Source organism: Hyla sarda, chromosome 8 (assembly GCF_029499605.1).
Source record: "Hyla sarda isolate aHylSar1 chromosome 8, aHylSar1.hap1, whole genome shotgun sequence".
In the NCBI taxonomy this organism is placed as follows: domain Eukaryota; kingdom Metazoa; phylum Chordata; class Amphibia; order Anura; family Hylidae; genus Hyla; species Hyla sarda.
The window spans coordinates 89050264-89122352 of NC_079196.1; the positions used below are offsets into that span (position 1 = coordinate 89050264).

Sequence of the window (72089 nt, forward strand, 5' to 3'; positions counted from 1 at the left end):
TAGAATATGTCACGAAAAAAAACAATCCCTGAATCAGAATGAAAAGTAAAAGCATCCCAGAGTTATTAATGTTTAAAGTGACAGTGGTCAGATGTGCAAAAAAAAGAGGCTGCGTCCTTAAAGGGTTAATGCGTCTCTCAGTACGTCAGCCCTAGGTCGCTCCGCACTGAGCAGCGCTCACATGTGACGCCAGAGGCTGCAGTGGTGGAGATGGAGGCGCGGCCTCTACGTCACTTGAAGGGCGGGGCTAGAGGCCGGGGTCGCTCCGGATCACGCTGTGCACGTTGTGCTTCCTGTTGTCACCTCGCCGCTCGCCTCCGCGGTGAGTTATATAACGCATGCTCCGGCCGGGTCCGCTCCTGGGGTATGGGTCGCTGTGCTGACGCGGTCCTGGGGTTTGCGCTCCCGTCATTTTAGCGCCATTTCCCGCTGTGTAGGAGCAGCAGGCCTGCGCTCGTGCACGGTCATGCACCGGTACATGTTGTGGTACCCGGGCACTTGTATGTGAAGGCCGGTGCTCTATACCATAGAGCGGGTTGTGTAGAGACTGCAGCGGTGTCTGATCGGCATTGTACGGTCCTGGGGCCCGATTAGACGGGAGGCAGATTACTAGCACCGATCTCCTCTGCTGATTCTTCACAAAGCTCCATCAATCACGGGGCTGGGCCACACTAACTATAGCTGCACTGCTTGTCTTACCGTTATCAGCCTGTTCACATTGGGCGATGTGCAGCCCCAATAATGACTATGTTATTGGTCGTGCATAAGATGTGATCAGCCGATATACAATCGCTTACTCATTCACCGGCCTTTTTACACGGGCTGATGATCGGAAACACATGTTGTATGGCCTATAGTGCAGACAGCAGTGATGTTCCTAGGAATGGTGCATAGGACTTATGTGAATGATGCATGCTCCTATAGAGTGGTAGTCCACATACCCCCTATCCACAGGATAAGGGTCTGATCGAAGGGGGTCTGACTCCACTATCTCCATCGGCTTCAGAGAGCAGTGGTTACCAACCAGGGTGCCTCCAGCTGTTGCAAAACTACAACTCCCAGCATGCCCGGACAGCCGAAGGCTGTCCGGGCATGCTGGGAGTTGTAGTTTTGCAACAGCTGGAGGCTCCCTGGTTGGTAAACACTGTCATAGAGAATAAATTGAGTGGTTGGGTGCTTGTGCCGAATCACCATTCCATTCAGTGGGCTAAATTTGGGCCCAGTTCATGTGATCCTGGAGGTCGGCTCCATGGAGATAAGTTTCTGTCTATGGATTACCTTTTTACCTTTAGAGGAGCTCTGAGTGGCGCAAAAAAAAAAACGTCCTCCCCTTCAGCTAAGGCTGGGTTCACATCTGTTTTACACTACGGGTGCTGGGCTCTCCTGTACCCCAGCCGGACCAGCGCTGAACTCCATTCACTTTAATGAGCCGACCGGAGTCAAAAGGTGACTCCGGTCGGCTCATTTTTGACCCGTTTCCGGTTTTGTGACCGAACCTAAAACACCATTGTATAGTACGGTTTTAGGTCCGGTCACAAAACTGGATACAGGTCAAAAATGAGCCAACCGGATTCACCGTTTGACTCCGGTTGGCTCATTAAAGTGAATGGAGGTCAGCGCTGGTCGGGCTGGGGTACGGGAGAGCCCGGTTTGCCCCTCCCCCAGCCGGATCCGGCACCCGTAGTGTAAAATAGAGATGTGAATGCATCCTAAGGGCCGGGTTCACATCACGTTTTTGCCATACTCATTTCAAACCGTTTTTCTAAAGAAAACCGTATGGCAAAATAACAGATGGAACAGTATGGGAAAAAGTAAACCGTATACTGTTTTTAAAAGTGCATGCAGTTCCGTCCGTTTTTTTTTTTTTTTTTTTTTTAAACATAAGTTTTTGAAAATGTACATTTTTAATGGGAGGGGTCTTGGGTGGGGACCTTAGGATGCAAATGCGCATGTGCAAAGTAAAAACCGTATATGTTTTTCCTGTATGGAACCGTATACATGTGCGTTTCCCATTGATGTCCATGTTACAAAAAAAAAACATGTATGCGGTTGCAATACGGTTTTTAAACCAGAGACAAAACCGTGGTCTACTACGGTTTTGAGTACGGGAGAAAACCGTATTGCAAGCAAACCCTACGCAACCGGGTGCATACTGTTTTCAATTATTTGTCTATGTATACGGTTTTCAATACGGTTCCATACGTTTTCAATAATGAAAACGTATACGGGAAACGTACTTGAAAAACGTGGTGTGAACCCACCCTAAGGCTATGTTCACACTGCGTACCTGCTTCAATTGTATCTGTCGCATCCCGTTTTTGACGTACACTGTTAACAGGAGCAGTGGACCCCATTAACTTCTAGTGACTCCTTCCCGATGTATGCACTATTTCAAAAGCGCAACAGCCCTAATTTTTGAGTCCACTCAAAATAGCGGATACGTCCTGAATTGAGTCACTAAGGGGGAGATTTGTCAAAAACCTGTGCAAAGGAAAAGTTGCCCATGGCAACCAATCAGATTGCTTCTTTCATTTTTCACAGGTCTCTTCCTCTGCACTGTTTTTGATAAATCTCCCCCCTAGGTCACTCAGTTTGGCCATAGAAGTGAGTGGGGTTTGCTGCTCCTGTTAACAGTATAAGGCCCCTTTCACACTACGGGTATCATCCTGTAAAAAAAAAAAAACCTCCGTCATTACTCCCGGCAAAAAGTCCCAATGGGATTTTTTGGACATCCTTTTGAATCAGGCATGTCTGTTTTTATTAATGTCAGTTTATTTTACTGGCACAGAAGACGCTGCATGCACTAATTTTTGGTCCGGCAAAAAAAACGGTGAAAAACCTGAACGTTAAAATTTAACATTGAAGTCTATGGGAACCGGATGTTTTTTTTTTAACATCCGGTTCCCCTAGACTTTTTAACGTCCAGTTTTTCACCATATTTTTTTGCCGGACCAAAAATTAGTGCATGCAGCGTCTTCTGTGCCAGTAAAATAAACTGACATTAATAAAAACAGACATGCCTGATTCAAAAGGATGTCCAAAAAATCATCAGTTATTTTTAGGTTTTTTTAACATCCTTTTTTTTTAACTGAGCATGCTCAGTACAGCTTTACAAAAAAAATAGATGTAACTGGTAATAATGGATGAACAACATCAGTTTTTATAAGAAAAAAAACATTTAAAAATAAGATTGTCATCAGTTATCATCCGTTATCACCAGTTGTTGCATCCGTTTTTTTTGTTTCATCCGTTATTGTAAAATAACGGCAGTAAGAAAGCAGGATTATACCCGTAGTGTGAAAGGGGCTAAGCCAAAATCAGGATGCAGAGAGATATGAATAATGGGGGCAGGAACGCATTGTGAACTGAGCCTAAGTCCCCCACCATGATCGGTCCAGCTGTGCAGAGCTTTCGGGTTATTTAGATACAAAGGATACGCCCGCTCAGCCAGTCACTGACCTCAAGGCACAGCGGGTATGTCCTATGGATCTGGACAGAGAACAGAAAGCTCTGTGCAGCGGAAACCTCCTTTAAGTGAACTTGTGGTTTTTGACACTTTCTGGCTTGGTTTATGGAGTTGACAGTCCCAGACCTGCCCCTTGGGTGTATGTAATATGGTGCTGGTACGCGGGGAAAACTTTAAAAAAAAAAAAAAAATGTAATTAAAAAAATACTAATGCTTTACTAGCCCCAGTCCCTTGTTGGTCTGCCTGAGATCTTGTGCTCTTCTGTGCAGCCTGGTATCTTCTTCAGAGACAAGCTGCTTGCTGTAGGACCTTCCTGCTCAGCCAGTCATTGGTCGCAGTGCTGTCCTGTCTCGGCCAGTGATTGGAAGGAAGTAGGAAGGTCTTCATCCAACTTCTTGTCTCTAAAGAAGGAATCACAGAAAAGCCATATAGTCTGCATGGAGGAAAACAGAATCTGCGACACATTACCTCCATGCCCCAGCACCATATTAAGGGGGATGAACATGAAAAGGGGGATACGGGGCGTGCAGGGCTCAAGTCCTGCAGGAACGCATTGGAACTGAGTTCCTATACTTTTTCCACAGCAGGATCACCATTCCCATTAGCAGGACCAGTCCTTGAGTGGAAATCTTGGGTGAGTGCCCACATTTTTTCCCCCCCCTGGAACTTGACCCCTGGGGGTGTGGATATGAAATGGGGAGAACTTGACATTGGGGGCGGGGGGAGGAATTGGACATGAAATGGGAGAATTTCACCATTTGTTTATTATATTGCATATCAAAGTCACAATATTTACCTCCATATTCACAATGTGACATTTTCCCCAAATCGACCTTTGAAGGGTTACTCCGCTCCCCAGAACATTGAGTTCCGAACGCTATGTGCGGGCTTCCGCGGTCACGCCCGCCCCCCTCATGACGTTGCGCCCCGTCATGTGATGTCACGAGGTGGTGGGCGTGAACACGAAGCCCGCACACAGCGTTCGGAACTCAATGTTCTGGGTGAGCGGAGTAACCCCTTTAACTCCACACATGGCAAGACCTCATCTCTTTGTATCTGACAGCCTAGCAAAAGGACCACAGGGTTTTAGAGAGCACTGCAGATCATACGTGCTGGTGTTCATATTTCTCAATGAGTATTGTGACTCAGTGACAAATGGGAGTGACTTGTCAAGCAAAGGGTCGTGCTCTCAAATGTATCACAATGCACCAAAAGGTGGTATAAAGTAAGATAACTGGGTCTAAAGAAGCAACAAAGTTGTCAAACATGAGTCACTGTGAGAAATTTGGTGCATACTTACAATGTCTTGTCTGAAATTGTTCCGGTCATATCATAGAACAGAATAATACTCATATGTCTTACTCAATGGGCCGTGCTGATGCTTAACATGGCTTTTCTTTCCTGTTAAGGACACAGGGCGTAAATGTAGCTCTTGATGTCTGAGATTTAACGCACCAGGTTGTAAATGTATGCCCTGGAGTGAGAGAGACACTTAACGGGCAGTGACGATCCCGCCGCTGCCCGTCATTAACTCTATAGACACTGATCAATGCAGATCACGGAGTCTAAAGTATGAGATCATATATCCTGGCTAGCTTAGTCAGCCCAACGGACCCCCATGATATGATCCAATTAGTTAAAATGGCATAGCATTGTACAGTGAATGCAATCTATTTGTCAGAAATGTTTAAATATAATGTTTATGATCCTGGGTGGTAAACAGTGTAAATGTAGAAAAAGACAGCTTAGTGGTGACCTAATAACTGTATAAATATATCAGGGGGCAGTACAAAGATCTCTCCAACAATCTATTTGTACCCAGACCTGTATCTATAGCAAGAGGATATCCTCTACGTCTGAAGGAAAGAAGGTTTCTACACCAGCATAGATGGGGGTTCTTTACTGAGAAAGTGGTCATGGTGAAAAAAGGTCAGAAGAGATCTGGACGTGTTTCTGGAGAGTATTAATATTACAAGTTATGGATTATAGATCTACAGGGACCGAATGTTGATCCAGGGATTTATTCTTAAATGATGCTTGTCCTTTAAGGGGTTATCTGTCTAGCTTCTGCATTTGGCTCACAAATTCCTCTGTTCTGCTGCAACCTCCGCTGACCTTCTGGGACCACAGGTAACACACATCCATGGGCCGGGAGCTACCCGTGCCAACCTGTGGGTATTTGCATTACGGATACAATAGTTTTCCTTGTAATTTATAAACCACATTATTAACAGAGACTTCTACAACCTGTTTATTTATTTTTATTAAAAACACGTGAATTGATAGAAAAGCCAGCGACATCCTTATTCCTTTTATATTTTATATCGTTCAATTATACATCCAAGGATGTGGAAATTGTATGGCCCGATGCCTGAAACATGCAGTTCTGGGCGCCGGGCAGGTAAATTCTTCAGGCATTTGGCCCTGCTTTGGGCAAGCAGGGCTAAATGCCTGAGATATTCACTTATAACAGGGCAATCAGTTATGCCCTGTAACTAAATAACTATAGAGTGTAATTGTGTGCTGCAGCCTATAGCGAGCCACACAGGTCAACAGCGTCTCGGCGTAGGCGCGTGTGATGTCACTCATCACGCGCACCTCCGTCTGGACCGTGGATGCAGTCCAGTAACAACAGTGACCACTGAAGCCCCTGACCCTGCCGGAGTGCACATAGGGTCGGAGGACAGGTAGCAGGGAATCAGAGAGGAGGGGAGGTTTGGTAAATAATGTAGTACAGGAGAGGCGATGGGGGTTGGGCTGAAATATAATGACATGGGGGGCGTCAGAGGGGGGTATAATGACACAGGGGTCATCAGAGAGGTGGAAGAGAATATAATGGCACAGGGGGCATCAGAGAGTGGTAATATAATGCCACAGGGGCATCAGAAGGGGGAATATAGTGGCACAGGGGTCCTACTTGATCTCTACCTGTTAAAGGGACATACCTACCTGAAGGGAGGTCTACCTACTTAAAGGAATACTGTAATGCAAAATAACCTCCCGATCTCTTATGGGGCCCCAGCAGTCAGCATGAAGGGAATGTTCCGTCCCTGCATGAAACGGCGGCTGAAATGCCCCCTCCATGTATCTCTTTGGGGGGAGGGCTTCCTGCTGAGGCCCCTTACAAGAGATCAGGGTTGGAATAAGTTATTGTGCACTGCAGTATTCCTTTAATGGGGCGGACTTACTTATCATCTGCCTATCAAGTTTTTATTAATAAAGACCTTATTTACAGACTATTTTGGTTTAAAATTATTTTGTAGGACAAGTGGATCGTTATAGGGGACAAGTAGTTTCTGCTCTGTTTTAGTCCCTTGGACAATTAGTTGTTTTTTTTTCATTTCCACACCCCTGTACATCTATTTTTATTGTAATTGTCTGTCTACAGCAATTTTTGATTACTTATGTTTATTGGCACTATTGGGTATAGGGTAACTCAATACCTCGGTGCAGGCAAAAAAAACGACTTTTTGTGTGTAGCCACTCAATTTCTTTATTTATAATTACTGTCTTTTTTTTAATTTTTTTTTTTTTTTTTTAATAAGCCATGATTTCTTTAAAAAGGAAATACAATTTTTTATATGAAGAAAGGTAATGTTTTACCAAGATGTACAACAGATACGTTTTTATTCTGACAGTGCCCATTTAAGTTGCAGTCAATCTGGCCAGTGTCTGTCCTAATTCTGTACCATGGATGGCCTTTTGTAGGGAATACATAGCAAAGGGGCCTCATGTCTGATCTCTAGAGAAAGAGTTGTAGTTTTGCAACAGCAGGAGACACACTGTTTGAAAAACACTCATCTATTGACTATAGCTGTAAAAGAATTGGATTTGATTGACAGCCAGGGAGTGAAGTGAGGACTACGGCGCCCTTCACCTGGCTATTACGGTCGCAGCATGTCTAGGCAACATATCAAAAGTTTATTTTAATGACAGTAACCCTGTAAAAAATGAAATGAAAAGTAACAACCACATCAATGTATTATCTATGTCTCCTTAGTTATACACCATGGATGCCAGAAGCTTTCCAAATCCTTTTTTATATCAAGATTACAGTAAAGATCCTTCACCTCCCTTCAATTCAGCTGGACAGGTGAGCTTGAGGGTATCTCATTCATAAAGATAGTAATACTGCTGCATTCTAAAGGGAATTAAAACATGTACAGTATCTCACATAAGTGAGCCCACCTCTGACATATTTGTAATTATAATTTATGAAGAAATGAACCTCTGCTACAGCCTGTATAACAGTGTTTAATGTTGTGACTGGAACCATGTTCTGTGGTCCTATGAGACCAAGATACACGTGTGCCACTTAGGGCTGGGCCTTATGACCAAATATGTGTATCACAGTATTTTTGTAACTTATGGCGGTTCCACGGTATATAACGGTATTTCTTTCCCGCCCTGGCCAGTCATAGGCTGAGCCCACTGTCATGTAAGAAGCCGGCTTCTTACATGACAGTGGGCTCAGCCTATCACTGGCCGGGGCAGGACAACGCTGCGGCCGGTGATAGGCTGACGGCTGTCCGACGTTCCCGTCCCCAGCTTAAGGCCGACGTAGGTAAGTTAAAGTTTATTTTCTTTATCTTTTGCAGCCCGGGCATAGGGATACAGCGTACAGCAGTGGTCTCCAACCTGCGGACCTCCAGCTGTTGTAAAACTACAACTCCCAGCATGCCCGGACAGCCGTTGGCTGTCCGGGCATGCTGGGAGTTGTAGCTTTGAAACACCTGGTGGTCCGCAGGTAGGAGACCACTGGCGTGCAGTGAGTTCCAGCGCTGGCGGCCCCTAACAAAGAGGAGGAGGGCAGTGCTTGCGGGTGACATATGTGAGTAGTACCCCGGTGGGCTGATCATTAATTGGGGGGGGGGAGCAGAACAGCGCTCGCATGTAACATGATTTGGTGGGGGGGGGGAGCAGAACAGCGCTCGCATGTAACATGATTTGGTGGGGGGGGGAGCAGAACAGCGCTCGCATGTAACATGATTTGGTGGGGGGGGGGGGGGAGCAGAACAGGGCTGGCGGGTCACGTATGATTAGTTCCCCGATGTGGGGACAGTGCAGCGCTGGGCTGATAATTCGTTCCCAAGGGGAAGGGGCCAAACCGGTATTGCGGTATGGGAAAAATTCATATCGTGCAGCTCAAAAAGTTTGGTATAAACCGGTATACCGCCCAGCTATAAGCTGAGGGTAAAGATGATGGACTGGCCAAGCATGTCTCCAGCCCTAAACTCTATGAGCATCTGTGGGGCATCATCAAACTGAAGGTGGGGGGAGAGCAAGGTCTCAGTGATGTCATCATGGAGGAGTGGGAGATGACTCCAGTGTAACCTGTGAAGCTCTGGGGAACTCCATGGCCACACAAAATATTTTCACTTAGGGCCCAATTTTGACATTTTTACTTAGTGGTGTACTCACTTTTGTTGCCAAGGTTCAGGCATTAATGGCTGTGTGAGCTATTTTGAGGGAACGCAACATTAAACACTGTTAGGGTATGTTCACATGGGCAGAATACTTGCGAAATTTCCGCAGCATGTTATCGGCAGCGGATTTTGCTACCATTGAGTTCAATGGGCCTGAAGGTGAATCTGCTGACCTATTGAAGTCAATGGTAGCAAAATCCGCTGTGGAAATTCTGCAGGTAATCCACCCGTGTGAATGTACCTTTATACTGGCTGTGCACTCACTCAGGGCTCTAGTCCTGCAGGAATGCATGGGAACAGAGTTCCTGCACTTTTTTCGACAGCAGGATTACTGTTCCTATTAGCAAGAGTCCTGCAGGATCAGCCCTTTTAGCCATTCACCAGATAAACGCTGGATAGGTGGGAGTCCGACCACTGTGACCACCAGTTCCTCCCAGCGATGAGACATGGTTAGAATGATTTGAATGGAGCGGTGGTTGAACGTTTGTACTTCTGCTCCATTCAAAGTCTATGGTTGTGATGGAAACAGCCAGGGATGGGAACAGACTGTGACCACTTTATGCACTCACACCCTATCACCTGATATTTGCCTAGAGCTTCTTTGAAAAGGAAATCTTCTTACTTTCATGATGATGTCTTTTTTTTCTCTGTTTTCCTTTAAAGCTGACTCCTGGCTTTGTCAACCTCTTGAATGGCAAGATTAAAGAACTACTGCAGTTCATGGAAGCTGGACTAAAATCTGCAGATCCTAGAGATTTTACGGTGTACACTGGCTGGTCTGGTAAAAAACATTTCTGATAAAGCAAAAACTATGAGAAATTTACTGTTTTCACTGTGTACATTTTACATGTAAGGTAAATTCTTTCTGAACCAAAAAAAGTGTAAGAATTGTTGATGATAATCTTCTAATGCTTGGGTTCTCAACCCGTGGTACGTGTACCCCTAGGGGTATGCCACGGGTTGAGCGCGGGTACGCGAATGTGCTGACAAATACCGGCCCTGCGTTGGCCAGTACTTGTCAGCGCATAGCCGCGGCAGCTCACCGTACAGTAGCGCGGCCCGAGCTGCCTGGTTGCCAGGGAGACGTCCCCTGATGTTGCACGGAGTTGCCGCACAGCGCAGGAGGACGTCACACGTCAGTGCGGCCCTGCTGAACGGGACGCGCTGCCTCAAGTAGCAGCAAACAGGGTCTCGCCGGAGGCTAGGTAAAAAGAATAAAAAAGTTAATAACTGTGTGGGCCAGAGGGGGGATGTATTGGACGGAGGGGGGGGGGGGGGGGTGTATTGGACGGAGGGGGGTGTATTGGATGGAGCACAAGGCATTAAGATGGAGGGGGAGAGGGATGGGGAGTAATAAAGCACAAGGCATTAAAGAAGAAAAAAGCTCATATTAAAGTACATGTTCTTACCTTCATTATGACCTGGTCCCCGTCCAAATTGCCCTTTCCGTTCGCCCGCAATCGCCGCTGAAATCCCGTTACTTCCTGCTTCATGTATCTACCTGTCTTCCGGTCTGCACTTCGGTTCCCACAGTGCCTTGCGTGTCTAGCACGGCTCCAGCCCAGCCTACTCTGCTTCACTTCTCCACCCCCCTCATTAATTCAATTACGCCCACACATTTCTCTCCTTCCCCACCCTCCCCCATTCTCCTATGCCCCTAGCTTCCCCAGCACAGGTGGCAGCCTGTCTCATCCGGGAGGACACAGATAAAGTGCCCAGAAGTAGGGCGACAAATGAGGGTGATTACTGTATTTTGGACTGAGGCAGGGGACAACACTGCCAGGTCACGCTCTCACCTGCCATGTGATAAGAATGAATGTGAGAGTGCGCGCAGGGGCTGCTCTAATTGGCTGAAGCAGCTATTGCATATTCATAGCTGCTCAGCCAACCACGTAGGAGGGGAGGGGGGGTAAATTAATATTTATCAGATGGGGCAGGCGGAGTCCGTGCACGGGGCGGGCAGCTGAACTGAAGGCTGCGTTAGGTATTGTGGGAATGTGTAACGTCACGGCCCCAAGTATAACGGAGGTGAATGGGGGGTCGCAAGTCACCAGAAACCAGAACTGCTGAGCTTCCTGTCTGACAAAAGAATCAGTGAAAACATACTTTCCATGCAGCATGGGTGATGTAAGTGATTTACAAAGTCATATAACTTTAATTTATGCATCTAAACCTGTCCATTTTTTCTCCGTGAAACATCTCCTTTAAAATGTAACGCCTTGTGCTTTATTACTCCCCATCCCCCCTCATCCCCCCTCTGCCATTATCCCTCTCCCCTTCCATCCTAATGCCTTTTGCTTTATTACTCCTCATCCCCCCTCCGCCATTGTCCCTCTCCCCCTCCATTTCATGATTAAATGGAGGGGGAGAGAGATAATGGCAGAGGGGGGATGAGGAGTAATAAAGCACAAGGCATTAAGATAGAGGGGGAGAGGAATAATGGCGGAGGGGGGATGAAGTGGAAAATAAAGCACAAGGCATTAAGATGGAGGGGGAAAGGGCTAATGGCGGAGTGATGAGGGGGAAATAAAGCACACGGCATTAAGATGGAGGGGGAAAGGGCTAATGGCGGAGTGATGAGGGGGAAATAAAGCACACGGCATTAAGATGGAGGGGGAAAGGGCTAATGGCGGAGTGATGAGGGGGAAATAAAGCACACGGCATTAAGATGGAGGGGGAAAGGGATAATGGCGGAGGGGGGATATGGAGTGATAAAGCACAAGGCATTAAAATGTAATGCCTTGTGCTTTATTACTCCCCATCCCCCCTCATTCCCCCCCCCCCTCCGCCATCATCCCTCTCCCCTTCCATCTTAATCCCCTTGCGCCATTCCCCCTTCCTCTGATCCCCTTGTGCCATATCGGATAATAATGGCACAAGGGGATTAAGTTGGAGGGGGGAAAAATGGCAAAAGGCGTTTAATATTAGGGATCGACCAATATCGTGTTTTTTTTAGGGCCGATACCGATAATCTGTGGAGGTTAGGGCCAATAGCCAATAACTTATACTGATATTCCGGTATAAATTAACGGCTATTTATCCCCCCGGCGACACCGCTGCAGATCATTGATTTAAAGCGGGCACTTTAAATCAATGAACTGCAGCGGCTTTTGCGGTACCAGAGACCGCCGCTCTACCTCCCCCCTGCCCCGCCTCTCTCCCCCTGCCTGTCCTGAGTCCTATCACCGACAACGGCACCAACATAGTGGCACAAGGGAATTAAGATGGGGGGGGATAGTGGCACAAGGGGATTAAGATGGAGGGGGGGGGGGAACAGCGGCACAAGGGGATTAAGATTGGGGGGAATAGCGGCACAAGGGGATTAAGATTGGGGGGGGAATAGCGGCACAAGGGGATTAAGATGGAGGGGGGTAATAGTGGCACAAGGGGATTAAGATGGAAGGGGGGGATAATAGCACAAGGGAATTAGAATGGAGGGGGATAATAGCACAAGGGGATTAAGATGGAGGGGGAATGCATTAGTATAAAGGTAAGCACAAGCCTTTTGTCCGCGGGTACCCCTCGCACACAAGTTCCGCGTGAGGGGGTACCAACGGACATACTTTCAGGCTTTGGGGGTACAGTCGCCAAAAAGGTTGAGAACCACTGTTCTAATGGGGTTCCTGATTTAAGTAAAATGAAATTATTCCACTAGAGGTGTAAAATAATAAAGTACAGCATGCTCATCTTGTGAATTCCAGCTCTTGCGTTTTCGGATCACCCGGGTGGTACTTCCCTGTGAGATGCGCTCTCCCTGTTCTACTGCTGATGTGTTGAACACACGAAGAGGATTTACTAAAACTGTCTAATTCTAAGAAAGTGAATACTTAGGCCATGTTCACACTGCGGAATGTCCGCCCGGAAAACCCGGATGGACATTCTGCACATTTGCATGATCTAGGGGCACTAGGACCTCTTGGAAATGCGCCATCTCATAGACATGTCAGCGCACGCCAGAATCAACATACCCATAGCAGAATCCCATTGAAATCAATGTTACTCTGCTGCAGCGTAATGTCCGTGGGGAAAATTCCAGTGGAATTCAGCACGGACTTTCCGCCGTGTGTACATACTTTTAGGCCATGTTCATAGTGCGCAATGTGCGAAATTTCCTCCCAGGTAGATATTCTGCACATCTGAATAATCCAGCAGGCGATAGGACCAGTTAAAAATTTGCAGTCTCATAGACAGGAATGCATTTCTTAGCAAAATTTGAGAAAAGAATAGACGAGTCTATTGTTTTTGTTGGTGCCGGAATCAGAAAATTCCACAGTGTGAAAAAATGCAGCAGAATCCCATTGAACTCAATGGGACTGTGCTGCTTCGAAATGTTAATGCAGAATATTCTGGCGGAATTCTGCATGGATGTTCCACTGTGTGAACATATCCTTAGATGTTAAATGCGCCAGATTTATCACACTTGCTCTGGCTGATTGATAAACCTGGCACATCTGTAGACTGTTTAGTTTGCACCGTCAAGTGATGGTTTAGACCAGCTAGTTGGCTTAATTCAGGCAAAGAATTATGGAATTTTCAGCAAAGCCCCTTTCTTGGAAGACCATGCCTCTTGTCGAGTTGGGTGCATTTTCCTGTTCTTTTTGGTGCACACAGAATAATAAATTGTTTTCAATTGCAGTGCGACATAATTTTGGTGCATGGGGAGCCAAAATAATGGCACATGAGGCATAGTAAATGTGGGCCATTGAGGCCAATCACTAAGGCTGCAGTGTGTTTGGAACATAATCAGGAGATAATGTCATGTTTTGGCTGAACATATATATATGTGTGTGTGTATGTGTGTGTATATATATATATATATATATATATATATATATATTAGCTATACAGCTTCTCAGATTATCTTCTTTGTTTTATGATCTCTTGTATATTTCTTGTGTTTCTTCCAGGAATTGCTCTCTTGTATCTTCACCTCTCTGATGTGTATAGAGACCAGTCGTTCTTACTAAGAGCACAAGAATATGCTTCCAAAGCATTGCACTGCTTGAACAATCGAGATATCACATTCCTCTGCGGTGATGCAGGCTCCTATGCAGTAGCTGCTGTCATTTTATATAAGTTGGGGTCACATAAGGAGGCAGATGAATGTATTTCAAGGTAGGGGTTACACATCTGTAAGAAGCTTTCATTTCTGAAATATAAAACGAAGATTTGATACATTTGCAGTTATTAACGACTAACCCATATCGTCTCACAGCTTAACCCCTTAAGGACCGGAGGTTTTTCCGTTTTTGCATTTTCGTTTTTTGCTCCTTGCCTTTAAAAAATCATAACTCTTTCAAATTTACACCTAAAAATCCATATGATGGCTTATTTTTTGCGCCACCAATTCTACTTTGTAATGACGTCAGTCATTTTGCCCAAAAATCTATGGTGAAGCGGGAAAAAAAATCATTGTGCGACAAAATTGAAAAAAAAACGCTGTTTTTTGTAACTTTTGGGGGCTTCCGTTTCTACGTAGTACATTTTTCGGTAAAAATGACACATGATATGTATTCTGTAGGTCCATACGATTAAAATGATACCCTACTTATATAGGTTTGATTTTGTCGGACTTCTGGAAAAAATCATAACTACATGCAGGAAAATTAATACGTTTAAAATTGTCATCTTCTGACCCCTATAACTTTTTTATTTTTCCGTGTATGGGGCGGTATGAGCGCTCATTTTTTGCGCCGTGATCTGAAGTTTTTAACGGTACCATTTTTGCATTGATAGGACTTATTGATCACTTTTTATTCATTTTTAAATGATATAAAAAGTGACCAAAAATGCACAATTTTGGACTTTGGAATTTTTTTGCGCGCACGCCATTGACCGAGCGGTTTAATTAATGATATATTTTTATAATTCGGACATTTCCGCACGCGGTGATACCACATATGTTTATTTTTATTTACACTGTGTTTTTTTTTTTATTGGAAAAGGGGGGTGATTCAAACTTTTAATAGGGGAGGAGTTAAATGATCTTTATTCACTTTTTTTTTTCACTTTTTTTTTGCAGTGCTATAGGTCCCATAGGGACCTATAACACTGCACACACTGATCTTCTATGTTGATCACTGGTTTCTCATAAGAAACCAGTGATCAACGATTCTGCCGGATGACTGCTCATGCCTGGATCTCAGGCACTGAGCAGTCATTCGGCGATCGGACAGCGAGGAGGCAGGAAGGGGCCCTCCCGCTGTCCTGTCAACTGTTCGGGATGCCGCGATTAGCCGCGGCTATCCCGAACAGCCCGACTGAGCTAGCCGGGAACTTTCACTTTTAGCCGCGCGGCTCAGCTTTGAGCGCGCGGCTAAAGGGTTAATAGCGCGCGGCGCCGCGATCGGCGCTGCGCGCTATTAGAGGCGGGTCCCGGCTTCACTATGACGCCGGGCCCGCCATGATATGACGCGGGGTTACTGTGTAACCCCGCGTTATATCAGAAGAGCAGGACCAAGGACGTACCGGTACGTCCTTGGTCCTTAAGGGGTTAATGTTGCATAAGGGCATATTTAAAAGGATAGGGGATAAATATCTGATCACGGAGGGTCCAACTACTGGGACCCCAAACCCATCTGCGATCTCAAGCCCGATGCCCAGGTTCTCCCCATGCACGGAGCCGGTTTGACCACTGCACAAAGTGGTGGTCATCACGCCCCCCTCCATACATCTCTATGAAAAAGCTGGAGATACCCAATACAGTGCTTCGCTCTCCCATAGAGATGCATGGAGGGTTCGTGCTGACCCCGGCTCCATGCATGAGGAGAGCCGGAGCACCGTGCAGGAGATCACGCTTGGGGCTACGCAATCAGACAATTATCCCCTATCCTTTTAGATAGGGGATTCATTTTTCTAAACCAGACTACCCCTTTAAACCATGTCTATGCAAAGGGATTTGGAGCCCTGAATCGGAAACACTGGGCTCAGCCTATTAAAGTATCTGTATGTTAAGATATTATTAACCTGATAACAGATGGAGATTAACACAGCCTTCTTTATAGAATTTACTTATAGAATTCAGTCTAAACTGAAACTCGCATACGTAAACCGTCGGAGGGATTAAAGGGGTACTCTGCCCCTAGACATCTTATCCCCTATCCAAAGGATAGGGGATAAGATGTCAGATCGTGGGGGGTCCTGAGCGGTGGGATCTCCCTGCTTCACCCGGTGTACCTTTGGAGCGTCGGGTGCAGCACCAGAGGCTCGTGACGTCACAGCCGCGCCCCCTCAGTGCAAGTCTATGGAAGGGGGCAGGCCGTCACACCTCTTCCCATAGAATTGCATTGTGGGGGCATGGCCGTGACATCACTGGCAGGCATGGCTGGGATGTCAGGAGTCTCCGCACTGCATCGCTAGTCATCCGGCGGGGAGTGAAGTTTGCTTCGTACTCTGGATGTCTGGGGTGCTGCAGCCGAGATCGCGGGGGTCCCCAGAGGCGGGACCCCCGCAATCAGACATCTTGTCCCCTATCCGTTAGATAGGGGATAAGATGTCTAGGGGCAGAGTACCCCTTTAAGCAGGCCAGGACAAATAGGCTGTGTGTATAGATCAGTGGTTTGAAGAGTTAATTTCTTCTATTGTCTTGTTTTCCCAGAGTGCTCCAGAAGCATTCCTCTGTGATGAGATTGGAGTCCCGACTACCAGATGAGCTCTTGTATGGCCGTTTGGGATACCTCTACACCTTGTTGTTCATTAACAAGCATTACAAGGGAGAGAAAGTTCCTTATGGATACATCCAAGAGGTGAGTGTATGAACGTCACAATGGGAGGAAACATTTTTGTCTCGTTTGGCTCCATTTGGGGACACAGAGACCGTGGGTATATGCTGCTGCCACTAAGAAACTGACATTACGCAACAAAAAGAAAGTCGACCCCGCCTACAGACTCTGAGCTGTCAGTTTTAGCTTAGTGTCCGTAGGAGGCAGACACAAACCTGACCTGGTCTTTTACTTTTTATTTTTTAGCTTTTAATCTCCTTATTTCCTTGTTTTTAGGTGGGGGTTCAGGAGCATGGCACTGCCTCTTCCCCCATGTGCGATGAAGGGTCACAGAAATAGAGTTATGCACTGTCAACCCCTTCTTGGCACCAGCCAGCACCTGTGGTTGTACCTTGGGTCCAGGTTCCCTACCTTCCCTGCTCGTCTCGCTGTCTCAGCCCGGCGTGATGCAGGTATCTAAAAGCTGGCTGAAGACTTCAGTAGGTAAGTTTGTTCTGGGACAGGCAGCTCTGCAGTCCTTCCTCAGCCGCGCCCCCTATAGCGGGCGGTGCGTTGATCAGTCTTGCCCTTTTTTCCTGTCGGCTGCGCTGCAGTCGCACAGCCAGCAGCTACTTTTGCTTTCGGCCGCCTCTGCATAAGACGCTCGGAGCGTCGGGGGCCTTCAATTTAGCCTGTAGCTCTGCCCACCGGCGGGCTTTTTCGGCGAGGTCCCAGCCCATCTCCCCGCTGCAGGGGTCATGGCTGGATGCCTCCTTCATTTCCACCAATGAGAGTCTGGCTACTTCGGCTTCCACCTTCTGCTGGGACCTCCCTTCCTGTCTTCTCCTGGACTGAGTGCCTGCTCTTCCAGCTACAGCCTGCTTCTTCTCTCCATCTGAGGGACACAGAAACCAGGTGCTCCTTTTTTCTTGCTAAATTCTTGTACTGCCTGTTATGTCTGAACCCAGACCCGACCCACCCCTCCAGACTGGTCACTGCTGCCCTGGTTACTTATTACTCTTGTGTGGGCTGCAAAACTAAAATGCCCTGTGGTTCCGCTGAATCCACCTGTCCCGCCTGCCCCACTGCATGCTCCTGCCCTCCTGGTCCTTGCTCCTAGGATGTTCTGCCAGAGTGTGTGGGCTCTACTCCCCCCCCCCCCCCCCCCCCTCCTCCGTAATGGGTTTCCTCCCTATCCCAGTCAATTTCTGATCTGTGGTGACCACAGTGGAGCGATCTTTCTTGCGCTCGCTCTCCCTCCCCTGATCCTTTTCTCGGGCGGTCTCACAAACTCCTTAGGTGTTAACCTCTGGCTCTTTCTTATCCGTGCATCCGAACTCAGGACAGGCACTCTCCTCATAAGTTTCGCTCCTCCTCCCCTGCACCCGGGCAGTGCCCCACTCTCCTGGTCACTGTGCAAGGTTTCCAAGCTTACGTCCGAAGTCAACCTCGCCTTCATCTAAGGCTGCTTCTACCCGCTCCCGTTCTCCTGGGGATCTGAGAGATGAGGCGTCAGGTTCTACCTCTGATCCAGAGGACCGCACCAACGTGTCCGACATGGTGGACAGCTTGATGTCAGTCATCAGGGACACCTTTCACCTAGAGGACCCAGGAACTTCGGACCCAGCTCCTGAAGTTTCCTTCCACCGCTCCCGTCGCTCTTCCTAAAGTATTCAGCTCTCGTGCTGAAATCGACTCCTTACTGGAAGCGGCATGGAAGCATCCAGACAATCGCTTCCAAGGGACTAAGATGGTTCAGGTTCAGTTTCCATCTTCCCAGGACTTGATTGCGAAATGGATAATGCCGCCGGCTGTGGATCATCCGGTTTCCTGCCTGTCAAAATCGACTGCTCTCTTTTTGGCGGACGCGGCCTCCTTTATTCGGCGAACAAGAGGATTGAGAATCTGGCCAAGTTCGCTTTGAAGCGGTGGATTCAGCTTTGCTTTACGCTTTCGCTTCAGCTTAGGTGTCAAAGCCCTATATGTTTGGGCTTCCCAACTCCACCAAGGCATTTAATCTGGGGCCCCTTTGGAGGAATTGGAGGAACTCTCCAATGCTGGAGACTACTTGTGCTCTGCTTCCTTGCAGTCTGCCCGTTGTACGGCTTTTGCCACAGGAAACCTGGTGGCGATTCGTCGCTCCATGTGGCTCAAGGCCTGGGATGCCAATGTCGCTTCCTAGAAATCTCTTACTGAGCTTTCTTTCTCTGGTACCCGACTCTTCTGAAAACGCCTGCATGAGATAATCTCCGAGGCTACTCCCTATTACTGCAGAACAAGTCTCGCCATACTGATTCCCACAGGAAGTCAACCTCCTTTCGGTCTTTTGGCTCTGGTCGGACAGCCAGACCGGTGCCCCCACAGGATAGGAAGGCTCCTTCCTTCAAGGCTCACCCCTCCTGGAAGTCGGATAACCGTTCCAGCCATTTTGCGGCCAAGTCGGGCACCCATAAGCCTCCCTCCTGAAGGGACGCCCCCACCCGGACATTCTTTTCAGGTGGGAGGTCGTTTGCCCCTGTTTTGGGACGTTTGGATTGCCCACATGCAGGACTCTTGGGGCCGAGATCTTGTTTCCGACGACTATCTGATTGAGTTTGCTTCCCTTCCAAGGGACCGCTTTTTTCGATCCCGCCGTCCTCGCTTTCCTTCCTTGGCGGCGGCTTTTCGGGTCGTCCTTCGGACCCTTCTCGTTCAGGGAGTGATTTTCATAGTTCCTTCCTGGGACCATTTTTCGGGGTTCTATTCTAACCTGTTCGTCGTCCCCAAGAAAGGGTGTTCCGTCTTCCCGATCCTGGATCTGAAGCTCCTCAACAGCCACCTACTCCTGCGTCATTTCTGTATGGAATCACTCCGTTCTGTGGTGGCATCCATGGATCAAGGGGAGTTTCTTTCCTTGGTGGAGTGGCGAGTGGTCTATTCATCCATAGGTTTTTGCGGAGATCTGTAACCTCTGGGGGCACTCCAGATGTGGACCTCTTTGCATCTCGACGCAACCAGAAAGTTTGTTGCGAAGTCCAGACTCCTCCTTTCCAGGTTTCGGCTCATTCCACTTGTTCTGTCGGTGGCCTCCTGGGCTCTCCGCAACAAGTTTATAAGGTGCGCCACCTGGTCGTCCTTGCACACTTTTAGAAAATTTTACCAGGTAGACGCTTTTGTGTCTGCTGATGCTGGTTTGGGTCGCAAGGTGTTGCAGGCGGCTGTGGCCCAGCTTTCCACCTGAGTTTCTTGGGTTCTCTCCCACCCCGGGGACTGCTTTGGTACATCCCACGGTCTCTGTGTTCCCCAATGGAGCCGAACGAGAAAAGTAGATTTTTATGCTTACCGTAAAATCTCTTTCTCGGGGGATCCATTGGGGGACAAAGCACCCACCCATTTGTTCTGGTGTTCTTGGTTCAATTGCCTGTCCGAGGATTGGTTTGGTTATTTTGTTTGTCTGTGGTTACCTTGGACAGTTGCTGTTTTTTCTTTCCCTGTCGGTCCTCTCCTACTGCTTTGGGACTAAACTGATAGCTCAGAGTCTGTATGCAGGGTATATTCTGCTGGGAGAGGCCGACTATCTTCTTGTTGCGTAGTGGCAGCAGCATATACCGACGGTCTCTGTATCCACCAGTGGATCCTCTGAGAAAGAGATTTTACGGTAGGCATAAAAATCTACTTATGTTTTTTTTTGTCTGTGCTAAGAAACCTCACATGTCGATCATGAGCTGTAAACCAATACTGATTCTTTGTTCACAAATCAGAATAGACTGTATATACTTGCTTAACAGCAGCTCTTCTATAATGTTTCACAGAGAAGAGATTTTTTTCTTTTTTTTTTTTTAGGTATCTGACATACTGATAAAATCCGGTGACAACTTTGCAACTCACAAGCGCGTGAAAAATCAAACCCCGCTGATGTACGAATATTATGGAGAGTACTATGTAGGACCAGCCCATGGTTTCACAGGCATTTATTACTACTTGATGCTGGTAAGATTACTGTCCAAAAAAATTCTAAAAGTATAGCCTGAGCTATAAAGATAAGTCTGAAGCGGCTTTAGCTCGATCTCTTTTAGAACATAAGGTTTCTTGCCATTTTTTTTTTTTTTTTTTTTAAAGAGAAACCTTTTTCCATCTGTTTCTGTGTCATTCATGCTGGAAATGTATAAATAAATTAACAAATGGATGTTATTCTTGTTCAATCTTAACAAATCGTTTTTTTTTCTTTATACTCTGTTCTTTAGCTTTGTTGTTAAATTAATTTGAAGGTGCCCATACACACGTCATCTGAATCTACCATCTTTGGCAGGTTCAGCTGACTCTCTGAAGGGGTTATCCAACCAAGAAAAAAAAATGTATCCCAAATAGCAGGGCTTGACAAATCCCAGCCACCATGTTGTTATGGCAACTGAAAACTTTGGGGGAGATTTATCAAACCTTGTGCAGAGGAAAAGTAGAGCAGAGGTCCATAGCAACCAATCTTTCATTTTTAAAAATGTTATGTATGTCCAGTGCCACTAGGTGGCTCTGTAACTGGTTCTGAAATAGTACTGTATAAGCAATGTAAGTTATGTTTAGCTTTGTTGTCACTTATGTAAAAAAAAACATGCCAATTTTGTTATGATTAAGTACAATACATAACAAAAAAGGCCTCTAAGAAATGAAGGAAGAGATCTGATTAATTGCTATGGGCAACTGCTTGACTTTTCCTCTGCACAGGCTTAAATAAAACTCCCCCTTTGTGCTGCCGCCTGGGTTGTCAGTACTTTTCATGCAACCGTGACATAGACGATAAAAAAAAGAAGCAGATACATGGAGGACAGGGACAATAAAAATAGGGTAAAATCTTGATTGAAAGTAGCAATAAGGAGCAAATAAAATGCATGATAGGGTCAAAAAAAGAGGAAAACAGAATAAGGAGAAAGAGAATATTTTCATAATCTACGTAACTTAAATGCTTATAGTGTTTTGCTTTATTGTTCTTTGTGCATTAGTTTAGGATTTTTGTTGTTCTTGTTAAAAACAACTTTATGTTCTTGTTAGTTTATAAAAAAATAAAAAAAAAACAAATTCAGGCTAATTTTTTAATTGCTTTTAAATTCAAAACAAATTTGTCAATTCCTGTCCTATCCACAGTATAGGGCAGTGTTTCCCAACCAGGGTGCCTCCAGCGGTTGCAAAACTACAACTCCCAGCATGCTCGGACAGCCAAAGGCTGTCCGAGTATGCTGGAAGTTGCAGTTTTGCAACAGCTGGAGGCACCATGGTTGGGAAACACTGGGATAGGAAATAACATCTGATTGCAGAGGGTCTGTCCACTGGAACCTCCTGCAATCTTCAGAATCGGGGCACTGACTCTCTCTCAATTGTATGGAGTGTATATGGTAGTGCTGGATATATCCAAGTACAGCACTCAGGTACTAGACAATGCATGTAGAAGAAGCCATCTACCGCTTCATACAGCTGAGAGAGCCGGGACCTGTTCTTGAGATTGCAGCGGGTTTCAGCAGTTGGTTCTCCTCTGTGGATAAGGGAAACTTTTTATTTATTTATTTATTTATTTATTTATTTATTTTTTGTGCATAACCCCATTAAGGTGTATGGGGGCCTTCCGACTCTAACCAGACAGATGATGTCAGTGGAGAGAAGGGTTGAGCATGTTGGATTCCAACTGCCGAACCCTTTTGTTCTAGTTAGAGGTAAGTTGCCGCCAGAGCAGTCTGGCACCGGCTAACTTCTCCTCTCTCCTTGCACAAAACATGTACTGTATAGAAATGCCCTGTATGAAGATATAGGGGGAGATCTGTTGGCCGAATAAACAATCAACTGACAGTTATTAAAGGTGTATGGGCACCTTAAGGCTGGGCTCACAGTGCAATGGATCTCTACATTATCAGTATAGTGGCAAAAATGCTGACAGCAGGCCCGTATGCTTTAATGGGGCACTCTCATTAAAACTAATTTTTGCTATTGCACTCCTTATGGTAAATGAAAAATTTTCTAATATACTTTGTTTAAAAAAAATGAAGTTTGCTATGTTTTATTTGTGCTTAAAAAAAGCTCAAGAGCACATTTTCCCCCATCTTATACACAGGCTTTGGACCAAAGTCCAAACACAGGAAGTGCCGCCTGGAGTGCTGAGGGGGGGTGTCCAGCCTCATCCAATCATAGCTCCTCTCACACATAACTGCCATATGCTGTTGGTTGGACCCCCCCTCAGCACTCCAGGCGGCACTTTGGTCCAAAGTCTGTGTATGAGTTGGGGGAAAATGTGCTCTTGAGCTTTTTTGAGCACAAATAAAACATAGAAAACTTCATTTTTTTAAAACAAAGTATATTAGAAATATTTTTCATTTACCATAAGGAGTGCAATAGCAAAAATGAGTTTTAATGAGAGTGACCCATTTAAGGTTGTCTACTAGTAACCACATCTGTTCCATTGGGGAAATGTATGCTTTGATTTTTAGAACTCAAAAGTAAATTGGGGGAGATTTATCAAAACCTGTCCAGAGGAAAAGTTGCTGAGTTGCCCATAGCAACCAATCAGATCGCTTCTTTAATTTTTTGTAGGCCTTTTCATAAAAGAAAGAAGCGATCTGATTGGTTGCTAGGGGCAACTCTACAACTTTTCCTCTGGACAGGTTTTGATAAATCTCCCCCATTCTGCTTAGCATTTGAGTCCCACAAAATAAAGTGATACATTTGGGATATGGGCCAAATGTAGTCACTTGTGGACTACATTCACTTATATTAATGACAATGGGTATCCCGCATAATCATATGTTTTTGCCAGTAGGTCTATGTATACCGAAGACATAGGGGGAGATTTATCAAAACCTGTGCTGAGTAAAAAATCGACCAGTTGCTAGAGGCAACTAGTCAACTTTTCCTCTGTGCAGGTTTTGATAAATCTCCCTCATAGAGCCCTGGTGGAGTGTAAACCCAACCAAAGCTGCCATAAGTAGAAATTGGGATTTCTTTAGTGATGTAGCAGGAGGAGAGGATATTAGTTGAGTGTTCGCATTGACTATTTTTAGTATAAATGATTCACTCACTGTATTACTGTATATGTTTGGCTTCTGGTACAAGTAATCTGATTTCAGAAAAATGTAATACTGTATTATTTTCCTCAGCCCGAATGTCATGTCAGTAGTGAGAAACTACAGACCCTTGTTCGTCCAAGTGTGGAATATGTCCGCCAGATCAAGTATCCTTCTGGAAACTATCCTGCCTGTATTGGGGACAACAGGGATCTTCTGGTACATTGGTGTCATGGAGCCCCTGGTGTCATTTATATGTTAACACAGGCCTGCAAGGTACTTATCTTATCGTATCTGTACTGTGACCTTAACATCTGTCCAGGTTCTGAGATTTTTAACTGCATGCATAGATGGCACTCCATTCTAAAATACTGGACCCTATATGGAAAACTTATAACAAAGATGTTAAGAGGACCCTAATAATTTGTTATTCTTCTTAGGCTCAGGATTTACAGCCATTATCCATCAGCTCCCCAAAATCCCTATAAGGCTTTCACATGGTGTTTAGAAAAACAAAATTTTGTCTGTCATGTGTGACTTTGCTCTTCCTGTGAACTGGAAGTGCACTAGAGAAAGTTTAAAAAAAATGTGTAGTTAAAGGAGTACTCTTCCGGAAATCATCTTATCCCCTATACAAAGAATAGGAAATAAGATGTCTGATCACAGGGGTCCTGCCACTGGGTACCCCCACGCTCTATGGGTCGGCAGTGGCAGCGTCTGGAACATGGAAGCTTGGAGCTTCCATGTTCGTTACTTCATGCCACGCCTCCTCCATTCATGTCTGTGGGAGGGGGCGTGGCTGCTGTTGTCGCCAGTCATTCGGCACGGAGCGGATAAGATGTTTTCCAGCACCCCTTTAAGGACCCTTACACATATAATACATTCCTTTATATTTTTATACTTGGCAAAGTACAAAAGAAAAACATGAAATCTGCATGCACAAAAAAGGAAATTGATTTCTAGAATCTTACCAGCAATAACAGCCTGGGCGAACAAAAGGGCCAGCTTCATGAGTGGTACAACCCATTTATATTAATATAATAGGCACAGAAAGTAAGGCTGTGACTACTATTCATTTATATTATGCCTATGTAAGCAATTAAAATATACATCTAACTGTATATGCAATTCATTCAGAAAATGTTAAGACCCCTTTACTTTTTCATATTTTGTTATGTTGTGGCCTTGTGCTAAAATAACAAATATTTATTAAAAAGGAAAAAAAAACTAAAAATAAAGCATTTACATAATTATTCAGACCATTTTCTCAGTATGTAGTTGAAGCCCCTTTGGCAGCAATTACAACCTCCAGTATATATGGAGATGATGCCACAAGGTTTGCACACCTGAATTCTTTTCTTTTTGAATTTATTTTCTGTCTGTCCACAGTGCTCTCTGCTGACACCTCTGTCCATGTCAGGAACTGTAATTTACAAATCTGTTGAAATAACATCAGTTGATATTAAAAAAAAATAAAAATAAAAAGTTTTCGACCGGAGTACCACTTTTAAGGTCTGCTAGATTTCATGGGGACCATCACTGGACAGCCATTTCAAAAACCTGTGCAATGGAAAAGTTGACTAGTTGCCCAAAGCAACCAATCAGATTGCTTTTTTTTTTTTTTTTTTTTTTTTTTTTTTTTTAAGACCTCCAAAAATAAATGAAGCAATCTGCAGGCAACTTGTCAAATTTTCCTGTGCACAGGTTTTGATAAATCCTCCCAAATGACCCTAAGCACACAGCAAAGGGAACACCTGAGCGACTGAAAGGGGTACTCCTGAAAACCTTTTTTTTTTTTTCTTTTAAATCAACTGGTGCCAGAAAGTTAAACAGATTTGTAAATTAGCAACAAGTAATGCCGCTCACCCCTTCGAACAAATCCGTAGCACCTGCGCAAGGACACGCCGGTCCCGCCCTTGGCTTTGTACAATAGTAAAAAGAAGAATTGTCCAGCGCTGGTTTTGCAGGTAAAAGCTTGCTTTTATTTAGAAAATCCGACAGAAACACCTGACAGAGGACAATGGCTGACGCGTTTCGCACCTGGGTGCTTAATCGTAGACTGATTAAGCACCCAGGTGCGAAACGCGTCAGCCATTGTCTTCTGTCAGGTGTTTCTGTCGGATTTTCTAATTAAAAGCAAGCTTTTACCTGCAAACCCAGCGCTGGACAATTCTTCTTTTTAGATTTGTAAATCCTTCCTGTACTTATTAGCTGCTGAATACTACAGTGGAAATTATTTTCCGTTTGAAACACAGAGCTGCCTGCTGACATCACGAGCACAGTGCTCTCTGCTGACATCTCTGTCCATTTTAGAAACTGTCCAGAGTAAAAGGAAATCCTCATAGCAAACATTTGCTGTTCTGGACAGTTCCTAAAATGGACAGAGATGTCAGCAGAGAGCACTGTGCTCGTGATGTCAGCAGAGAGCTCTGTGTTTCAAAAAGAAAAGAATTTCCGCTGTAGTATTCAGCAGCTAATAAGTACAGGAAGGATTAAGATTTTTTAATAGAAGTAATTTACAAATCTGTTTTAACTTTCTGGCACCAGTTAATAAAAAAAAATAAAAAGTTTTTCACCGGAGTACCCCTTTAACCCCTTAAGGACTCAGCCCATTTTGGCCTTAAGGACTCAGACAATTTAATTTTTACGTTTTCATTTTTTCCTCCTCGCCTTCTAAAAATCATAACTCTTTTATATTTTCATCCACAGACTAGTATGAGGGCTTGTTTTTTGCGCGACCAGTTTTCCTTTGTAATGACATCACTCATTATATCATAAAATGTATGGCGCAACCAAAAAACACTATTTTTGTGGGGAAATTAAAACGAAAAACGCAATTTTGCTAATTTTGGAAGGTTTCGTTTTCACCCCGTACAATTTATGGTAAAAATGACGTGTGTTCTTTATTCTGAGGGTCAATACGATTAAAATGATACCCATTATTACATACTTTTATATTATTGTTGCGCTTAAAAAAAATCACAAACTTTTTAACCAAATTAGTACGTTTATAATCCCTTTATTTTGATGACCTATAACTTTTTTATTTTTCCGTATAAGCGGCGGTTTGGGGGCTCATTTTTTGCGCCATCATCTGTACTTTTTTTTTATACCAAATTTGCATATAAAAAACTTTTAATACATTTTTTATAATTTTTTTTTTTAATAAAATGTATTAAAAAAGTAGGAATTTTGGACTTTTTTTTTTTTTTTTCCGTTCACGCCGTTAACCGTACGGGATCATTAACATTTTATTTTAATAGTTCAGACATTTACGCACGCGGCGATACCAAATATGTCTATAAAAAAAAATTTTTTACGCTTTTTGGGGGTAAAATAGGAAAAAACGGACGTTTTACTTTTTTATTGGGGATGGGGATTTTTTACTTTTTTTTTACTTTTACATTTTTTTACATTTTTTTTTACACTTGAATAGTCCCCATAGGGGACTATTCATAGCAATACCATGATTGCTAATACTGATCTGTTCTATGTATAGGACATAGAACAGATCAGTATTATCGGTCATCTTCTGCTCTGGTCTGCTCGATCACAGACCAGAGCAGGAGACGCCGGGAGCCGCACGGAGGAAGGAGAGGGGACCTCCGTGCGGCGTTATGAATGATCGGATCCCCGCAGCAGCGCACTACCGCAGATGCCGGGATCTGTATTGATCCCGGCACCTGAGGAGTTAATGGCCATTGCCGGCGGGTCCCTGGCTGCGATCAGCAGCCGGGATCAGCCGCGCATAACACGGGCATCGCTCCGATGCCCGCGGTTATGCTTAGGACGTAAATGTACGTCCTGGTGCGTTAAGTACCACCGCACCAGGACGTACATTTACGTCCTGCGTCCTTAAGGGGTTAAGGACAACTTTAGGTATATCCTTTTAGTCCAGTCAGAAACCTAAAGAAGAAATGGCTGTCTAGCGATGGTCCCCATCAAATCTAACAGCTTAAGAGGCTCTTCAGAGAAGAATGGCAGAAAACCCCAAAATCCAGGTGTACAAACCTTGTGGCATCATCTCCAAGATGGCTGTAATCACTGCCAAAGGGGCTTCAACTACATACGTGCCAAATGTCTTTTTGAAAGGTGAATCTCCATCCCAGTTTAAATGGGCACTGTCGGATACAAAAATTTTTTATATGTTGTACATCTTGTCAAAATATTACCCTTTCTAATATACTTGATAAGACCATTTTATTTCCTTTTTATAGAAATCATGGCTTTGTTCAAGCTGAAGCCCAGGCATGGACAAAGTCCAGTAAGGGAGGGTGGGCTAGCACTCCTGTACTCTCTCCTGTCTGATAGCACTCCTATGTGCTCTCTCCTGTCTGATAGCACTCCTCGGTGCTCTCTCCTGTCTGATAGGACTCCTCGGTGCTCTCTCCTGTCTGATAGGACTCCTCGGTGCTCTCTCCTGTCTGATAGGACTCCTCGGTGCTCTCTCCTGTCTGATAGGACTCCTCGGTGCTCTCTCCTGTCTGATAGGACTCCTCTATGCTCTCTCCTGTCTGATAGTGCTCCTCTGTGCTCTCTCCTGTCTGATACGTCTCCTCGGTGCTCTCTCCTATCTGATACGTCTCCTCGGTGCTCTCTCCTGTCTGATAGGACTCCTCTGTGCTCTCCTGTCTGATACGTCTCCTCGGTGATCTCTCCTGTCTGATACGTCTCCTCGGTGATCTCTCCTGTCTGATACGTCTCCTCGGTGATCTCTCCTGTCTGATAGGACTCCTCGGTGCTCTCTTCTGTCCTATCAGACTGGAGAGAGCACAGATGAGCCCTACTAGTCCATCCTTACTTACTGGACTTTGTCCATGCCTGCGCTTCAGCCATGATTTTATAAGCCATGATTTCTTTAACCAGGAAATAAAATGGTCTTATGAAGTATATTAGAAAGGTTAATGTTTTCCCATGATGTACGACATATTGAAAGTTTTAGTATCTGACAGTGCCCATTTAAGGTCCAGAGCATTCTGGATCAGATTTTTATTGAAAATATCTTTGTACTTTGCTCCATTCAGCTTTCCCTCACCCTGGATCAGTCTCCCTGTCATAGCCATTTAAAAACACCTCCAAAGCATGATGCTGTTACCACCTTTTTCTAGATAAAGCGATCCTAGTGCACAATTAGTGGGTAATGTAAGTAAAGAAAGCGATAGTTGCACTTAGCGAATGAGTGATACATCTATTTGAGCATGAAGTATGTACCAATAGGGTCAGCAGCTTTTGATCTTTTCAACTTCCACACTGGAATCAGCAGTTATATGGTATGATATGCAAGTAAAAAAGTTAATCCAATTAAGGTGCTTCTCCCAGAAACAGAATTTTATTAATATAATGTAATCCAAACAAATAACAAAATGGAGAAGCAGTTTATGACGTGTTTCTGGTTTGGACAGAACTCCTTCTCAAGTACGTGCATGTACTTTAAAAGGGGGTTCTGTCCAAACCAGAAACAGTCATACCATATCATATCATATACCATTGTGCTCGTGAGAACTTTCAGTGCAGCAGAATTTTTTATTACACATCTCCAGATCTGTGCATCCATACAATCCCGTCTCTGAGCTCTACAGACAGTTCTTTCCACCTCATGGCTTGGTTTTTGCTCTGTTATGCATTGTCAGCTGTGAGACCTTATATAGAAAGGAATATGTATTTCAAAACTGAAAGGAGGCTTTAGTAGCCTGTTGGGCCGCCTCTAGTCTGGATACAAGAGGAGATACAGGTTCTTCATAACATTCCGCAGGACATTATCCCACAGATGTTGCAACTGGGCCTGTAGATCCTGCACACTTGTAGCTTGACAAAGCGGTGTCGCCCAAATTGCTCAATTGGCGATAAATCTGATGACTGAGCAGGCCAAGGAAGTGTTGCAATTTGGCAGACATTCCTGGGAAACCCTTGCTGTGTGTGGGGGAGCATTATCTTGCCAAAAACTGCCGGGTGGAAGCCCTGCCACAGGAGGCATCACATGTGACCACAAGGTGTTCTACAGATATTGCTAAGCTGCTCTTACTTGTCGGAGGATTTAACGATCCTCTGTATTAGCTGTCTATTTTGACCATCTTGAGCCCACTTACCCATGTGTTTGTGCCGTAACGTAACCACTGCTCCTCACGCCTTCTAACCTCTTGAAAAGGACAGCCTAAATGGTTGGCAATATGTCAAAACATCCATCCTGCTTTTTATAGTCCAATGACGTGCCCCCTTTCAAAGTCTGTACACTATGGCTGCATGATTTATCGCAAAAACAATCGATCCATGATATTAGCCACTTGATATTGTGTTTCCTGCGGCATCGATATGCGATGCAATATAATAAATAAATGGTGAAATCCCGCCATTTCATGTCCAATCTCCTCCATTTTACAACGATCCACCCATTTTATGCCCACCCCCCATTTCACATCTCCTCCATTTAATTTCTATCTCCCCCTGTCACATTCTCCCCTCATGGTCACTTCTCCCATCACATCTTCCCTCTATGTCACATTCCGTCCCCCTCTGTGACATTCCGTCCCCCCAATGTCACATTCCGTCCCCCCCAATGTCACAGTCCCTCCCCCCCAATGTCACAGTCCCTCCCCCCCCAATGTCACAGTCCCTCCCCCCCAATGTCACAGTCCCTCCCCCCCCAATGTCACAGTCCCTCCCCCCCCCAATGTCACAGTCCCTCCCCCCCCAATGTCACAGTCCCTCCCCCCAATGTCACAGTCCCTCCCCCCCCAATGTCACATTCCCTCCCCCCCAATGTCACATTCCCTCCCCCCCCCCAATGTCACATTCCCTCCCCCCCCCCCAATGTCACATTCCCCCCCCCCCCCATGTCGCATTCCCTCCCCCCCCATGTCGCATTCCCTCCCCCCCCAATGTCGCATTCCCTCCCCCCCCAATGTCGCATTCCCTCCCCCCCCCCAATGTCGCATTCCCTCCCCCCCCCAATGTCGCATTCCCTCCCCCCCCAATGTCGCATTCCCTCCCCCCCCCCAATGTCACATTCCCTCCCCCCCATGTCACATTCCCCCCCACATGTCACATTCCCTCTCACATTCCCTCCCCCCCACATGTCACATTCCCTCCCCCCCACATGTCACATTCCCTCCCCCCCCACATGTCACATTCCCTCCCCCCCACATGTCACATTCCCTCCCCCCCCACATGTCACATTCCCTCCCCCCCCCCCACATGTCACATTCCCTCCCCCCCCCACATGTCACATTCCCTCCCCCCCCACATGTCACATTCCCTCCCCCCCCCACATGTCACATTCCCTCCCCCCCCCACATGTCACATTCCCTCCCCCCCCACATGTCACATTCCCTCCCCCCCCCACATGTCACATTCCCTCCCCCCCCCCAATGTCACATTCCCTCCCCCCCCCAATGTCACATTCCCTCCCCCCCCCAATGTCACATTCCCTCCCCCCCCCCCCCCCCAATGTCACATTCTCCCCTCATGGTCACATCTTCTCCCATCACATCTTCCCTCTGTCGCATTCCCCCTTCCACATTCCCTCCCCCCCAATGTCACATCCCCCCCCCCCCCCCCAATGTCACATTCTTCCCCATATCACATTCCCCCGTCACAATTTCTACTGCAGCAATACACTGGGTTTCCTGAGTGGTTTTCAAATCTCCCACTGGGAAACCTAGTGTGTTTGCTGCTGAAAAAGGCCTTTTCCCCATCAGCCAATCACTGGCTTGACACGTGACACCGCTGCGGCCAGTGATTGGCTGAAAAGGGAAAGGTCCTACTACTTTTATGAAGAAGAAATGAGACATCGGACCTCACGGAGGGAAATGGCATCTGCAGGGACCGGGAGTAGGGGAGCAGAAGTTTTTATTTTTCTCCCTGCGCGCTTTTACTTAGCTCAGTGTTTTTCTACCAGGGTGCCTCCAGCTGTTGTGAAACTACTTCTTCATCGCATGCCTGGACAGCCTTTGCACCCTGGTTGGGAAACACTGACTTTTAGTATTTAAATTTGTTTTTACCTGCTCTGGTCGGCCCCCTCCTGCAGCAGCACACGTGAGCCAGCCCGAGCAGATAATCACAAGTTTTCCCGGGGGGCCGTATTGCTATATCGCAAAAAGCAAAAATTGCGGTTTGATTGCTTGTGCGATATAGCGTGCAGCCCTACCCTGCATTTAAATTTCTACAGCGACTCCAGACCCGACTCCCTTGTGTGTCTGGCTGTCTGCTACCTCCTACCCGAATCTTGTGTGTGCAATATGGTGCTGTGGTGTGGGGACAAAAAAGGATGCTTACCTAGCCCTGGTCCCCAGTTGATCTGCCACATATCTTGTTCTCCTTTGTGTGGTCCTGTCTCGGGCAGTGTTTGGCTGAAACGGAAGATCATGCAGCCTGCCGCTTGTTTCGGGAGAAGGAAGCGCAGAAAAGACACGCACAGAGAAGAACGGGTATAAGATTTGGCATATTAGAATATTGGTAAATCACATGGAAGGGACATGAAATGGGATGGGGGGGGGGGGGTGAATTCCACTGTTTATTTTAATCAATTGCATATTGAAATCACAATATTTACCTTCGTAATCACGATGTGATATTTTCTCTAAATCATGCAGCCAAACTGTCAACTGGACAGAATGTCTTTGAGTGTGCCTTAGTTATATCTTGCAGTCCCCTTTGTCTAGAGATATACTACCCAAAAGCCTCTGGGAGCCTTTTTATAGGGCTGCAGGAAAAGCTCTCTTACACCCTCTAGTGGCAGGACACGCCTGTCTGCTTAGTCCATACCTGTGATCACTTGCATAACCGCATGTTGTTTTGCAGCAATCTGACATTTCTGGAAGCATTATAATCTTTTTTTTTTATTATTATTGAGTGTGTGTGTGTGTATGTATGTATGTATATATGTGTGTGTGTGTGTGTGTGTGTGTGTGTGTGTGTGTGTATATATATATATATATATATATATATATATATATATATATATATACGCACGCACACACTCAACTCAATGTGTGTGTATGTATGTTCCGCAATCACGTCCAAACGGCTAAAGATATTAACTTGAAACTTGGCACACATGTTACTTATATGTCAACAACAAACATAGGATGGGTAATTTAACACTTCCTCGCCCCCATTTAAAGTCCCATGCAAATCAATGGGAAATGTATGTTCCCACATAACTTCCATATTTCAATAATACCTGGTACACATATTACTTATGTCAAATAAAAATTTGATAGTTAAATTAACCTTTACCTACACCCTTATATAAAAGATGGGTTTTTGTTTCAAGTCCCATTCAAGTATATGGGACTACAGTACCTTACTCCACAAGCTCCGCTCTGCATCTCCTGGTGAATGTCAATCCGTCTCGAAAACCACACCCCATCTCACAAAGGCCCGCCCTAATTTTAAGCCCCACCCATTTTATTATCTACCCTTTTTGTACATCGATCTGACTTGCAAATCACGCCCAGTCACACAAAGCCACATCCCCTTCTATTTTCAGATTACAATATCTTCATCACAAATCAGTCCCACCTTAGGACGGGATAGGAGTTTGGGACAGGAGGTCGGGATATGACAACAATATATGAAGATGGGATATGAAGTCAAAAGCTTCCTCCTTTGTTGATTTTCCTCCCCAACAAGGATTAGGAAGGAAAAACCGGGCAATGCCGGGTACTCAGCTAGTGCGTGCGTGCGTGTGCGTGTTTGTGTGCGTGTGTGTGTGTGTGTGTGTGTGTATGTATGTGTGTGTGTGTGTATATATATATATATATATATATATATATATATATATATATATCTCACACATACACACAAATGATGATAGAGTTGTAACAGTCACAGATATACTTGCAGCATCTCCTGCTGAGTACTATTGGAGATGCAGCACCGTACAGGACAGTTTGGTTGCCAAGGCTAAATTGTATGTCTGAAGCCAATCCTGCTCTCCATTACAATGTCTGATGCTTCATCCAGCTAGTAGATAGTAGTGACCATGTCATTTTATATTCACATTGTCCAGCTGCTGTTTTACAGAATTTAACTCATGTGTATATTGTATTCTTTCTATTGCCAGGTTTTTCAGGATCATAACTATCTAGCAGATGCTGCACAGTGCGCTGAGATCGCTTGGCAACGGGGATTATTGAAGAAGGGATATGGTATATGCCATGGAGCAGCAGGAAATGCCTATAGTTTCCTAGCAATGTACAACCTGACTCATGATTTGAGATATTTGTACAGAGCATGCAAGGTGAGTGGTTTGTCAGTAATGTAGGATTTCCACTAAATTGTTTCACAATATGTTTATTCCATGGATTAGTTACATTGTAATCCTAATTCGGGTGCACTGCTTTATCAAAGGTTTTTTTTAAATATATATATATTATTTTTTTCGACACTGTGACGTGTCCTGCAGTGCTCAGCTCATTCGAATAACCCAATAGACTCTTATAAAGGGAACATTGCACATTCATGGCTGGTTCTCCCCTGCCTTTCCACTCTTTTGTTTAATTCTTGTTTTCTAAATTATAGAAAATGTGGGATCTATATAAGAGATAGCAGACTGTAATGATGGGAAATGTTGCTGTACAATTGTTTAACATCCCCTTTTTGATATTGTATTCTTTTACCAGTTTGCGGAGTGGTGTATGAGTTATGGAGAGCATGGTTGCAGGACTCCGGATACTCCATATTCTCTTTTTGAAGGTATGTTGAATTGATTTATATTCTTTTTGGTTATATATATATATATATATATATATATATATATATATATATATATATATATATATATATATATATATATATATATATTAGCTACATATACTAGCTGAGTACCCGGCGTTACCCGGTTTTTCCTTCCTAATCCTTGTTGGGGAGGAAAATCAACAAAGGAGGGAGCTTTTGACTTCATATCCCATCCTCATATCTCAACGTCATATCCTGTCCCCATATCTCAACCTCATATGCCATCCTCCTATCCTGGCCTCCTATCCCGGCCTCCTATCCCGGCCTCATATCCCATCTCTTCTTTGTGAGATGGGGTGTGGCTTGCAAGCCCTACCGACACATTACCCAGGAGATGCAGAGGGGAGCTTGTGGAGTAAGGCACTGGGAGCCCCATAGACTTGCATGGGACATGAAACAAAAACCCATCTTTTATATAAGGGTGTAGGAAAGGGTTAATTTATTTATCATATCTTTTTATTTGACATATAAGTAAAATGTGTACCAGGTATTATTGCAATATCTCCAGCCGTACAGAAGTTATGTGATAACATACATTTCCCATAGATTTGCATGGGACTTTAAACAAAAACCCTGACCCTCACAAATGGGTGTAGTTAAGGGTTAAATTAACTATCTTATATTTTAAGTGAACATATAAGTAACATGTGACCAAGTATTATCGAAATATCTCCAGCCGTACGGAAGTTATGCTGGAACATAGATTTCCCATAGACTTGTATGGGACTTTAAACAAAAACCCCGACCCTGGCAAATGGGGGTGGGTAAGGGTTAAATTACCTATCCTATGTTTGTTGTTGACATATAAGTAACGTGTGTGCCAAGTGTCATGTTAATATCTTTAGCCGTTTGGACGTGATGCTGGAACATACACACAAATTCAATAAATAGTAAAATATTCCACTCCCACACGTCTGTACACACACGAGGCTAAGCTGCAGCACTAGTACACTAATATATACTGTGACTACAGTATATATTAGTTTTTGTGACCACAGTGTATGTTACACTGCCTTGTGTTGCATCTACTTTAAAAAAAAAATCCTAATACACGCTTCAGATGCTGCAGAGATTCATTGTCATATATGACAGAGGTTCATATGAGTATAGTACAGTAAATTTGTTTTTGTCTTTCAAACTGATATTCTGCAGCAGCAATATTATGCAACAAATAGTAGAAAACAGAAGATTGCACTCACCCGTCAGAGGTAAAAACGTTTTCTTTATTTGATGCTTGTTAAAACATGCTAAGGTGGGGGGGTAGAGAGATGCGGTCAGCGTTAGCTGACTGACCGGCCGAGGCAGCGCTCCTTTCACGGTTCAGCCCGCTTTCTCAAGCCTGCTGCTCGTCACACCTGCGCGCCCTTTTACCTGGCGCTGCGGGTGACGTAACGGTGAGAAGAAGATGAGAAGGGAAAAAGGGAGGGGAAAAGGAGGAGGGAGAGGGAAGAGGGGGAGGGAGAAAGGGAATAGGGAAGGGGATGGAGAACAGGAATGTGGGATGGGAATAGGTAAGATAAAACAAAGCTATAAAACAAATAATACAGAGGATATACAGACAATTACTAAGTAAGGAAAACATTGAGTTTGTTTCTTTCATTCCAGCCTAGATTGCCTAGTGCGTTGGTGCGTGCCATCCAAATGGCCTCGCATCTACGAAGGGCATTAACCCTATCATGTCCTTTATACGCTCTAGGCCAATGAATTTCAGAGCACTTTGATCACTTTTGTGCACAGTTCTCATGTGCTCTATCATTCCACTCGCTCCGGTTCCCGTGACGATAGAACGAAGATGTTCACGGTATCTTGTGAAAACACATCTGATAGTAGATCCAATATAAAATTGGCTGCAATCACAATATAGCCCATATACCACAAATTTCGATCTACCACAAATGAATTGTTTGATGTGTGCCTCATAGCCTCCTATGCTATGGAAGGCAGTTTTTTTAGTGCGGGCACAGTATGGACAATTTCCGCAAGGGAAATTTCCTATAGGTTGTGCATCCGTTAACCAGTTTTTCTTCTTTTTCCTGGGGTGAAAAAGTGCTTGACACTAAGACATTTTTAATAGTTTTACTCCGCTTGAATGCGATGATAAGTTTAATTTTTGCTTCCGGACCTAAATCTAGATCCTCCGCTATGATGTCCCAATATTTGTAGATGTTTTTTTTAATATAATCTGCCATTGGGCTGAAAGTGAAGGAAAAGACAAAACCCTCTTTTTTCTTTCTATGTTTGTGTTTTTTTCTGAGTAAATCTTTTTTTCACTCTTTCCATACTCTCTTTTAATAGGATATCTGGGTAGCCTCTTAAGGATAATTGCTGTAGTAATTCTGTAGCTTTTTCTTCAAACACCATACCATCACTATTTATCTTGCGCAGACGTAAAAGTGTGCCATAGGGTATGGCTTTTTTGACATGGAAAGGGTGGTAGCTATTATAATGTAATAGCATGTTGGATGACGTAGGTTTCTTTTAACTTATGGTAAGGATTCCACCCTCTACTTTTTCGAGTTCCACATCAAGAAATTCCATTCGTGTTTGACTGAATTTGGAAGTGAAAGCCATGTACACTTTGTTTTCCTCATTGAGGTATAGTACAAAATTTTCAAAGTCCTTTTCAGAACCCTTCCAAGACATATAAATGTCATCCACGTATCTCACATACGTGGAGATGTGACTGACAAAGGGGTTGTTGTAGCTAAAGATGAGATCCTTTTCTACAGCGGCCAGAAAAATATTTGAAAAGCTACAAGCTACCGTTTTGCCCATCGCGGTCCCCGAGCATTGGGCATACCAGTCTTCGCCAAACATAAAGCAGTTATTGCTGAGAACCAAATCAAGAGCTTCACAAACGAACATAATGTATTCTTCAGTTTTTCCTGCAATTGAGAGGAACCTTTTAACTGCCTCAATCCCTGCTATCTGTGGTATTCTTGTATAAAGGCTTTCGACATCAATTGTAGCGAAGGCTGTCTCAGGTAGCCAGATATGTGGCTTTCTATTGTTTGCAGAAAGGAGTGCGTATCTTTCAGATAAGATGGCATCTCTAATATTAGGGGGCGGAGCAACCAGTCCAGGTACTGGGATAAGGGCTCTGTAACACTCCCTACACCTGCAACTATAGGCCTCCCTGGGGGGAGCTCAAAGATTTATGGGTCTTTGGTAAGAAATACCACTGTGGTGGTTTTGGGATGGGGAGGGAGTAATTTTTCGGCACGTTTTTTGGATAGCATGCCCGATGTCACATATTTCCTAAGGAAGCTGATGAGTTTGCTCTTTATTCTGAAAGTAGGATTTTCTTGTAAGGGTAGGTACACTCTAGTATCTTTAAGTTGGCGTTCAGCCTCTTTTACGTAGTAAGTGACCAGCATCACCACAACATTATTCCCCTTGTAGGCTTTTTTTATTATAAGATCATTTCTGGATTTGAACCATTTCATGGCTTTCGTTTCTTTTTCTGAAAGATTTTTGGGGGGTTGAGGATAAATTAGTGCCTTGACATCCTTCTGTACCATTTTACTGAACACAACTAGACTACTGACTGCGAGAACAGGGGGTGTTAAAAAAAAAAAAAAAAAAACATCTACAAATATTGGGACATCATAGCTGAGGATCAAGGTCCCGAAGCAAAAATAAAACCTATCATCGCATTCAAGTGGAGTAAAACTATTAAAAATGTCTTAGTGTCAAGCACTTTTTCACCCCAGGAAAAAGAAGAAATAAAGAAGAAAAACTGTTTAACGGACACACAACCTATAGGAAATTTCCCTTGCGAAAATTGGCCATTCTGTGCCCGCACTAAAAAAAACTGCCTTCCATAGAATAGGAGGCTATGAGGCACACATCAAACAATTCATTTGTGGTATATGGGCTATATTGTGATTGCGGCCAATGTTATATTGGATCTACTATCAGATGTGTTTTCACAAGATACCGTGAGCATCTTCGTTTTATCGTCACGGGAACAGGAGCGAGTAGAATGATAGAGCACATGAGAACTGTGCGCAAAAGTGATCAAAGTGCTCTGAAATTCATTGGCCTAGAGCGTATAGATAAAGGACATGATGGGGTTAATGCCCTTCGTAGATGCGAGGCCATTTGGATCGCACGCACCAACGCACTAGGCAATCTAGGCTGGAATGAAAAAAAAAAAATAACTCAATGTTTTCCTTACTTAGTAATTGTCTGTTTATCCTCTGTATTATTTGTTTTATAGCATTGTTTTATCTTACCTATTCCCATCCCGCATTCGTGTTCTCCGCCCCTTTGCCTATTCCCTTTCTCCCTCCTTCCCTTGTTTCCCCCCCCTCTTCCCTCCCTCTCCTCCCTTTCCCCTCCCTTTTTCCCTTCTCACCTTCTTCTGACCGTTACGTCACCCGCAGCGCCAGGTAAAAGGGCGCGCAGGTGTGACGAGCAGCAGGCTTGAGAAAGCGGGCTGAACTGCGAAAGGAGCGCTGCCTCGGCCGGTCAGTCAGCTAACGCTGACCGCATCTCTCTACCCCCCTCCTTAGCATGTTTTAACAAGCATCCAATAAAGAAAACGTTTTTACCTCCCGACGGGTGAGTGCAATCTTCTGTTTTCTACTATTTGTTGCATACAATATTTCTGGACTTAAGATTAGCACCCCCAGGAGTCTCTTCACTCTCTGCGCCTTCCCACTCCACATATCAGCTAATTAACCCCTGCCTATCTGCATTGGTGCCTGCCCAGCTTTTCTCAGCCACAGTGTTTGCTGCAATATTATGCATTGTGCTAAAAAATGCAATATAGATGATCGAACAGGACAGATGTTACAGTTCAGTATTCTTGGGTTAACAGAAATTGAATGTCCTTCACATCAGGTTCTTTCTGATAAACTTCTGAGCTTCTCCCCCCAAAACTTGGCACATTCAGTCCCAAAGCCAGACTTTTTAAATGCAGTGTATAAGTATCATATATAACATACATATATAACAGTATCATATATAACATACCACAGACCAGCTGATCTGCTTCAGAGCAACTCCTGTCTGCTGCCCTCTGACAGTGCTCACACACCTGTGAGATCAGGTTCAGGACTCCAAAACTTACAACATACAATGATTTTATCTACAGGATCTTCAGTCTCTTGCATAACCCAGACCCAGTCTCCAGTCTTATGTCATTGAGGCAAGATGATACCTACCTTCCATTTACCAACTGCTTACTTACAATATTCAACATATTAGTCACCTAGGAATTCCATAACTTGTATAGATGCCCCATGCTTGTATTTGGTTGCAGAGCTTCTTGTTGATATTTTGATGGTGCACATTAACAGGCAAATTATTCCATGTATCATTATTTGGTAAAACATATATTTGTTTTTCTTATTTATTTTTTCCAATCTGCAGGGGTGGCCGGAACCATCTACTTTTTGGCAGACTTACTGGATCCTGCAAATGCTAGGTTTCCTGCTTTTGAGATATAGCTCCTGTTCCTTTGCTTTGTGCGATGTTTGACATGCAAGAGGAGTCTGTTAATGCCTTCAGTACGTAGAATACTTCCTTCAACTTCTTGACAAACGACAAGGTTCATGGATGTGATGTCTTTCAGTGGATATGACGGCTGACATAATTCTGCAGCTCTTTGTTAGCATGACAATGCTTGTCAATCTCCCTACCGCACAGCAGCAGCCTTGCTTCTCGTTTCAGTGGAGAAGATATTAAGCAGTGATTGTTCTGCACAGGGCGCTATGTCGTCTTTTTTTCTCTTATTGCTGTTATTTAAATACTTCTTGCTTTTTTCCACCCCTCACATGGACTTAATGCATAGTATAGTATAATGTGGTACATGTGATTCAGGAAAAAAAAAAAAAACTGTACAAATAGTTGAGCGTGAACAATATTTGTGTTTGGAGTACATCAAGTTTTTGTATAGTGTTATCTTGAAAGACAGATCAGAACTGGAGAGTTCAATATTCCAAAATTATGTTTTTGTGAACTTATTTTGATAATTTAGTTTTTGACCTATGATGTAATATAAACAGTATATAACAGTGCATCGTCTACAGCTCACCGAGCTAACATAGAGACAGCATGAGTATATGATGGTTGTCGGTGCACAGATGCTGTCTTGGACAAGGCAGCATTGATAATCCTGGAGTTTAAATTGGGTCCAACCCTAAAGGTAAAAGAAATTAACCTTATTCAATATTTTAAAAATAAGGTCAGTCTGCTGGTTCCTAGATCTGGGTCAAAACAGGTCAGTCCTAAGAAACACTTCAATATTGTGGTGCAACAGTGTTACAGCGGTTGGGCATAATAACCAGACCACCTTGTTTTTACATAGTCAAGTTGATCTCTTCCTGACACCACTATCACCAGTAAAGCACAGTTGATAAAAAATATTTGTGCTATTCTAAAAAAAAAAAATTGTTGTTTTAGGGACTGTGGTCAAAAGTCACAGCTTGATACAAGGAACAGAAGAACACTTCAAATTTTAGCTACAAAACTACAGCCCCTCAAAGTACTGCAGAGTTGAAGGCAAAGTTAACAGCACCAGAGTAAAGGACACAGTAAGGCTGGGTTCACACCACGTTTTTGCTATACAGTTCCCGTATCAGGTTTTTGGATGAAAATCTGATTCCTCAAAACCTGACTAAACTGTATAAAAACGTGTGTACAAAATTTAACCCATATACGGTTAAAAACCATATATGGTTTGAATAATGATGTCCGGTTGCATCCGTTTTTAAGAAAAAAACATATATGTTCTTTAACTTTTCACGTATACAGTTTCCATATGGTTTTTCACCCAGACCAAAATCTGTGGTAGGCTGTGGTTTTGGGTACAGGAACAAAGACAAAACTGTACAAGACACAAAACTGATGTAACTGGATGCATCATTTGGCATACGGTTTTCAATGGAGAGTCAATGCATACAGTTTTCAATACAGTTCCATAAGTTTTTTTAATTGAAAACATATACTGGAACTGTGTTGCAAAAAACGTGATGTGACACGTTGATTTGTAGCCAAAAAACTGTGCTTTTCAGTCGCCCGTGTCCAGCTTAGACTTTCCACCACATGTACAGCAATCTGTATGCACCCTTTCCTTCTCGAAATAATTCTACTAGATGAGAATACCACTGGAGGTCGTTATGTGTTGAGCACCATATTTTTTTTCCTTTACAGATCCTTTATGAATATGCATATAAAGTATGAGGAACATCTGTACCGTATGGATCTGTAACAGTCTAGATAGCATAAAACAGATTAGTACAACATGTATATGTCCGTATGCCTCTTCCCTTTTAATTCATCAACAAATCAATCACAGCATTTATACTGCTTAGGTTACAGTAAATAAGGTATCTAAATTTTGTAGATAAAAGGATTTGACTTTAAAGTCATGTTCTGCAGAGCTCTGTATTTTATCGCAATGTTAATGACAAAGCTATAGAAATTGCTGTATATGGAATTGCTTAAAATGCACAGTTAAAATGACTTTCTGCTGTGACTTACAGTAAGTAACCTTTTATTCTCAAAGGGTACCTATCATTTGGACACGGCTCGCAGCTCCCAGCGGCGCCTTAAAGTGAGCAGTATATGGAATTGATGGAGTTCCATAGGCTTGCATTGCTATGCAAGTGTATGGGGCTCTCTAATTCCTCATACTGCTTGATTTAAATATTAGAATTTCAATTTACTCTTTTAGAAAACCTAAAATTGATACATATTTGTGGCTTTTTTTTTCTGCACTAAAAATCCTTTACATGATGCCAAAAATGATGGATGTTAATAAATTAAATACAGTATATTTGTAGTAGTGTTGCCCTCACCATGTACAGTCACTCACCAATAGCCCTTTAAACATTTTAAATTTTTTATTTTTTTTTGCTCTTCCAACGTTTTTTTCATTTGTTTTTTCAAGCGGTAATTTAGGACTTCAAAACCGATGGCCTAATGAAACAGTTCCACTAAGTAAAGGGATTTTTAGGTACTGTTCTGGTTTTTATTTTAAAGACCAGCAGATGGCAGAAGAAAGTAGATGTTGTTAGGTATGACACTCCAGGCAGGGCACATCCACAGTGCTCACATTGCCGTATACTGTGAGCAGTGTTTCTAGGCGTTCACCAATTAAAAGGTATCATTGACTTAAACGGCAGTCTGTCTACATAATTTTTCTACTACGCCTTTGGTAACCCTGTCAAATAATCTTACAAACCTACATCACATGCATTCATTTTTCGGTTATATTTAATAAGTGATATAGTGTAATTTACCTATTAACAATTCCACCCAGGCTTGATAAATTGATGAACTAAAGAAGTCTATTCTTGCACATCCTCCTGATGTTTTCTTAATTTCATCCAACATTAAAGATGTTGGAATAAATTAAAGTTCCCTGGACATTTCTTTTAGGAATAGGACATTTTTATAATAAACATAAATTTATCTTGGAATTCTACACTGTGCCTTTCCTTGGTTATTCCTCCACTCAATATATGAATAAATTGACAAATAGGTATTACTATTCCTCTTCCTGATGAGATGTGCTCCTTATCACTCTGCCTGCACTAACCGTAACCTGTCGGACAGTAGTAGTAGTAGTGTACTGAAGACCTGGACTTCCTGAATGTATATCCTTCCGATTGGTGCAAGTACATTACAATGTCTTCCTGGCATTCAGTGCCATTCAGATCCTTTGCTTTATCTTGAAGAATTATTTTATGTGCTATTATTCACTAGAAAATCCTACAGAGAACAAGGGTTTATCTACTGCTGAACTGTTCCATTTGTGTGTGGTGTATACTACTGCAGATCGAGCAGTGGAGAAGGACTCCGCTCCAGCCAGTTGTTTTACACATGCAATGTGAGAGATGCTAGGAATAAAAACGTGATTAAATTAGGGCTAGCCACTAATATAGTGTTTGTGTGCAGGGGAAATAAATATACATAAATACATAGCCTCAGTCCCCGAAGTTCCTATTCTGTCCGATCCCCTGGTCTTCTTCCTGCTTCCGAGACAAGCTCTCGATGTATAAAACTATAGGGAAAAAAAAAAATATCCAAAGACTGGACGTCTAAAATGGCGCCTCACCCTGGAGGTGAGGTGCCATTTTAGATAACCAGTCTTTGGATATTGTTTTTTTTTTCCCCTTATACTTATCACCTATACACTTTGGTGTACCTGGTAAGGCATAAAGGCAGCCACCCATAAGGAATTCAGACTGCAGAGCGAGTCTACATGCCTATTAAGGTGTTGTGTTGTCAGCAGACTGAACCTACACGCGGCACCCTTACCGAGGCGGTGCTACACTAGGCATGCACCTTTTTTTTTTTTTTTTTTTTTCTTCTCTCTCTCTCTCTCCCCCTCTTTTCCCTACAAGCTCTCAATGTAGGACCTGCTGGCTCAGCCAGTCACTCACTGTAGGGGTGTGTCGTCTTGGCCTCCATTTCCAGGAGGTCAATTGAACTGTTGTAGCTGGAGGTCTGACACATAGCCCCAGCAAATATCTAGTAATAAAGGATTGCTTAGACCCTGTTCAGCGCCCTCTGCTTGGTATGTGACTTCCATTTTCACTTGCAGTACAGAATGGATCCCTAGCCTTTTTTCTAATCTGAAGATCCATCCATGTAGAGGTTAACCTCTGTTCACTTCTCTCTGTTATTCCAGTTCATCGTCCTCCAAATCATTGGGTCATGCACCAATGAACAGTGCAGATTTCTTGGCCTATACACGTAGTGTAAGTGTTAAATCAAGGTCTCACAGTTTAAGCATTCTGGCAGAAATGTATAATTTGATTTACCTGTATTTTTGTGTAAAATTTGCGACTTTTCATATACACAATAAATCAAGGTTGCACTACTTAAAACACTACATAAATGTACACAAGCTGAAAGCATGTGTACACAACGGCTGTTCCGAGGTGATTTCTGTGCAGAACAAATTATCAAAGATCGTGCAACTTTACATAAATTTGTCCCGGAAAAACAGAAACCACCATAGAAAATCCTGTGCACCTACAATGGTTTCACAACCAGGCAATAAAAAAAAAATCCCACCCTCTGGCCCTCTCAGCTTGCGACAAATGGTGATAACTGGAATGTCAATAAACAGGAGACATCACACAATTGAACTATACTTACTGACTGATGCAATTTCAGAGGTTCCATGTGGTAAAAATGTGTTTTTGATGTGGCTGATGTGTGAAGCCCCTCCACATGCCACAGATTAGAGCTAAGTGCTTGAAAATTAGGATTTATAAGACAATTTTACCACTTTGTGAAGCATTGAGACATTTATGAGACAAAATTACCACTTTGTGAAGCATTGGTCCAGCCTCAACTGGAATATGCTGTTCAGGGCATCGGTTTTATGAAAAGGATGTCTGGAGCTGTAAAAAGTATAAAGACTAGCAACTATACATTTATATTTGAGTAAAAAAAACATTTAGTCTTGAGAAGTCCGAGGGGAGACGTTATCAACTTGAATAAATGGCCTGTACAGTAAATATTTCAGGGAGATTTTTTAAAAAACTGCAGAGGAAATGTTGACCACTTGCCCATAGCAGCCAATCAGATTGCTTATCTCATTGTTCAGAGGCCTTTTTGAAAAAGAAAGAAGCTAGCTGATTTATTGCTAAGGGCAACTGGTCAACTTAACCTCTGTGCAGGTTTTGATAAATCTCAGCAATTGTGTTCTAATATATAGTGCAGATCCCAGCAGTCTGACAGTCATCCTCTATTTTACAGACAAGGGATGCATGTCTTTCGTGGACAAACTTTTTTAGTTTCTCTTACAGAATACATAAAGTAAAATGCACTTTTTGAAAGGGTAAAATGTTTAACACACACAACTAATGTAATGTCAAGAATAGCAAAAGGAATACCCGATTGGTTACTAGTAAGACTAAATTTTATTTGATTTCCCTTAGTTTCCTCAGCAGCACAATATGGGGTGTTTCCACCCCTGTGAGCTAATAGGACAGGGGATTTTTTAATGAAAAAAAGAAAACAAAAATCCTATAGGGGCCTCCCCTTTGCCTATATAAATACCCGCTACACAACAGGACAGTGAGTAAATTATCAAGTAACAAAAAATGGTAAAAGGGAGGGAAGCTTGTGCTGCTGAGGAGACAAAGGGAAAACAAATTATCAAATAAGATTTAGTCTTCCCTGTCGTCCCTCAGCAGCACAATATGGGGATTTTGCAAGTATAACCCCTAGGGAGGGCTCTCCTGCTGTGCAGAATTCCGGATAGTTCTAGCAAAAATAGTTTCACTAGATAGAAAAGTGTAAACTCTATAGTGTTAGAAAAGTCAATGGTGTACTCCAAGTTGCAGAATGGCAGATGTGTTCCAAAGGGACAGAATTACGTTAAGCGCAAGAGGTTGAAATAGACCTTGTGGAGTGTGCTCTAGTGAACTCTGGTGCAGTCAAACCTTTAGAAGTGTAGCAAAGATTAATACACTCACAAATCCATTGGGAAATAGAGGGTTTTGATGCTTTAGAACCCTTCTTTGGACCATGATGTAGAATAAGGTTTTCAGATTTTCGAAAGGATTTAGTTATTTCCAAATAAATTCTTAAACATCAAGGGTAGCAAAAACCTTCTGAGAAGATCCAGACTCAGAAGAAAACTGTTGAAGAGAAATTACTTGATTAATGTTTAAAAAGGGAAGCAATTTTAGTCATAAAAGATGGAAGGAATCTCAGAAGGACTTTTCCCAGGAGGTGGTATAAGGTTGAACTGAAGCCAAAGCCTGAAGTTCACTGACCCTCTTGGCAGTAGTAACAGCCAACAATAAAACCAGTTTAAGAGTGAGGAACCTAAGTTCCACTTCTAAGGGTTGAGCACAAAGTTGTTGCAGGACTAATGCCTAATCTCATGGGGCAATAGGTTTCACAAATCTTGGATGAATTCTAGTGATGGCTTTAATAAAGGATTTGACCACAGATTCTTGAGTGAGGTGCCTATGAAGGAATGCTGATAAGGCTGTTAACTGTACCTTGATAGTGTTGGGAGAAAGGCCGTTGTCAAATCCATCCTGTAGGAATTACAGAATTGATGGAACAGAAGAAGAGGGGTACATTTTCTTGACAGCACACCACCTGTGAAAAATTCTTCTAATTCTGGCGTAAGTCCTGTTAGTTGCCTCACTCCTGGAGTGGCATAGCGTTTGAAGTATGCGGTCCTTTAATAAGGACCTATCAACCTCCTTGAATGTTCTAAGGTTGTGGCAGAGTTGTGTTCCCTGAGACACCAGATTCTGCTTGGGGGAAGTCTCCAATAAACTCCTTTGCTCATCTGAATGAGGTGAGAGAACCAGGATCTCTTGGGCCAAAATGGAATGATTGCGATCACTGAGGCCTGATCCTGTCTGATCTTCATCAATACCCTGGGTATCTTGGAAGTTGGCAGAAAGATGTATGCCAGATTGAATTTCCAAGGAATTGTCGGGGCATCTGTCCGCCGGATGAAGGGAGCAGAAACTGTGTAACTTGCAATTGGCTCTTGTAGCCATCAGATCTTTTTCTGAAAGACCCCAAAGATCCACAAGTTGAAGGAACACCTCCTGGTCCAGCGTCCATTCTCCAGGAACTGTCAAATCTCTGCTCAGGCGGTCTGCAATGAGATTCTGAGCTCCCTTCATGTGGAGAGCAGATAACTTGAGTATTCTGGTTTCTGCTCAACAGAAGATCTTTGCCACTTCTTGAAGTAGTGTAACAGATCTTGTTCCTCCCTGTTTGTTTATATAATAAACTGCTGCCATGTTGTCTGTTTTCACCCTGACAGCTTCTCCCATGAGGAGAGGGGAGAAATGAAGGATGATAAATGAATGCTCTCAATTCCTTGATATTGGAAGATAGAAGTAGTTCTTCTGGACTCCATTTCCCAGCCGCCTTCCTCCCTAGAAGATGAGTTCCCCATCCGGACCCTGTGGCGTCTATTACCAAGACTAACCAATGTGGTTCTAGAAGGGACATCCCATCCTGGGGTACAGCCCACCACCTCAGGGACCTGCAAACTGAGAGAGAAAGTCTCAGGTGAGAGTCCATGGAGAAAATCTTCCTGTCCCAGGATTGCAGGACTTCTGCTTGGGGGGTCTCATATGCCACAATGCTCATAGGACTGCTTCTGCTGAGGATGATAGGAGACCTAATATCTCATGAGTGTCCTCAGAGATACCCTGCAAGGGATCCGAAGGAATTGATATCCTTTGGATATCTTTTCCTTTCTTGCAGGAGATAGATTCTCATACTGTGAGAATCTAGGCAGAACCCCAGAAAAGTTCTTACCTTGTCCAGAATTAAATGGGACTTTTCCATGTTTACCACCCATCCAAGCCTTTGAAGTAAGTCTAGAGTCAGACTGGTGTGGAGATGGAGTTCTTCCTGGGATCTGGCTAGAATTAGCCAGTTGTCTAGGTATGGTATAATTCTGATCCCTTGTACTCTGAGTACCACCATCATGGAAGAAACTACTTTTGTGAAAACAAATGGGGTGGTCGTGATTCCAAAGGGAAGGACTTGAAATTGGAGATGATGAAGAACTCCTTTGATGTAGACTGCAATGCGGAGGAACTTTCTGTGGTCCTGGAATATAGGTTTGTGAAAGTATGTGTCCTTGAGATCCAAGGACACCATATAGTCGTCTTTCAGAAGGATTGACTTCACTGATTTTATTGTTTCCATCTGAAATTTTTTCTTTACAATAAATCTGTTTAGGTATCTGAGATCTATTATTAGTCCCCACTTCCCTCCCGGCTTGGGAACAAGGAAAACAAGAGAATATACTCCTCGGCTAGAGTAACGGGTTCTACTGCAGCAATGGTGATGAGATCTAGATCCTGATCCTCTACCTCGTCCAGAATTTCTATTTTGTCTGGATCTCTGTGGGGAACAGTCACGCCTCTCTTGGTTATAATGGCCTCGAAAGGATCTATAGGATAAGGGAAGACTGTTCCCTTTCTTATCAGAGAGCTCCTCCATAATTGTGTCTAGTTCAGATCCAAACAATTTCCTGGCATATACTATAAGTTGCATAATGTATCACCAGGCCAGGGCCTAAGCCACAGAGTCCTCCTACCCTACAGTACTCTGACTAGCGGCAGTAGTATAGGACCATTTCTGGACAACCTCAATACGGCGGTCCATAAGATCCTTCAGGCTAGATCTGTCATCTAAAGGTACAATAGTCCTTTTAGACAGTTTTGCTATAGCAAAATCCACTTTTTGGGGGTTAATCCAATCCTTAGACTTGGATGGGTCCAGAGAAAAAAGCATTTTAAAACGCCGGCTCAAGACTGGAGCTTTTTCAGGATTTGCCCATTCTGACGTTCTAAGCTCCAGGAGCGTATCATCCACAGAGAAATCCCTAGGTTTTCTCAAGGAGGAAGGTGCTTCCCCCTGTTTATCCGGCAAACTCTCAGTCTGCACAGCTTTAATAAATTTAGGAAATTTATCCACAAGAATATGATTCTTTCCCTGAATCTCTTCCTCCTCATCAGAGGATGATTTTGTCTCACCCACTACTCTAAATTTGACTAAACTCCAAGTGGAGTATAGTCAAAACTTCACCCTGTCTAGATTTTTGCTAGCGGGAGGGGCAACAGCTAGGGAATCCTTTTAGTTCTTTAATGAATCCAAAAACTAACTCCTTAACCCACACAAACATATCCTCGTGGATGGCTCCTGATTAGGCAGAAGTCTGGGACGGCATGAGGGGCAAATAGAGTACTCATATCCATCTGGGAGAGGAGTTTTACATGATGTACACTCAAAGGGGGACATGTATCATTATTTGTGTATGGTAGAAGCATTTTACCCCTTTTCCCGAATTCTAAATTATGTGCAGAAGCGCTAAATTTATCAATCAAGTACAATGAGCTTCATAAATTGTGGGTAAATATAGTAATCTCCTCAATCCAGTCTTTGGAAAATAGAATCAATGATTTAGAGCATCTTGCTACGTTAAGTCCAAGATGGTTTATATTTGCGCAAAAAAAACAGCTCTTGCGGCAACATTTTTGGTGTAAAAAAAAAGTACGCAGTTAATAAATCCATGTGTACTATAGAGGTCACTCCAAGGTACCCTGATTCAGCCACATCTGGAGGACATGCTCTACCAAAACGTGTGCAAAAAAATTGCGCAAAAAAAAGGGCTTGCGCAAAATTTTGCGCAAAAAAATACACACAAAACAGGGGTAAAATCTTTGATACATGTCCCCCAATGTGTCTGCTTTTATGTACAGACTTCCCACGTGACTCTCTGCGTCCTTCAGAGTCACCAGAAAGAGTAGGATTCCTAGAGAAAAATGTACATTACAGGATTAGGACAAGGCTATCAGATGATAGCAGGAAAGCAAGCAATTCAAGAAAGGCAGTGTATAACACAAAGCACCACTGAAAAGCAGCTAAGCTCAGAGAGACTGAGCAAGGAAAGATGAGGGTTTAAATAAGGCACGCTGGCACCAAAATATAAGCCCCGCTCACTTACGCATTTAAAAATAAGTTTTCAAAATTTATACAAAAATCAGAATAACAATAGACAATCTAAAGAAAAAGTCATATATGTAGAGAAACGCAGGGAACCTCCTTTCTCTTTTCTCAGCAGTCCGGGAACTTGAGGCACGCGAAATGCGAACACCGGAGATTGTGGCCTCATGGACTTCACCAAAATGGCGCTGCAAATTGGAGCTGCTAGAAGCTGCAGACTGGAACAGGATGACCAGGTAACCTGAAAAGAAAATAAGGGAAAGATTAAGGGTACAGCCTGACGTCCACGCTCACATCAGTTCAGAAAATGAAAACTCACTGTCTTGTTGTGTAGCAGACATTTATATAGGCAAAGGGGAGGTGCCTATAGGATTTTTGTTTGTTTTTTCATTAAAAAAATCCCATCCTATTAGCTCACTGGGGCAGAAACACCCCATATTATGCTCCTGAGGGACAACAGGGAAATATAATTTATACATTTTTTTTGTCAACCTTACAGCTATCCTTAAACACAAGACGTGGAGGATCTCCCCAGGTATGCTATGTACAAAAGGACTAATGATAATTTGCCCTAGGTCAGTACATGATAAGCAATGATAATTACTACCAATTGGGATTACACTACTAGTGCAGTATATACTGACACAACAATGTTTAAATGTAAATACCAGTATAGCAGCAGTAATAGCAGCAAATATTATGCCAGTGCAGGATATACAGACACCAGATTATTTCGAAAGACAAATGTATCTGAAATGTTACCAATTGACATACAATAATGTGTACTAAATAGGTACATTTCTGACCCACAATGAGCAGATACTATTACATCTTGTGTAAAAAAAAAAAAATTTCCAGGAACTAACAGCGCTGGAGTACATTTAATTAAATAATCATACAAAAACAAAGGCAATCAGGCGCAGTTGTGCTCCGCTAGCCAAAGGGTTAAACCTCCATCACACTAGACTAACAAGGTGAACCTCCTCGATGGTGCAGACCAAACGTAGATAAGCACAATGAATTCAAGGTATAGAAGAAATAAGTTGCACTCACCCGACTGTAGTGAAGTTCCAATACGTAGCTTTATTCAAAGCGTGTGTGCAGATGTACACATATTGCACATGTGGGAAGGAAGAGGAGACACCCTCGGACACGGGGGTATACCACAGAAGGCTACTAGTTTCACGTCATAAAGAGTGTGACTTATTTCTTCTATACCTTGAAGACATTTAATTAAATCTTTGTCTTGTGATCTGTTATTCCTCCTGGAAATGCATAAACAAAATTGGAAAGGTGGCCTCACCATTCAGTTTATGAAACTCCCATTAAAGTCTGTGGAAATTAGGCAAATTGTGTCTGGTTTGAAGGGAGTGGGTGGACCTCTTACTCAAGATAGGTGTGGGTCCCTGAGATGGTGATTATATCAATCAGACATTCACTGTGACTTGTTTGAATGCATAGTTATATTCACAGGATTTGCCATAAATGTGCCAGAAGGAAATATTCCTTTCAAAGATGGAGATCCCCAGGTTGGAGGCCACATCTTAAGGAAATGTCCCCCCTGCTGATTTGCAAAGGACACAAGGCAGCCACTTTGAAATTCAATCCATAATGCAACAACATTCAGGTGTTTTCGTGGTTTCCATAGAGAGTGAATTAACCCGCTGCTCTATTGTATCAGAATACTCGGTTCCCCATTCTCGAGGATAGGGGATGGCATTGCAAGACGGGTAAAATCCCTTTTACAGATTGGTGCCAGTTTTATGTACCACTTTGATGATTCATATTGTCTATTATGCCAACCTAACCAGATTGACAAGTTGTTCACAGTCAGCAAAGAGCTGTTTGGGCATGCTAGGAGTGGTCGTTTGCAAGATCTGGAGGGATACAGTTTAGAGATCACTGTATAGTGGTCTCAAACTGCAGTCCTCCAGCTATTGCAAAACTATATATTCCAGCATGCCCAAACAGCTGTCTGGGCATGCTGGGAGTTGTAGTTTTGTAACATCTGTAGGGCTACAGGTTAGAGACCACTGTAGCCCTCCAGATGTTGCTAGGCAACTTACCGGCTTCCGTCGGATCCAGGGAGCCATCCTCTTCTGCCGCACGACGTCGCCGCCCGCCGATCACCGTCGCTCCGTTGCCTCCGGACGGCTAAGTGGACGTCGGCGGCAGGTCCTCTTCGTTTTACCCATTCTGCCCCGCCTATTGTGGGTGGGAAGGACGGGGAAAACAAAAGTTAAGCCCCCCGCCCCCGATCTGCTATTGATGGTCGCGTCTAGACCACCAATAGCAGGGATAGGAGGGGTGGCACCCCTGCCACCTCACTCCTATCCCTTCAGGGGGATCGTGGGTGTCTTAGATAACTACAATCCCCCTTATATTCTGGGTCACCATAGACCCGTAATGACCCGGAATCAGCGCAAATCGCAAGTGTGAATTCACTTGCGATTTGCGCCGATCACCGACATGGGGGGGTCTGATTACCCCCTTAGGCATTTACGCGGGCTGCCTGCTGATTGATATCAGCAGTCACCCGGGTGGGGACCAAAATTCCCACGGGCGTATGGATATGCCCTTCGTCCTTAAGTACCAGGACGCAAGGGCGATTTGTGCGATTCCGGTTCATTACGGGTCTATAGTGACCCGGAATGTAAGGGGGATCGCGGGGGTGTATAAGACATCCAGGATCCCCCTGAAGCTATAGGAGTGAGGTGGCAGGGTTGCCACCCCTCCTATCCCTGCTATTGGTGGTCTAGACGCAACCACCAATAGCAGATCGGGAACGGGGGGGTTTACTTTCGTTTTCCCCGTCCAGCCCACCCACAATAGGCGGGGCAGGACGGGGACCGGCGTCGAAGTTCCACTTACTGATCCGGGCGGGCGACGGAGGCTGCAGGCGACGGAGATCGGCAGGCGGCGATGACGTGCGGCTGGATCCGACGGTGAGTTGCCTAGCAACATCTGGAGGGTACAGTTTGAGACCATTATACAGTGGTCTCTAACTGTAGCCCTCCAGATGTTGCAAAACTACAACTCCCAGCATGCCCAGACAGCTGTTTGGGCATGCTGGAATATGTAGTTTTGCAACAGCTGGAGGGCTACAGTTTGAGACCACTATATAGTGGTCCCTAAACTGTAGCCCTCCAGATCTTGCAAAACTACAACTCCTAGCATTCCCAAACAACTGTTTGCTGTCAGGGCATGCTGGGAATTGTAGTTTTGACACAGCTGGAGGACCACAGTTTGGAGATCACTTTGCAGTGTTCTCTAAAACTGTAGCCCTCCAGATGTTGCAAAACTGCAAATCCCAGCATGTCCAAACAGCAATCAGCTGTCTCGGCATGCTGGGAGTTGTAGTTGCGTACCTCCAGCTATTGCATAACTACTTCTCCCAGCATGCCCGTCGGCGATCAGTACATGCTGGGAGTTGTAGTTTTGCAACAGCTGGAGGCACACTGGTTAGAAAATACTGAGTTAGGTAACAGAACCTAACTGAAGGTTTTCCAACCAGTGTGCCTCCAGCTGTTGCAAAAGTACAACTCCCAGCATGCACGGTCTGTCAGTAAATGCTGGGAGTTGTAGTTTTGAAACAGCTTCAGCTGTTCGCCGCAGCTCAAACTCCTAGCGGGAAACTCACCGTAATACGTCAGTGCGAATGTACCCTAAAAACACTACACTAACACATAATAAAGAGTAAAACACAACATATACACCCCCTTACACTGTCCCCCCCAATAAAAATGAAAACCGTATTGTATGGCAGTGTCTCCAAAACGGAGCCTCCAGCTGTTGCAAAACAACAACTCCCAGCATTTCCCGACAGCCACTGACTGTCCAGGCATGCTGGGAATTTAGCAACAGCTGGAGGCACCCTGTTTGGGAATCACTGGCGTAGAATACCCCTATGTCCACCCCTATGCGATCCCTAATTTAGTCCTCAAATGCGCATGGCGCTCTCTCACTTCAGAGCCCTGTCGTATTTCAAGGAAACAGTTTAGGGCCACATATGGGGTATCTCCGAACTTGGGAGAAATTGCACTACAAATATTGGGGGGCTTTTTCTCCAATACCCCAGATGTAGGCGTAAAATGCTCTGCGGGAGCACAACAGGGCTCAGGAGTGAGAGCGCACTATGTACATTTGAGGCCTAAATTGGTGATTTGCACAGGGGTGGCTGATTTTACAGCGGTTCTGACATAAACGCAAAAATATAAATACCCACATGTGACCCCATTTTGGAAACTACACCCCTCATGTAATGTTAATAAGGGGTACAATGAGCATTTACGCCCCACAGGTGTCTGACAGATTTTTGGAACAGTGGTCCGTGAAAATGAAAAATGTTATTTTTCATTTGCACAGCCCACTGTTCCAAAGATCTGTCAAACGCCAGTGGGGTGTAAATACTCACTGCACCCCTTATTAAATTCTGTGAGGGGTGTAGTTTCCAAAATAGGGTCACATGTGGGGGGGGGGGGGTCCACTGTTCTGGCACCTAGGGGGGCTTTGTAAACGCACATGGCCCCTGACTTCCATTCCAAACAATTTTTTTCCCAAAAGCTCAATGGCGCTCCTTCTCTTCTGAGCATTGTAGTGCGCCAGCAGAGCACTTGACGTCCACACATGGGGTATTTCCATACTCAGAAGAGATGGGGTTACAAATTTTGGGGGGTCTTTTCTGCTATTAACCCTTGCAAAAATTTGAAATTTTGGGGGAAGCGCACATTTTAGTGAAAACATTTTTTTTTTTTTTACATATGCAAAAGTCGTGAAATCCCTGTGGGGTATTAAGGCTCACTTTATTCCTTGTTACGTTCCTCAAGGGGTCTAGTTTCCAAAATGGTATGCCATGTATTTGTTTTGTTTTTTGCTGTTCTGGCACCATAGGGGCTTCCTAAATGCGACATGCCCCCCGAGCAAAATTTGTTCTCAAAAAGCCAAATATGACTCCTTCTCTTCTGAGCATTGTAGTTCGCCCGTAGTGCACTTCAGGTCAACTTATGGGGTACCTCCATACTCAGAAGAGATGGGGTTACAAATTTTGGGGGGTCTTTTCTGCTATTAACCCTTGCAAAAATGTGAAATTTTGGGGGGAAACACACATTTTAGTGAAACATTTTTTTTTTTTTTTACATATGCAAAAGTCGTGAAACACCTGTGGGGTATTAAGGCTCACGTTATTCCTTGTTACGTTCCTCAAGGGGTCTAGTTTCCAAAATGGTATGGCATGTGTTTTTTTTTTTTTTTTGCTGTTCTGGCACCATAGGGGCTTCCTAAAGGCAACATGCCCCCCAAAAACCATTTCAGAAAAACGTACTCTCCAAAATCCCCTTGTCGCTCCTTCGCTTCTGAGCCCTCTACTGCGCCCGCCGAACAACTTACATAGACATATGAGGTATGTGCTTACTCGAGAGAAATTGGGCTACAAATGTAAGTATACATTTTCTCCTTTTACCCCTTGTAAAAATGCAAAAATTGGGTCTACAAGAACATGCGAGTGTAAAAAATGAAGATTGTGAATTTTCTCCTTCACTTTGCTGCTATTCCTGTGAAATTCCTAAAGGGTTAAAATGCTGACTGAATGTCATTATGAATACTTTAGGGGGTGCAGTTTTTATAATGGGGTCATTTGTGGGGTATTTCTAATATGAAGACCCTGCAAATCCACTTCAAACCTGAACTGGTCCCTGAAAAATTGTGAGTTTGAAAATTTTGTGAAAAATTGGAAAATTGCTGCTGAACTTTGAAGCCCTCTGGTGTCTTCCAAAACTAAAAACTTGTTAATTTTATGATGCAAACATAAAGTAGACATATTGTATATGTGAATCCCAAAAAAAAATTATTTGGAATATCCATTTTCCTTACAAGCAGAGAGCTTCAAAGTTAGAAAAATGCAAAATTTTCAAATTTTTCATCAAATTTTGGGATTTTTCACCAAGAAATTTTACCACTATGTTAAAGTAGAATATGTCATGAAAAAACAATCTCGGAATCAGAATGATAACTAAAAGCATTCCAGAGTTATTAATGTTTAAAGTGACAGTGGTCAGATGTTCAAAAAATGGCCGGGTCCTACAGTGAAAATTGGCTGGGTCCTTAAAGGGTTAAGGTCAAAAAGGGCTTGGTCCTTAAGGGGTTAAAATATATTTATTTTCACATGTCTGAACCCTATTGTTCTTCCCAAATTGCAGAAAAAGTCAATGCTGGCTATAATAGAAAGGTGTGCATGTGGGGTGTGTATATGCTGACTGGTCAGAGTGCCCAAGGTGTTTGGCATATTCTGCAGAGACAAGTTGTGGCTGGAAGAAAACTTCATGGCGGCCTGGGGCAAAGAAAAAGCTTAATAGAGCAAAGTACAGAGATATTCTTGAAAACCTGATCCAGAGTGCTCTGGACCTCAGGCTAGGCTGAAGAATGTCCTTCCAACTGGACAATGACCCTAAGCACACATACAAGATAACATGGGAGTGGCTTAAGGACAACTCTGGGAATGTCCTTCATGTACTGAAAAGTATTTCCAGTCCGATGTACCCGGGCTGCAAAAAAGAAAAGAAACTCTAACTCACCTTCCTCCGTTCCCCAGTAGCGCTTGTTCGGTCCTCCGGTCCGTTCTTCTTCCTTCTTCCATGTGCATGGATCGTCTCACTGCACTCAGCCTATCACCGGCTGCAGCGATGTCCTGCCTCGGCCAGTGATAGGCTGAGCGCAGTGTGATGATCCTGCACACGGAAGAAGACCGGACCGGAGAACCGAACAGCTGTAGCGGCGCTACGGGGGAACGCAGGAAGGTGAGTTAAAGTTTCCTTTTTTTTTTTTTTTTTTTGCAGCCCCGGAACAACAGACTGGAAATACTTTTCAGTACACTACAACTTTAATCTCTAGCTAGACCTGAAAATGGCTTCCACCGATGGTCCCATCAAACCTGACAAAGCTTGAGGCCATCTGCAGAGAAGAATGGCAGAAAATCTCCAAATCAGGTATACAAACCTTATTGGATCATACCCAAGAAGACTGGAGGGTGTAATCACTTACAAAGGTGCTTCAACTAAGGGTCTGAATATTTATGCTTATGCAATATTTTAGCTTTTCCTTTATTTTAGTTATTTTGTTTACACTTTCCCATCATGGGGTATTGAGTGCAGAATGAGGGGGGGTGACTTTTTTTTTATTTTTTACTTATTTTAGCACAAGGCCACAATATAACAAAATGATTTACATAATGAAGAATAAATATATATATGTTGTTGTTTTTTTTTGCCCATTTGTGTCTGAAAGATAAAATACATTAGACTTTCAATGCAAACAACTATTTTCTAACTGCATTTCTTCCCAGAAGCATGCCCTTCATTTTATTCTTCCATGAAATGCTTGAGCTCCTCAACACAATACTGGTGACAGTTTAGTATTGTATAGGGTATTGGAGGGTGGAGGAGGGGGGTAGTTAGTTGACAGATGGTATTAGTGTTTGTTAGTTAAAATATATTTTTTTTGTGGTAAACTGTGGAAGGCTATCCAGTTTCTTTAATCTCCACTAGTTCATACATAAACATGACAGCGTAAAAGGCTTCTGATCGTCTGGTGGTTATTTGTTCTGCAGAATTGTCCTATGAATTGGTTAATCTTTTGCCTTCTACATTTACCACGTACATGGGAGGGGACCTACACGGCTGGTGGAATGCTTGGAAATTTTTAGTTCTGAGGGCCTGTGATTGGTCTTCCAGTGTCGCTTTGCAGTCAATGGGTTTTGTCGCAGCCCATTGCAGTTACACAGGGGGGGAGGACCCATGTTGCTTGACCGTAACTTAATATGGGATTTGGTCATCTAGCTCAGAAGCTTTTTGGAGCAGGGCCCATAAATAGCTGTAGAGATGCTTCTGAAGAATGTAAGATGTAGAACAAATGGTCTGTGCCAGAGAAGGCTGCTGAGCAGTACTAAGTGACTTCTGATATTGCCGACTTGATGTGAAAATGGCTCCTAAGTAAATCTATGCATATCATACATTTCCATTTACTTCTCCTACATATTTCACATACATTATGGCTTTCCATTAGTTAAAAGTATAATTTCCATTACTTTTTAAAGCCCTGCTGTCATTAGTGGTTATGGTTGTCATCCTTGAACCTTGTTTAATATATAGATACATATATATACTGTATATACACTATTCAAAAATGGGGTATTCCAGCTTATAACAGCTAATTGGATAGGGATGAGTATCAAATTGCAGGGGGGTTGACAGCTGAATTTGCACCACCTCTCGATTCCAATGGAAGACTGAGGACCCCCATGTTCAGATTATAGTGGGTTCCCAGTGGTCTGACCCCTCCCCCCCCCCCTTTTAGATAGGGGATAAGTCTTATATGTATTACAAAAATCAGTTTTTACTAGCATTCATATTGTAACAGAGAAATAAACAGTATGACAAGATATATCTGTCATCCTGACCGAGAGGATATAGCCTGGAAAACCCTTTTAAGGGAACACTTAAATGGCACATTGTATCTCAATAAAAGACTGATTCAAGTTAAAAAGCCTTTACCCATAGACATTTTGTATTTCTTCGAGAACAAAATAACATATTTACAGTCAATGGAAACCAAAATCATCAGCCAGATGAAGGCTGAATTCCAAATTACACTGAAAAAAGTAAAATGCTGAAATAACAGACTAATCCAATTTGCATAAACTTTATCCCGGCAACAAGAGGTGCATAGTTGGGGCACCAACAAGATAAGCCTGAGCATTTTAACTGGGACCTAACAGTGGTAAGGGTACCATTGGTGATCACATGGAGGTTTCTAGATGTTTTCGACTTACAGTGGGGATCAAAAGTTTTGGCACCCCAGGTAAAAATTTGTATTAATGTGCATAAAGAAGCCAAGGAAAGATGGAAAAAAGTCTTCCAGTTCTTTGAGAATTCTGGGCTGTCTGTCACGCACTGCTCTTTTAAGGTCTATCCATAGATTTTCAATTATGTTGAGGTCGGGAGATTTTGAAGGCCATGGCAAAACCTTCAGCTTACGCCTCTTGATGTAATCCCCCGTGGATTTCGAGGTGTGTTTAGGATAATTATCAATTTGTAGAAGCCTCTCTTTAACTTCAGCTTTTTCACAGATGGCATCAAGTTAGCATCCAAAATTTGCTGAAATTTTATTGAATCCATTTTTCCTTCTACTCGTGAGAGGTTCCCTGTGCCACTGGCTGCAATACAACCCCAAAGCATGATTGATCCACCCCCATGCTTAACAGTTGGACAGAGGTTCTTTTCATTAAATTCTGTTCCCCTTCTTTTCCAAATGCACCTTTGCTCATTCCGGCCAAAAGTTCAATTTTAACCTCTTTGGTCCACAGAACTTGTTTCCAAAATGCACCAGGCTTGTCTATATGTTCATTTGCAAAGTTCAAACGCTGATTTTTGTGGTGAGGACGTAGAAGAGGTTTTCTTCTGATGACTCTTCCATGAAGACCATATTTGTACAAGTATCTCTTTATAGTGGAATAGTGTACCACAACTCCAGAGTCTGCCAGATCTTTCTGGAGAGATTGTGAAGTCAAACGTGGATACTGAAACTATGGATACTGGAAGCCTGTGCTAGCATTTCTCCTGCGGTGTTGCTATCAGTGTGTGAAGAGTGGGAGAAGAGGGTTGCATTGACAATCCAACACAATGGGCAACACATTGAACACATTTTATAAGTGGTCAGAAACTTGTAAATAACTCATGAAAGAATAAAGTTATGTTAAAACCAAGCACATGATTGTTTTTCTTGTGAAATTCCCAATAAGTTTGATGTGTCACATGACCCTCTTCCTATTCAAAAAACAAAAGTTGGATTCAAAATGGCCGACTTCAAAATGGCCACCATGGTCACCATCCATCTTGAAAAGTTTCCCCCCTCACATATACTAATGTGCCACAAACAGGAAGTTAATATCACCAACCATTCACATTTTATTAAGGTGTATCCATATAAATGGCCCACCCTCTAGTTTTGTAATATCATCATCTTATGACAGTGTGGCTCATCTAATTATATGCTTAATTTAAAAAGTATATGTTTCAATATTTTCTCAACTCTATGAAGAGCAGTATTGCATATTCATGCTGCTGTATGGCTGAAAGTGGAAACTTGAAGCCCCTTTTTGTTAGCAACATTGAGTCACCTAACATAGGCTGCATTCACACATCAAATGTCAAAACCAGGCGCTCCCGTATCACAGTTGGACCTATCCTGCATCTCATTCATTTGAATGAGCTGACTGGAGTCAGATAGTGATGGTGGTATGCTACGGTTTTCAGTCCAGCCACAAAACCGGATACGGGCCAAAAAATGAGGTGACCGGAGTCACTATCTGACTCTGGTCGGCTCATTCAAATAAATGAGATGTGGACCAGGATCCTGTTACCATATGAAGAAAACTAAGTGTGAATGCACCCTTAAAGGGGTACTCCGGTGGGAAAAAAAAAATTCAAATCAACTGGTGCCAGAAAGTTAAACAGATTTGTAAGTTACTTCTATTTAAAAATCTTAATCTTTCCAGTACTTATTAGATGCTGTATGTTTCACAGGAAGTTCTTTTCTTTTTGAATTTCCTTTCTGTCTGATTACATTGCTCTCTGCTGACACCTCTGTCCATGTCAGGAACTGTGCAGTGCAGGATAGGTTTGCTATGGGGATTGGCTCCTACTCTGGACAGTTCCTAAAATGGACAGAGGTGTCAGCAGACAGCACTGTGGTCAGACAGAAAATAAATTTAAAAATAACTTTCCGTGGAGCATACAGCAGCTGATAAGTACTGGAAGAATTAAGATTTTTAAACAGAAATAATTTACAAATCTGTTTAACTTTCTGGCACCATTTGATTTAAAAAGAAATTTTTCCAGCGGAGTACCCCTTTAAAGTGTTCCTTTCCATATATATATATATATATATATATATATATATATATATATATATATATAAATCTTTTGACATGTCCTAGGGGCATGTCAAACATTTGATCAGTCAGAGTCTTAGTGCTTTTCTCCCCACTCTGTTCACATGACGAAACAATCCCATAGATTTACGTCATGCTACCGTCTAAGTCACATGACATGGTCAGGAGACAAGACACTGGGCGCACACTTTTCTCGGCTTTATCTATCGATCAGGGTCTGCACCCTCAGACCCCGATTGATCAAAACTTTTGAAATGTCTCTTTGACAAGTCAAATGTTTTTTTAATACACCAGTGTCCAATTTAACCCTTAGAGGTGATTTTGCGTTTTTGTTGCTTTATGTGTGACCAATTGTACTATATAAACAAACTATACCATAACTATATTTACATTACAATTTTAGCTGGGAGACATTCTTAGTGTTCAGCAGTGGTTGCATTATTGTAAGAAAACACAAACGAATCATCTTTCTTAATAAACTTATGGTAAAATTGGGAATGTAGGATTTCATTTTATAGCACAATGGGTAGAGATTGTCCCCAAACACATATTTCCTGGAGACATGTCTGCAGGACTAAATTAGAACTTGAGTGGATAACCTATAAGTGCTAAGCAAGATGCGAGCTATTATGGGCTTTGCCAGTTGTCCCTCCTTTGCAGCAGTGTTCACTTGGATGGACTGTACCAACTGTGAACTAAGCTCATAGGCTCAAACAAATAGGCCTGTTAACCTTCTCAATGCCAGGGACTTTTCTCTTCATGACCAATTTTGATGAGGTTATGGTTTGAAAGAACTTTTCTGGTTTTAATCTAATAAACTAAATGGTCATTATGGTAGAGCCTGCTACAGACAGGCTCAATCAAATGCAGATCAACGGCAGCCATGGAAGGAGAGGTAAGCTCTACAGTTGATCAACCCCTTTTATCATAATGACAGTATACTAGTCACCATAGGTACCAATAGTTTCTACACCTTGATCCGCCACAAGAAAGGTATAGGGGCCACCCATACACTGTTTTCATCAGGCAACATTTCCCCAAATTCCTTATCTTTTTGTCTAGATCTGTTATATTTTGTTCTCCATGAGTACTCACAATCTATAGATGACACGTCGTCTTGGATATTTTTTCCTATTGTTTTTTTTCTATCTTGTTTAATTTTTGTTCCACATTTCTTCCTTTACCAGTCCACATCACAGCCTGGCCCCAAGTGTCACGCTCTCACATCCCGTGCCCCTTTGACATATGGAAATCACCACCTGCTCCTGTGCATTGCATTAATTCACTCTTCCTGGTTACCAAAATGGCTTGTTCAAAGTGCTGTCATTATACTCATAAGTGTATGTTTACACGGGCAGAACCTGTGCGAAATGTCCACACGGAATATTCTGCACAGAGTCCCATTGATTTCAGTGGGATTCTGCTGCGCTGTTCACTCGCTAGATGTTTCTAGCATGGAAATTCTGATTCCAGCATTCGCAGAAAGAATAGACAAGTCTATTCTTTCTACAGAGTCTGGAAGGAAATTAATTGCCATCTATGAGATTTTCTGGCGGACATTCCGCACATTTGATGCCCATGTAAACATAGCCTAAGAGAAACTGACAGCCTGTTCACCTGCAATTTTCCCAGTATACAGTGGTCTCTCAACATACGATGGTAATTTGTTCCAAACGAGCCATCGTTTGTCAAATCCATCGTATGTTGAGGGATTCGTGCAATGTAAAATATAGGAAGCTGTACTCACCTGTCCCCGCCGCTCGAGATGGTGTCCCCGCCGCTCGAGATGGTGTCCCCGCCGCTCCCGATGGTGACCCCGGCCTCCGCTGGGCTCTCAGCTGTCTTCTCCGGTCCTCTGCTGTCTTCTCCAGTCCTCTCCTGTCTTCCGCAAGGCCTTACTGGACCAGCGTAGCGACGTCATTACGCCGCTATGTACGCCATTCCTATTGGATGACGTGCGCAGCAGCGTATTGACGTCATCGGAGAGGGCTGAGAAGACACCGGAAGACCAGCGCTGGACCCGGAGGGCAATCCGGAGCATCGTGGAGGGGTAAATAATACTTACCGCACCACACGGGGAACATTAAGCTGCTATCCGGCAGCAGCTTAAGCATTTGGCGCTGCCGGATAGCACTTAATGCGATGGCCCCGACATAAAAAAGCATCGTATGTCAATGCTGACATCGACATGCGATGGCCTCTGAGAGGCCATCGTATGTCGTTTCATCATATGTCGGGGCCATCGTAGGTCGGGGGGTCACTGTACTTGATTATAGTGCGAATGAACAGCTTTAAAAAGTGGGTAACTAACAATAATCGGTGTAGTAGTTGCAGAGTTATGGCTGTTTATGTATTCCTTGCTAATACGCTTCTATGTGTAATGGACATGGGGAGTCAGCTCGATGAGCTTCCATGCCTTCTCAATATTCACTGCACAGCCCACCCCCCATAAATATGCAAATGTTTTCACTCTAACATCACTAGGGCGTGAGAGCCTACCAGGGGTGAGTGCTCTGCCTCGCTACACCTGTAAAGCAGCTGCAAATACAGTGAAGTAGATTAAGCATGCATGAGATAGGCATAAGGCTATCCTTCATATAAGATAGGGCCAGGGACTATTGATAGGATTCATAATATTGGGCAGACTAGATGGGTTGAATGGTTTTTATCTGCCGACACATTCTATGTTCTATGTTACTACTTTCTGGGGGATATTTATCAAAGCTGTCTATGTCCCGCATCAATATAGACCAAACTACAGAGCGTTAGCCCGGTCTATTGTGCGCCTAATTTATCAAAAGGTGCAAGGCTCTTGATAAATTCTTGGCACAGACTTCGGGATCTATGCTTTAGATTGTATTTAAACCTGCTCCAACATGGTCTGACATTTCGGCGTACTTTCAGCCGATGCGACTTGTCGCTGAAAAGTCGCTTTTGATAAATTCAGCACCAATGCATTTTCCAATGCATTTTTCTGTCTAAAATAGACTAGAATGCATCATGTTCTAAAAATCCCCTAGAGCAAAAGTCGCAAAAAAGTTGCACATATTTAGACTGCGACTTTCTGTGCGACAAATTAAGACAGGAAAAACCAGTCTAAATCATTTGATAAATATCCCCCTCTGTTCCTATACACTGCTACTAGCCTAACCCAATGTACTACCCAGCTCTACATACCCCCATTTTTTTTTTTTTTTTTTTTTTTGCTGCCTTGGCGTCTCCTTTTTATTTGTCTCCTTTAGGCTAGGTTTCCACTTAGGTTTTTTTCTGCAGTTTTTAAGCCAAAATCAGAAATGTATTCATCAGGAGAAGTATAAGACCTTTCTTTATATTTCCCATTCCACTTAAATACACTTCTGACTTAGGCTCAAAAACGGCAGCGACATGTTCACTGCAAGACTCTTTATAACCCCTTCCCAACCAATGATGTACCATTACATCATGGGTCGGGTGAGAGGAATATGGCATGGGTCCACGTCATAACCAGCAGATCCCCATTGCTATCAGCAGATGACATCTGCCAGTGGATCGGCAACTGCTTAAGGCTGCCTTAGGCACTACATTGATATATGGAAGTCATCCACAACAAAACAAAAATTATGCAAGTTTGGTATTATTGGAATCTTACTAACCCATAGAATAAAGATGTCCGATTTACAGTAATGCCCCACAAAATTTGTACTTTTTTTTTGGGGGGGGAGGGGGGGGGGGGGTTGTCAGGGGCTTAGCATTTTACTGTTGGACCCAGGCAGGCAGCACAGTGTCTTAGGCCGGCTCTGGGAGTGTCGGCTGGGAATGACCTAAGGGAGGACTTCACTAGCCCCCAAACTGCCAAAGAGACTCATTGGCACCCAGCAATCATGTTAACGGTGTGCCAATAGAATGACTCTGCTGTCATTAGGATATGAAAAGCTGAGCTGTAATTGGTTGCTATGGGCAAGTCACTCCTGTTTTTGTCTCGGAGAGATTGATAAATCAGAGCCATTGTGTATTTCCTTATTCATTTTAATGATTTTTTTTTTGTTGGTTTAATGTGGAGATTTGATTTGAATTCCTCAGATATTTTGGAATTGTTATAAAGGGAACTTTTACACACAGGTTTAAAAAAAAAAAAAAAAAAATTACAATTTTTTCCTCAATTACACAATGCTTGGGTAAAATATTAGACTGTATATTTACTTGAAGCCAGTACCCCATGCTCTCCACTATTTCAAATTTCAATATTTGTATTTTGAAGTAAATTAGGGATTAAGAGGGTAAAACAACTTTTTGATCAAGGAAAACGCTATGGTGTAAGTTTACAGAGAGGTTTCAAAACTGCCAGGTCAATTTAAAAAATCATTAATTAAAATAAAAAAGTCTTCATAGTAAAACCACACTTTATTTTAATTTTTTTTAAACAATGTTTTATTAAAGTTTTCATACAAACAAAAGAAAACTTAGCATACAATACAGCATAGTCACCGAGCAGAACAGAACATCACAAAAATAGTAGTCGGAGCACATTGGTAGCTGCACCAAAACATCACTTATATGTATTCGGACACAGAATTGCATGTTATGATATGACGGATCGAAGCGCATGACTCATGGTAAGTCACGCAATATCTTCTTCGATTCATGGTAAGTCCATTGGTATCCGCTTGTTAGCCCGATTAGCTGGTATACATCAACTAGACAGTAGCATAACACCTCAGTACCAATGTAACAAATATATCCTGCACTAATACAGCTACACTCCAGATCATGTCTATACAGGATATTAATCGCAGCTCCGCGAGCTCCATAACCACAATAATCTCCCCACTCAGCCATGTCGAGATCGTATGGCCTCATGTACCAACTGATCTACAACAGACAACACTATAGACAAACATCACAGGCAGAGGTGGGAATAAGATCCCATGATGAACATAGAACAAGCACCTGGGGAAAAGAGGTAGAAAAAGGAGTAGAGAAAAAAGAAAGAAAAGATAGAAGAGATAAAGAAGAGCCTCTCAGCACGTCCGCCCTGCCCCTCCACCTACTATGTGACTTTAAGACCACCCAGCGAGTCACTAAGGTTTGCCCTGCAATACCATGAGGAGTCTACAAACTCCTTAATCAGATCAGGTAGCTCACTGGGTGCGTATGCATACTCCATGAACAGTTGCCAAGTTTTGAAAAATTTGCCTACTCTCTTTTCTGTATCTCTCAGTGTATCCAATCTATCAATAAACAATAGGTTCTTCATAATTTCAAACCCCTGTGCAAGCGTTGGAGGATCCCTTTGCAGCCATTTTCTCAATAAACTTTTCACTGTGGCCAATAATATAAGATGAACCCCTCTGATTGCCATTATCGGACCCCCAGAGTCCTCCTGAGATGAAAGAGGCACATAATGAAATATCATGGGTAAGGGGGATATCTACGTCCCAGACTCTCGAAATATAAGCCCTTACTTCTTCCCACAAAGGTGTCAAGAATGAGCACTCCCAAAGAGCATGTAGGAGAGAGGCCTTGGCCAGACCACATTTGGGGCAACTTCTAAGATAATGTGCAGGGGCGTCACTATACGGAAGGTTAAAGGCGTATGTAGCTCTATGTAAAATGCGGAAATGCATCTCCCTCCAGGACTCATTTAGAATTGCTCTCCGTACCTGCGCCAAACCTGCCAATAATTTATGACGTGCATCAGTGATGCCAAGTTCCTCCTCCCATGTCGTGAACAAGGAGTTGGCCAGAGCATGTAAGGAGGCTTGTTTGAGTGTGAGGTATAATGTTGACAGAGAAAGTCTGCCCGATTTCAAATTCAGCAAGGTACGGAATACCACTTCCCTGGATACATACTCCTCACTTCTGGGGAGGCTGGTCACATAGGAGCGCACCTGGAGATATTGTAAGCAATGCCCTTGTGGGAGATCAAAACTTTGCTGCAGGGCCTCCGATGTGAGCATACCTCATCCTTCATCAGAAAACAATTGATCCTCATGTGGAAGACCCTTAGCCTTCCACACCTGAAAGGCACTTCTGCCCTCACCCTGAGGAAATGAAGGTGAGTCCCAGAGAGGTAATAGGCTGGACATAATGTAGGGAAGGCCGTATATCTTTCTGACCACCTTCCACACCACGACAGTGTCTTTGAGGAGGAGATTTGTCTTAATTGGGTTCGGGAGGGCTGAATATGGTACGTGCAATAGAGCTCTAAGATCCCAAGGGGCCGCCAAGGCCCGTTCGAGGCTCATGTTAGAGAACCAAGAAGTACCCAGTAGCCAGTCTCTGGAGTGGCGCAATAACGCCGCTAGATTGTATAAACGCAGATCGGGCAACTGGATACCTCCTTCATGAAGTGGGAGGCACAACTTTCTAAAAGCTATCCGCGGTCTTTTCCCCCTCCAAAGAAAATTGGTAAAGGCCGACTGCAACCTGGACACGTCCACATGTCTGAGTAACAGGGGTATCATTTGTAAGGGATAGAGCAATCTCCCGAAGCTCACCATCTTAAGGAGATGAGCTCTGCCAAAGAGCGTTAATGGTAGAGATTGCCATCTAATTAGTTCCTGCTCTATACATTTAAAGAGAGGCAGATAGTTGAGTTTATATAGGGAAGACAGATAATTACCCACCTTAACCCCTAAATACGTGATATAGTTATGCGCCACTTCCACCCCCAAGTCACTTGTAGATTTATGATTGCCCGTTCCCAGGTACAATAACTGGCACTTGGACGCATTAACCTTATAGCCAGAGTTTCGGACAAATTCACGAAGAAGATCCAGGACTTTCCCTAATTGAGAATTGGGGGATCCCATAAATAATAGCATATCATCAGCGAAACACGCTAGTTTCACCTCTTGATCACCGACCCCAATACCTGTATAAACAGTGGACTACTTTAGATAGTCTGCCAATGGTTCTAGGGCCAAATCAAATAAAAGGGGCGATCTCTAGCCTGACATTATCAGATAGAAAACCCGGTGTGTAGATTCGGGCCCTGGGTTCTATATATAAAGAGGATAAAAAGGTCCTGAAGGCCCCTAAACCACACTTTATACTTCAGGGTATTATTATGGGTACTCAGAATAGACTTATTTTTTCTATAGAAACATTTCTAGCGAGTGGGCCAAAATATTATACGTGGTAGTAAATAAGCTTGGGAAAGTAACCTTGATCCTTTTTCTTTTAAAGAATGGAACTAAATACTTACTGGGCCTTTTCAATAAGAGCCATAGGCTAGTGCAGTTTAGAATCATCCATCAATTATATAACTCACCTACTAGTCTGTTTAGAGTGGGCTTCAAAAAAGATTCAGACTGCCAAAGATGTGGACTTAGCTCGTACCTATCATATCATTGCTTATATGTTACTCACCAGGTCATGCAGATGCTTTACATGTCTTTTTTGTGTGTCTAGCTTCTGCATTTGACTCACAAATCCCTCTTTTCTGATGCTCAATCATTCTGACATCCTCTGCTCTGGAAGGGGCATGTCTGAGGCAAGTACTGAGCCCGCCCTCACTCACCATGTATTCACTTCCTCCCTGAGTCTGTGGTGCAGTACTGGATCTCTTTATCCACTCATTGCAGGCTGCTCTGCACCCCTTCCTCTCTGCTTTCAGACAGGAATCTGATAGACAGGACAGGAGTGAGTAGAGGACTGCAAGTTCCATCCTCACTTCCTGGGCTTTGTCCCATTGTATGCTTTAGCTAGTACTAGGATGGAGAATAAGATTATGTTCTGGATTGTATGGGGACCCCTAGTGACCTTTTTTATAAATCATGATTTCGATAAAAAGGACATATTTTTTATTAAGTACTGTATATTAGATAGGCTAATGTTTTGCCAAGATGTACAGCATATTAAACGTTACAGATTATAACAATGCCCATTGCAGAAGCAGATTTTCTCTACATGATATGAGGATGTTCAGAGATAATATGTCTATGAGAAGAAGTAAGTGTGGAGATTTGGAAAAAATGCAAAAAGTACTACTATTAGATCCAAAAATATGTATTTTGGAAGACACTTTTAAGGTCCCTTTAACCCCTTTTAAGGACGTAGGGCGTACCTGTACGCCCCACGCCCGGTCCCGATGTTTAAAAGGGGGCACACCGTGACACCGTGACCCCGCATCACACCGGGTCGGTCCCGGCTGCTAACGATAGCCGGGACCCTGGGCTAACAGCTCGCGCCATTGATCGTGCGCTGTTAACCCTTCAGACGCGGCGATCAAAGTTGAGCGCTGTGTCTGAAAGTGAAAGTAAATGCTTCCCGGCAGCTCAGTAGGGCTGATCGAGACATCGCGAAAAAATTGCGATGTTCCGATCAGCTTGGATGCAAACGGAGGTCCCCTTACCTGTCTCCACGGCGTCCGATTGGGGTTTGATTGCTCCAAGCCTGAGCTATAGGCTTGAGCAATCGAGCCCCTATCTCACTGATCCGTGCAAAACTATGGCTTTGCAGGGATCAGCATAAGAGATCAGTGTGTGCAGTGCTATAGGTCTCTATGGGAGCTATAGTAATGCAAAAAAAAAAAAGTGAAAAAAAAAGTTAACAAAGGTCATTTAACCCCTTCCCTAATAAAAGTTTGAATCACCCCCCTTTTCCCATTAAAAAAAACTGTGTAAATAAAAATAAACATATGTGGTATCGCCACGTGCGGAAATATCCGAATTATAAACATATATAGTTAATTAAATCGCATAGTCAATGGCGTACGCGCAAAAAATTCCAAAGTCCAAAATAGCGTATTTTTGGTCACTTTTTATATCATGAAAAAATGTATAAAAAGCGATCAAAAAGTCTGAACAATACAAAAATGTTACCGATAAAAACTTCAGAACATGGCGCAAAAAATTTGTCCTCATACCGGCCCATATGCAGAAAAATAAAAAAAAGTTATAGGGGTTAGAAGATGAGAATTTTTACCATATAAATTTTCCTGCATGTAGTTATGATTTTTTTCCGAAGTACGACAATATCCAACCTATATAAGTAGGGTATCATTTTAACCGTATGGACCTACAGAATAAAGATAATGTGTTATTTTTACCGAAAAATGTACTGTATAGAAACAGAAGCCCTCAAAATGTTTTCTTCAATTTTGTCGCACAATGAATTTTTTTTCCGTTTCGCCATGGATTTTTGGGTAAAATGACTGTCACTGCAAAGTAGAATTGGTGGCGCAAAAAATAAGCCATCATATGGAATTTTATGTGCAAAATTGAAAGCGTTGTGATTTTTAGAAGGGGATGAGGAAAAAATGAAAATGCAAAAACGGAAAAACCCTGCTTCCTTAAGGGGTTAAGCATTAATAACTCTGGGATGCTTTTACTTTTCATTCTGATTCCGTGATTGTTTTTTCGTGACATATTCTACTTTATGTTAGTGATAAATTTTTGTCCATACTTCATTCATCATTTCTTGGTGAAAAATACAAAAATTTGCTGAAAAAATTGAAAATTTAGCATTTTCTAAATTTGAAGCTCTCTGCTTGTAAGGAAAATAGAAATTCCAAATAAATTATTTATTGATTCACATATACAATATGTCTACTTTATGTTTGCATCATGAAGTTGACATGTTTTTACTTTTGGACGACATCACAAAATTTTCAAAATCGTAATTTTTCAGAGACCAGTTCAGTTTTGATGTGTACTTAGAAATACCCAACAAATTATCCCATTACAAAAACTGCACCCCTCAAAGTATTCAAAATGACATTCAGTAAGTGTGATAACCCTTTAGGTGTTTCACAGGAATAGCAGCAAAGTGAAGTGAAGAAAATTCAAAATCGACATTTTTTTCAGTCACATGTTCTTGTAGACCGAGTTTTTGAATTTTTACAAGGGGTAATAGGAGAAAAAGCCCCCAAAATTTGTAACCCAATTTCTCTCGAGTAAGGAAATACCTCATATGTGTATGTCAAGTGTTCGGCGGGCACAGTAGAGGGCTCAGAAGGGAAGGAGCAACAATGGGATTTTGGAGAGTGAATTTTGCTGAAATGGTTTTTGGGGGGCATGTCGCATTTAGGAAGCCCCTATGGTGCCAGAACAGCAGAAAAACCCCCACATGGCATAATATTTTGGAAACTACAGCCCTCATGGGATGTAACAAGGGGTCCAGTGAACCTTAACACCCCACAGGTGTTTGACAAATTTTCGTTAAAGTCGGATGTGTAAATGAAAAAAAATTATTTTTCACTAAAGGGCAGTTTTTTTTCCCAAATTAACCATTTTTTACAGGGGGTTAATGGGAGAAAATGCCCCCCAAAATTTTTAACCCCATCTCTTCTGAGTATGGAAATACCCCATGTTAGGACGTAAAATGCTCTGCGGGCGAACTACAATGCTCAGAAGAGAAGGAGTCACATTTGGCTTTTGGAAAGCAAATTTTGCTGAAATGGTTTTTTGGGGGGCATGTCGCATTTAGGAAGCCCCTATGGTACCAGAACAGCAAAGAAAACCCACATGGCATACTATTTTGGAAACTACACCCCTCAAGGAACGTAACAAGGGGTACAGTGAGCCTTAACACCTCAAAGGTGTTTGACGACTTTATGTTAAAGTTGGATGTGTAAGTGTGTAAATTACATTTTTAATTTTCATGGACCACTGTTCCAAAAATCTGTCAGACACCTGTGGGGCATAAATGCTCACTGTACCCCTTATTATATTACATAAGGGGTGTAGTTTCCAAAATGGGGTCACATGTGGGGGGGGGGGGTCCATTGTTCTGGCACTATGGGGGCTTTGTAAACACACATGGCCTTCAATTCCGGACAAAATTTTCTCTTCAAAGGCCCAATGGCGCTCCTTCTCTTCTGAGCATTGTAGTGTGCCTGCAGAGCACATTACATCTACATATGGGGTATGTTCTTACTCAGAAGAAATGGGGTTACAAATTTTGGGGGGCTATTTTCCTACTTTCTCTTGTGAAAATGAAAAATTTTGGGTAACACCAGCATTTTAGTGAAATTTTTTTTTTCTTTTTCCCATCCAACTTTAATGACAATTCTTCAAACACCTGTGGGGTGTTAAGGCTCACTATACCCCCTTGTTACATTCTGTGAGGGGTAAAGTTTCCAAAATGGGGTCACATTTGGGTATTTTTTTTTTTGCATTTATGTCAGAACCGCTGTAAAATCAGCCACCCCTGTGCAAATCACCAATTTAGGCCTCCAATGTACATGGTGCGCTCTCACTCCTGAGCCTTGTTGTGCACCTGTAGAGCATTTTACGCCCACATAGGAGGTATTTCCGTACTCAGGAGAAATTGCATTACAGATTTTGGGGGTCTTTTTTTTGTGTAAAAATGTTTATTTTTTTCCACTAACAGGCTGATGTAGC

At 43.2% G+C, this 72089-nt stretch overlaps 1 protein-coding gene across 1 annotated transcript; it reads left to right on the forward strand.

Moving 5' to 3' along the window:
• Nucleotides 1–240: 240 nt before the first annotated feature.
• Nucleotides 241–42786, forward strand: LANCL1 (LanC like glutathione S-transferase 1). The gene is made up of 10 exons (XM_056534405.1): nt 241–322; nt 7468–7560; nt 9557–9674; nt 13801–14008; nt 16491–16638; nt 20416–20562; nt 23706–23888; nt 33676–33852; nt 34235–34307; nt 39729–42786. The coding sequence occupies exons 2-10, from the start codon at nt 7477–7479 to the stop codon at nt 39803–39805; spliced, it is 1215 nt and encodes a 404-aa protein (XP_056390380.1). The 5' UTR covers nt 241–322; nt 7468–7476; the 3' UTR covers nt 39806–42786.
• The last annotated feature ends 29303 nt before the right edge of the window (nt 42787–72089 follow it).

What these genes read in the sequence shown, in the direction of transcription:
- LANCL1 (XM_056534405.1), top strand. Translation starts at nt 7,477, where the DNA reads ATGGATGCCAGAAGCTTTCCAAATCCTTTTTTATATCAAGATTACAGT. An exon ending in GCAGATGAATGTATTTCAAG is followed by an intron (nt 14,009 to 16,490) that starts GTAGGGGTTACA and finishes TTGTTTTCCCAG; the next exon opens with AGTGCTCCAGAAGCATTCCT. An exon ending in CTTATGGATACATCCAAGAG is followed by an intron (nt 16,639 to 20,415) that starts GTGAGTGTATGA and finishes TTTTTTTTTTAG; the next exon opens with GTATCTGACATACTGATAAA.